The sequence below is a fragment of the Centropristis striata genome, chromosome 8 (genome assembly GCF_030273125.1).
Source record: "Centropristis striata isolate RG_2023a ecotype Rhode Island chromosome 8, C.striata_1.0, whole genome shotgun sequence".
Taxonomy (NCBI): domain Eukaryota; kingdom Metazoa; phylum Chordata; class Actinopteri; order Perciformes; family Serranidae; genus Centropristis; species Centropristis striata.
In genome coordinates, this window is record NC_081524.1 from 30,479,265 (window position 1) to 30,542,450 (window position 63,186).

General features: G+C 40.6%; 1 protein-coding gene across 1 annotated transcript; it reads right to left on the reverse strand.

Moving 5' to 3' along the window:
• Positions 1-31,256: 31,256 nt before the first annotated feature.
• emc2 (ER membrane protein complex subunit 2) lies at positions 31,257-60,127 on the reverse strand. Its single transcript, XM_059338838.1, has 11 exons — positions 60,086-60,127; positions 58,866-58,979; positions 56,198-56,262; positions 54,659-54,744; positions 52,847-52,904; positions 46,291-46,376; positions 45,944-46,003; positions 41,469-41,550; positions 41,101-41,211; positions 39,273-39,377; positions 31,257-31,902 (listed from the first exon to the last, which is right to left on the reverse strand). Exons 1-11 carry the CDS (start codon positions 60,123-60,125, stop codon positions 31,816-31,818), a joined length of 894 nt encoding a protein of 297 aa, XP_059194821.1. The 5' UTR covers positions 60,126-60,127; the 3' UTR covers positions 31,257-31,815.
• Positions 60,128-63,186: the final 3,059 nt, after the last annotated feature.

Sequence of the window (63,186 nt, forward strand, 5' to 3'; positions counted from 1 at the left end):
GTTTGTCAAGTGAAGTTATACTAACTTGCATACCTAAAAGGAAAAATAAATCATACTTCCGATTGTTTTAAGCAGGTTGTTGACTTCATGTCTATGGGAACTGGCTCCGCTCAGTCATCTTTCCTCAATTGTTTCTCATTGCATCTTGGACGTGTAGATCCCTTCCACATCTGTCAATGTCAATTACCCATGGCTTTCCCCTGCATCTACATAACCGCCACCACTCGTGGCTGCGACAAACACACACACCCACGCTTTTTATAATTGCTCTCGATTCCCCGCCGTTGTCCCAACGTGGCTCAAGCCCAGCCGAGAGCATCTGCCACACAAGTCGCAAAGTGGAAGTGCATCAAATTTGAGTCCGCTGGATCACACTGCCACTATTCGCCTCGCCTCTGTCTTATTACCCACACATTTCTGAAACAAATCTTCCCAAACTGTCTAGATTCTCGCAGCAATTAAAGCATTTCTCTCATTCCCCTCTTCCTTTCTTCTCTGTCCTTTTGGCAAGAGGCACGACCATGTTGGTCAGGTCGTCTCAGTGTTCCTGGGCCAAAGCTGACACAACCAATCGGAGGAGCCAACCATGATCCGACGAATAAAAGGAACAGAGGATTACAGTGAGGAGGACGTCTGGGGTTCGAGGAGCAGCGAGAATCACACAGGGTGTGCCATTGTTTCTCAACCACCGATCGTTTTTGGCAGCTGTCTGGTCTTTTCTTTCCTAAACCCAAAGAGCCGTCCTGCTCTGGCAAAACCCTCATAAAAGAGACATAGAGAGGCTGCAGCGAAAATAAGAAGCATTTGTGTGGCTTGAGGGCTGTTGGCGTATGGCACTGAACTGGAATATAAACCCTCTTCTGGGGTGAAAGGGTGATGGTGAGGGGAGGAGAGCTCTGACGTGTGCTGGGGATGCTCTCTGTGAAAATGATGAGTCACTCACGCTTACTGCAAATGTACTTGATAAAGAGAATGTGTAACAGTATATGAAGATGATAGGTTGGTCGGTTGAAGTTTTGGCCTGTTTTATTTCGAAAAGTGCAGCAATACTGGGATCTGTGGAAGTCCGGAGTAGCACTTGTTTCCATTGGCCCCGTGTTCAAAAAACTGGCCAGACAGGATTCAGAAAATGATACCAAATGACAGCACATTTTCCACTGCGTCTCTACTTTGTTTCTTTGTGTCTGTGTGTGTGTTGTGTTAAAGTGGTCGGTGGAACGGCGCTCCTTAATTTCACCTCGATTTCTGTTGCTTCTTGACTTCACCTCCCAGAGATAATCTGTCAGTAGCTCCTTTCAGACATCCTCCTTATGTAAATGTGATGGCAATTCAATATGTCGCTCTCATTCCTGAATAATTTACACTTTGACATAAAAGTCACGGTTGGAGATCCTAACTTTCCTTCCAATACACAAGTTTTAATTTACTCCTTCAATAAAATAAAAGGAATTCACTTGAAATTAATAGTTGGTTGCTTATTTGCTCAGAGAACATCTGTATCACTTAGATGTTTGTACAGTAAATATTAAGTGACAGCTTACAGAAAGCAGTTATGGGTTGGACTATTTCTTGGTCGAGCGCAGTCTGCGTTTGCTTGGGACAAGGAAGTTGCTGCTCTGGACCAAAAAAATTGCCTTAAAAAAAGTGTATTCTCTTCACTTTTTGTATGAGTTCAAATAACAAGATATACATCCATGTTTCCTAAAAATTATGTTGTTATGCAGGTTTGGTTTTGTGATATTGGCAAATATTGTCGTATAAAGACTTAATGTAATATTGTATTATGTAAAATCACACCCCTACTAAATAACTGGGACAACATGTGCATGCATATTTTTGATGACATCAAATATACAGGTTAAATAACTGAACCACTCCTTTGTCACAGTGGCAAAACAGACTTTTTTTTTTTTTTTTTAAATGAAAGTGTTGCATATTATGTGTGGCCTCTCGCACTGATTGAGACAAATGATGGAACATGTATGAGATTGTTCTCTGACCTCTCTGCATTGACGGCAGTGGTGTAATGGCGAAACAAGCCACTTTATCATTGAAACTGAGGGACAGGGCGGACGGAGACAGAGGTATAGGGTAATGGAGACAGCCAATGTTGGACTCCTTTTAATATCATTAACTGCATGTCCATTTTCATTTGTTCCCAGGCCGGGACAGCACAATGTGCGTGTGTGTGCATGTACTATGTGAAAGAGGAAAGAGGGAGAGAAAGGAGACAGAGGACAAACACACATTTATCTGAAAGAGCTGGACAATGTCAGATCTAACCACGTGAGAGTGCGTACTTTGGACAGGATCTACTCATTATTTATTACTTTCATGACCATTCCGTGCTTCCAAACATCATTAAAGCCAGCACAAATCCTGTCTTATTTACACAGCCAGGTGCACAGAGGGCACAGCAGGACGATTATATAAAATATCCTGGCAATCAGGGGCTTTTTGACCACGTCCAGGTCGGAAAGTCCTAAATATTCCCACCTCCGGTTCAGGTCAATAAAGTTAATCATAAAAAGCTATTTATTTCAGGGTTTCAGTGTTTGGTTTCCATTTCTATTTCTCGTGGGAAACATTCGTGTTCAAAAAATGAAACACATGCTGCTTTTGCTTGATCCTCAAATGTAAATTGTCTAAATGATGTTGTTGAATGGGGCTTTTTAACAGACCTTTAGAGGATAGTGAAACACACCAATATTAGCTCTGAGAAGTGTACAGAGTGGCTGATGGCTCTTGCGGCAGTGCTGGTCCTGAGAGGGACCTGTGTAAATCTACGCTGAGAGAGTGAGAGCTTATTGTTTGTAATTAGGGAGAGAAGAAATTGAATGCGATTTCTACAGCAGCACAGCATGCTGCGCTAATGTAACATAGCACTCATCAACTCCACGCCACAAAACCAATATGAAAAACATCTGGTTCAACATCTCCCACTTCCCATAGCAATGTGCTTGAGTGGATTGTGGCACTGTGACCTTGACGGTGTTCCGTTTTTACTCAACTTCAGTGGCTGCGTTCGTGCCAGTGCCCCTGTTGCCTGTGAGGCAGAATTATGACTGTGGAGGTTTGCTATTGTTCTGTTATTACTGCTTACCGTGACTCTTTTCACAGTCAGACAATGTGGTAATACTCATTATACTTAATTAACTGGGTGGGGGGTGAGGTCTATATGCTGTGTTGTGGCGCTTTGTCAAATAAGTGAAATTAGGACCATGTTTCAAGAATTTTATTACAATGAATAAGCAAGCACTAATTAAGCAGCATTATCAGAACATTGACTGAAAATATGTAAAATTATTCTGTAGCAATGGAAGCAACTGTTCCTGTGGTATTTAAAACAAAAGCTTATGGGAATTGGGATGACTTGAGTTGCTGCATTGCCTCCTTAAAAAGCAAAAATAGGTGGTGTTTCTGAAAAATACTGGAATTACAATGGAAGTGAAACAACAACATCTGATTCAGTCATGGTGACAAGTTTTTACAATCTACTAGTTGCAAATTGTGATCAGAGGCCCTTAGACATTTTGACTTGACATAATAGGAAAAGATTAGATGTTACCAAACTCATTACTACAGGTTCCATTCGCATTACCTTCTTGATTTTCATTAACCACACTTTTTAGACTCATGAAACAAGAATAAACATCATGGGAAGTTTAGAAATAGTTTGAGTAAGGGTGCAGGCAGTAGTGGGGTAGGAAGGAGGAAAGGTCTCTTTACACCCTTGTCCCAATTTGTTGTTGAAGCTGGTGTGATTCCATTGCAAGATGATCTTTATATTATGAATTTATTTTTATCCATGGATGTGTTACATTTAAAAATGTTTCCAAGAAGCCTGTAAATGTCATGTGTGTCACTCGCACGAGCCATCACCTTTTTTAAACCCATCTCCATCACTAAATCGTCATGCAATAAACATTGCAATAAACCTGTTAACCTTCATCCCAGAGTTCTGAGTTTACATGCCATTATCCTGACGTCCAATTGGTCCGACAGCCAAATAGTAACCCTAACCCTAAACCTGACTGTGTGATTGTGCCTAAACCTCACCATTCTTTAAACCACAGTGCTGTGGTTTTTACCAGTTTGTATTATGACCATTACTCAATTCTTGTTGAGTTTAATTTCTCGTACTTCTTTCTATATGTATTTCCTTTCTGTACTTTCTTTCTGTGTGTATTTTCTTTCACCGCTGCTGAAACGTTGGTAATCTACCATGCAAATGTTGTTGTATTTTTTTTTTGTTCTAATATAATAAAGCCTCTACAATAATACATTTAAGGGAAACACGTTGGTGTGATGTCAATGGAGTACAGAGTGCCATTTTGGACCATTGGGCTGTCAGACCTATATGTCTACACATTGGAACAATGAACAGTCAGCGTTCTGTAAGTTATCCAGTTGTACCACTACATTCATGGCCAGCATGCACAATACAAATACTCTAAAACCTAAGCAGCTAACTGGAAATAAGCCATCAATAATTCCATTATTTACAGCTGCGATTTTCCTATCGTGACATGTCAAAATATCTTCTGTGAAAAAGGCCGCCTGTTACAATACTGATAGGCCTAATGTTTTTTCCAGAACAAATATGGGCCGTGTACTGACGACCAACATCTGTAATTTGGAAAACACAATGCGGGTGTGATAATTAGCCTGAAGCCAACAGTCTAAAGCCATGTATTAATCTCCCAGCAGCTCTCAGCCAAACCATTTAAAAACTCTCCTTCTCTTCCTCAGTCTGAAGCCATTTTGAACCGGTGAAAAATATCCATTTTCTTGCTTGTAGCAGCTGCAGTTCTTGTTAGCCTCCCTGAGGACCATGTAAGGTGAGTTCAGACATAAGCAAAGTTTTTTCTTTTGCCTTGCATTATTCAAGTGAATTCGACCGCTGGAACGTCTGTGTTTATTTGGCCCAAACAGCCACTGACTGTACAGTCATTAGCTGTAAGCTAGCTAGCTATGTATGTATGTGGGCGTGTGGAGCAGCCTCTGACTGAACTCAACAGAAACTCCATTTTTTTCTGTTATAACCCTCCAGTGTCTCTCCTTTTTCCTCTCATCTCTATATTTTTTCTCATCTATTTATTTTGGAAGCGTGTACAATACTCATGGGTGAACATACAAACATAGCAGTACACTGAATATCCTCATGTTGCAAATCCTACATATGAAAGAGACAGAACAAAAACATTTGGGGAAGCAAAGCCAGTAACGACATTGTAAATATTTTAAACATAATTAATGTATGCAGTATCTATAAAGCCTCATGGCCAGAAATGTTCCATTATTGATCACCTCTGAAGAGGGGAACCAAAGGTCTTGAAAAATATGACGTCAACTATGTTTTTCAGGATTTAAAAGGTATAAAAGATATTTGGTCCAAAAACAACAAAATAGAAGTATGCATTTCTTAGCAAAATATGTTATAGTAATTAATATTCTGCATTTTTTTTTACAAGGGTTTAAATCAAATTCTAACAAATAGTTTGCATTGCCAAAACCGATGCAGAAATGCTCCATCTTTAATTTTACATCTGTGAATTATCTTTGGAAATGTAATGCATCTTTATAGGAGTGAGATAATAGATTCAAATGAGCTTGATTTTGTTACTTGTAAATGAGAAATTGTATTATTTCACAAATGTTTATCCGGGCATTTTCATCTGGATATTTTTTTCCCCCAAAATGTAGAAATAACAGCCTGTCTGAAATAAAGAACCAAAGTTCCCCAAAGGCAAATAATGTCCTGAACCACTGTTTGAGAATTTACTCTCTAGGTTGTGTTGCTCACTTTGACTGCACAGTTAGCAAATCTCTTATACATTAGGAACATTACTGCTGTAGCATCAACAACTTGACATTTCTTTCATGAAGATTCGTGCATCAGAATTGATAAATCTTGTCAGTTTTAGTGGCTCTCAGCAGCTGACGTGACTATAATTCAGTGAAGAGTGACTCTGGGGTGTGCTCTGTAGTTTCTTGGGAGTTGAAACGGTAGAGAAGCACATTCTCTTCAGACATGATGATGTCCTTTCTCAGCCCAGTCAGTGTTAAGGAGCTGTGAGACGTGAATGCCCAAAGCTGCCTGATCACATCTGTAACAGACTTATGGTAGTGCACCTCTTCCATTATTGCCTCTGTCTTAGAGGAATTCTCCTCATAGATCACCTTTAGTGCCTTGCTTACACTTTACTCTGCTCATAAACAATTCTTAAAGGACAAGAGCCTTGCAGAAAGTTTACACTATGGTAGCAGCAGTGCAGTCAGACATATATTACTCCCAAGTAACTTCTTGTTAAAGTCATTTATAATCACATATCATCCTGACATGGTTTATTTCACTTAGAAAAATCAATAAATTATTTTCTGACTGTCATTTCACAATAAATTACTTATAAATCAAACTCTGTCAGGCTGCAGAAGAAACTGACTGGATGAAATAAAGGGAAACACAAGTTTGGCCTCTGGGTATTGTTACACATTCTCGTTGGTTTTGCGGCGCTATCTTTGATATTTTCACATGCTTCTCCTGGGTTCTGGGGCCAAGCAGCCAGTCTGGACCAAACACTAGGCAGGAGGAGTCACCGGGAAACCCAAATATTATTTCACAGAAATCCAATATGTGGGTACAAGTATGACAGCAAATAAGTTGGCCCCTGTCCTCGCTCTGCACCACCCACAGAGCGACGCCCGCTGGCGTTGTAAAATCCTACCCTCTGTCTGAATGACCTCACAGCTCGGACCTCTGCTCAGGCCAGGGTCTCCAACCAGGGTCCAATAAGCCACCCCATAACTCGCTAACACTATTTTCATTTGTCTTCCATGCTCTTTTAGAGCACTAACACCACATAGTTGCAGGAATTCGGACCAGGGTCCCGAGCGTAAGTCGAACACTGCACTAGGTGTGTCCAGATTAGCGTGGGTTGCGGCCTGGCGCCTCCATTGTTCTTCGTTGTTATTTCAGAACCTAAAATTTAGGGAAAAAACACATGCAGGATGATTTTCACTGGCCGAGCCATCAGTGAGGGTCGTGTGAGCGATGGTGCAGAGGTCTTTCTTGCAGTCATGTGGCCCCAGACTTCCAGGATTTTTTTTACACAGGCTGCACGAAGATAGCCGCACCACTTTATGCTGCGTCATAGCCCTCTGCCAGGCATAATTACAATGTCAGTCTGTTTAAAAAGCAGTCTTACGGGAATGTGAGGGCCCCATTACTGCATCAAGACCATACGCTAGGGGCCGTGGGGCCATAAAACACTCATCTGTGACCAGCAGTAAAAGAAGCAGCAGAGCCAAAAAAATGGCACTCTGACAACATAGTATTTAGTGCAATAATAATCACACCCCCTTTTTGCTTTTATAGCATGTAAGCTTGATTGATTCATTGCCTTGAGGAGAGAACACATGGAAATGTACTTGTGACAGTGTGTGTGACCATGGCTGCACAGTTTCCAAGGACTAACCTCACTCATTCAGTGCCAAATGTGTGTTTTAAGTTGGGAAACATGTAAGGTACACATTGACTCTTTTATTATATTGTGATTCTGAATACTTTGTTTGAATGAAATGCAGCTTATATTAATGCCACTGGCTGAGCAAGTGGGTGATGATCAGTGTCTCTCAGGGGGACATCCTGATAGCAGACATGACTTTTGGACAGTTTATAGTCACAAATGGACACCTGTGTGAATAAATCTTGAAGCTGTCCATTTGCAGCCGGATCGGTTCGGACCAGGCACCGTGCCACTTGTCTTTCATCATGATTTGTCACCATTTCACCATGCTATTCTGTTTAATAACTAACATTATTAATAGAAGAAGCCCAGGGGTACAATGATACAGCTTTAATGTTCTTTTCCTCCTCTACAAGTTTTGCAAAGGCCAAAAAGACTAATGTGCAGTGTGGTCAAGCCAATGAAAAGAAAAGGGTATTTTACATTCATAATGACACAAGCCTAGATGAAGGAGCTACATCATTATCATCATCATAATCTTCACAGTTGTTATCATCATTATCCTGTCCTATCGCTCTTCAAAGATAGAACTAAAACTGAAGAAAACAAATTCATTAGGAAATGAATTGGGATTTACACACTGGCAGGAAGCTCACCACTTCACTGACCACTTTTTTTGGTCTTGTGTAATTATGCTGTATCATCGGTTCTTGCGTGCTACATATAAAGGAAATCCCAAATATGTTTGAAAACCAAACACCATCATGTCTGGGTTCATAATGCCATGCAGGCGCACACATCTTGGTGAATTTTTACGCCCTTTTCCAAGAACTGTGTTCGGATGACAGATGCTACGGGGCTCTACATCATGAATTAAATGGATTTTAATGTGATTTAATTGTAGTAAACTGATCAGAAGAATGCATAAATGAATAAATAATAATGATGCAGTTGTGTAAAAACTCTGAATTCATGCTTTATCTGCAATACGACAAGCAACCAACTTTTAAAATGCTTGTTTTCGGAATGGAGTTTGAATAGATCAGGGCAATGCTATGCAGGATAATTTAAACACTGATACCTTTTCTCGTCAAATCGTCACGCAAATTTCTCACTCAAAAGGAAAAGTTTTGCAAATATCCTTTCTGTCATCAGCCGTGTTGCCTGGAACAAATGCGTATCTATTCTCATTTTTGCATTTACTTTGTATGTTGATGTAAAGTTTGCTGTGTGTTCGGTGTGGATAGTGGATTTAGAAACTGACAGCATATCATTTTGCACTTAACTGGAAGGGTTCATTTACCCTCACTGGTGGTCTAAATAGATAATACGGTAATTGTTGGATATTAGCATTATTTGTGACACATCTGTCTGAAAGGTTTCAGGTTGCTCCACATGCTTTCTCTTCAAAGACAAACCATACCATTCTGATGGAAATGGACTAAGACTGACTTTTTGTCACTTGTTTTACAGTATCTGCTGTTCAACTAGTAACATTAACACTTGAATGACCCACACAAACAGGTCAATACTGCCAGGGTCTGTTTGAATAAAAGAACAGTTTTGGTCTCTATCAACTCCCCAGGAAGCTCTTTAGCTGCCAAAATGCTCCATGTGCTTATTAGATAGTTGCTAGCTGGCTTTTAGGTTCTTGGTAGGTTCTCTGTCACCACGTCAGACTCCTTCCACATTATATACTTTGTCGTTTGATTCATTGTTAATACAAACACATTGATTACAGCAGCTTTAAGGTCAGAATTACATCAGGCTGAGGCAAATAAAAATCACATTAAGGGAGATTTGGTAGGTTAACCAGCTAAAATTGGCTGAGGTTTTAATGTTAAATAATTAAAAACAGTTCATTACATTCACTCACAGTAGAGGTCCTCTTGTTGTGAGTTGAGAATTGAACCTGGGTCACTGCAGTTAAAGGCAAAAAGTACATTGCCCTCCACCACGCCAACCACAATGGCCTTACTTTCCACTGTGCTATTTCTATGTCAAACCACTGCCTGTTTCTAGTCATGTCTCCTTCATGTAATCCTTTTGTGGTGGGAAAATGTATTTCTCACTTGTACAGTTTTAAGATGTGCTTTTTTTTTGCCAAACTGCAGGACACCACACTCATAGGATTGTTGCAGGATTTATCGCTCATTGGAAATGATAACAGTGAATAATGCTGTTGATGCCATTTGAAATGGACGAAAATAGACTGGGATTTTCCCAAGATAAAAAGAAAAAAAAGAAAGCTGAATTTATTATGTAACATTTTTCCACATAGATGTAGGTATAACAACAGTCGTTCATGTCAATTATCTGACCAGGAACAATATTGCCAAGTTTGTCTTTGTTAATAACCACATGGAATTGTATGAATCTAAAATACAGGCTCTTCCTCATGATTGAAATTGATGTGAATGGAGACACAGTGCTTTTTTTTGCCTCCATTCATGTCATTTTCGATCATAAGGAAGAGCCAAAATTGCGCAAAGATATGATTCAGTGTGGTTTCAAAGTAAGTGCGGCAGTAAGACAATAATAATGGGCAAACGTAACGGTCAGTAACTATGAAACTCACGCAGGACTTCAAATTGACAAGTTAAATATATAATTTCTATTGTCCAATCTGATAGAGCATTGCATTTAAATTAAATAATGATAGCTAATGCAGAAGTTATTACTTATTGAAATATAATATTCTGAGAACTTTAAAGAGTTCAATCTTCTGTTCAATGTTAAAATCATAAAAGTCTGCAAGTGAGCCAAGACAGCCTGTCGAATCCATATTCACCTCAGTCAGAGTAAACATGTCTTCAACGCAGCGTATCGAACAAAGATTTTATCAAAGACAAACACACATGGCACAGACCACATGGAATGCTCTGAAATATTTGGCCTCGCGTGATCCTTTGTTCACACGAAGACATCCCAGAAACTTAAAGGTTTGATGCTGTGATCAAGGCAAAAGTCCAAAGGGCCTGAACCAATAAAAGATGGAAGATATCCAAAATTTCTGGACTATTGTAGAATAAGAAGTGCTTGGCTCAGTTAGCTCCCTCCATCCAAGCAAAGGTTTGGGCTGGAGGCCTGTCTTCAGTGTCTTGACTGGGTGCCATGGGAGCAGGCCGCAGCAGAAAAACAGGTCAATACTGACTGTTAATGCCACGATTGGATGGTTTGTGGTCTGACCATTTGGAAGACTGAACAAAATAACATTTTACTGGGGTTCATAAACCTCTTGTGGATGTTAGAACGCCTCTTCCATAAATCCCAAAGTGTTGAAGGCGGGACGTTAAAGTCGAAGCTGCAGGAATGACAAAATGTATAGAACTACAGGGGACTCTGCACATGGCGTAGAATTAAACTGGAGTACTTCTGGCATTTTACAGGCAATAAAAAAAACTGTAAAGATTGATGAGTGGCAAATGATAATCACTTGGTGAGCATAAAGTGTGCTACAGTGTTGGGTGGATACATGTGAGAAAAGTGTTTCTCTGTCAAAAAACTTCAGACAAAATCACAGTCTGGAATTCCCCTCCACTTGTACACAGTGATCTCAGTTGAACAGCGCTGCAACTAAATGTTATTTTCACTATCCTTTCATCTAATAATTATTTTCAGTATTGATCGAAATGGGTGTATGAAATGGTGAAAAATTCTTATTTGCATCCAATGGAGTGTCAATTGTCTTGTTTTGTTCCAACAACAGTTAAAAACCCAAAGACATTCCATTTAAATTGATATGAAACTGAGAAAATCCTCACGCTGGAGAAGTTGACACCATAGAGTGCATGACCTCTGGAGCTTTGTTTCGAATCAACAGCAAATATTCAAGATTTTGGCAATGACTCTGGAAGGTCTCAGGCAGACATACAGAACATAGGACATAGTACTCTAGAATAGTACTCTTATAGTACTCTTTGGTAAACACGAAAAATCGTTTTTAGTATTATTTCAGTTACAAGAGTTACAAAGGCCAGCTGGGAGCCAACATTATAAGCCATTGCTCAGTCTCATCTGTGACTTCTAATTTTAAATCGCCATAGGTAAACTACTGCTGTGTGCTTGTTGAAAAAAGGGAAAACATTGTATTAACGTTTGTATCTGTATCAGATGGTGCTACAGTCAGTATAGTGACAGAAGCTTCATTATGAATTCAACTGATTTTCTTGGTAAGACCAGCCCTTCAAAGCATTCAAGGGCTAGGCATCCATGATTTACAGCACACAGACTGGAAGAGGCTATGTTTATCAGTACGGTACCTAGTTAAAAGGAAGCAAGAGGATATTTTTCTATTGAAAATTTTCTTTGTGGTGTTACATTTTTTTAGCCAGGCTAACGCCAGAAAATATCACAAATGAGATACAGTCTGGAGACCACCTATAGAGGAGAGTGGTTTACAATCGTCCAGAGCCATTTATTGGGCGCTACAAATGTCTATTATAAGCGTCTGTACGTAGCTCTTAGCCAATTGTATCAATTATTAGACCACAACAACCGGGGTCTCGCTAAACCCCATTAGCTCAGCCACTAATGGGGCTAGTTGGTAGATTTGGCTTTTGCCAAATCCGGTTGGAAGCAAGGCTAAAACATCCTTTTTGGTGGTGATATAGGAGTGTAAAGCCAAACGTTGTTCTTTTAAAATAAACTTTCACTCTAAGCTATCTAGAACACTGTCTACAGCTAGATCGAAAGAGAGCTTCGCGTCTGCTGTAGCCATGTTGGATCCGTAAGCAAACTACAAGCATCCGTCTGTCGAAAAGTATGTGTCATCGTCCACGTTCTGTGATTGGATACCAAAAAGCAGGGCTAAGAATCGGCCATGGACACTATGCCGCCTTGCAGTTTAAAATGAAATTGAGCGCGCAAGGCAGCATGGGTATACCCAGGCTAACATTATTTTGGTTATGGCAGATAATTGGGCAAGACAAGAATTCAACGAAGAACAAAAAAAGGCTAAAAAAACACTGTATAAGTTTACATTTGGGGCTAAATCAAAGGTAACTTTGTTTCACCATCGTCAAATAACAGTTATTAATTCTACACGTCCACAAATAGGCCCATTACCTCAACGCTCTGCATACTGCAAACAACAGTGTATAAAATACAAAAATAAGTGCCTTTTTTCTTTTAATCACTTCCAAAACAAATGCACATGGTAATAGCCATATAAAAGATCTTTGCAATGTGAAGTGAAGGAAATGCTACCACTTTTGTCCACAGAGGCAGCAAAAATCAACAGAAAATGAAAATTCCTCACTGTGCTTTAAATGGACATAAATGTATGTGTGTGTGCGTGTGTGTGTGTGTGTGTGTGTGTGTGTGTTTGTGATGTGCTTCAATGTGCTATGTTAAGTCCTTAATGCTGTGGTCATGGGTTCTATTACAACAGCATGGACATTCAAAATATTTTATTTTGTGCATGGGGAAAGCAAATAGATTACAAGTCATACTGATGCCAGTATGAAAATGAAGATTTCATTGATGTTATTGAAGGGTGACTCATCCGGTGAGTTGCAGTCTCATCCGACAGGGAAGCCAGCAGACCGAAACACATCTGTGTATTGCATCCAGTAAGTGGTGCATCATCTGATTTGATGTGATTTAAGCAAGTGCCTCCTCTTGAGAAGACAGAAATTATACTAATGTCTTGTATACTAACAATGAACTAATGGTAGTTTTCAAGTTGATCAAAAGCCAGCTGAAAGTGGATGTTCTGAGGTCAGGTTGAAAATAAAGTTTACCCAAGAGGATGTTCTCCACTTATGGTTATCATTATGTGCACACAGAGGATTTGGCTTGATATATAAGCACCAAAGTACACATAATAACAACAAAAACATCCTTGGGGTTATTAAAGTTCATAGTTGCATCTGTATAAAATCATCTCCTCTATCTCTGCGAGCATATGTTCTAGCACAAACAAGTTTATTTTCTAAATTCTATCCTGGTCAGCTCATTTTTTTTTTTGCTTTAAACCATTTTTCTGTCTCATCTTGTGAGGAAAGGCATTTTCCTTTTCTTAAGTAGCAGATAACACCTGCTGCTGCTTTAGCAGAAAGTAGCACAAGTTAACACGCACATATGGAATTTAGCCCTATGGTTGTTGGAAAGATGATCCTCTGAGAAGAGTGGCAAACTCCAGAACGGAAGCCCTGCTGTGACCAATATATAACCCAGCATGAGTCATCCTGCCAAGACCTCACAGATATGATGACCCCTCTACATTGTACTTGCATCAGTCGGGCCCCTGCAAGACAAGGTTTGCATCTCCCGGCTCTGATCGTCTTCAGATGTTCCTCCTCTCCCTGAGGGACATCGAAAGAGCAGAGCAAGGGTGGAGAAAGGGAAAGGGAAAAAAGAAACCAGGAGAATCAGTCATCTCCTGAGGCCCAGGGTGTTTCATTTTATACACTGCTTCCTGAACTAATGCCACTGATTTGATTTGTCTAAGGTAGAAATACACTTCAGCGCTGCCTTATTCACTCAGCAACTTTAAATTATTATAAAAGGGTTTGTGTGTGTGTGTGTGTGTGTGTGTGTGTGTGCGGGAGTATGAGTGAATGGTAGGACTTTCATCATGAGATGACAAAGAACAGTCAAGAAGACTGATGTAATGATAAAATCAATCAGGATTTGATACATGGCACCATCTCGCTGCTCACCACAGCCGTTATTCCTAAGATATCACTATTTCAGTGCGCCAGAAATTATATAGAACCACAGCTCTCAAGTTCTTTTCCCCTCGTCCATTCTAGTGTGGCTGAAAGGAGCCACAGGGGTGATGAGGATAGTCTGGCTGACCCTTACCTCAAAGAAAACCCCCAAGCAGGTGCCAGAAGCTCCCCAAACACTGAGATCACACGAAGGGAACAGAGCTGTTGAAAGTAAACAAATTAGCAGTTGGCTTTTTATGTTGCCCTTAGGTTTGTGGGATTTCATTAGAGTTGGAAGTACATGCAACCACAGGTAAAAATCCTCCTGGATGCTAAAACATGTGGTATGTTTTTGAAGTGATAACCGCTGGGCCTCTCCAAAACAAGTACAGACTCTGTCCCAGACCCACAGCTTCTACATATAAAGAACACAAGAGGGAGAAGACTCCCTGGCATGAAGAGAAACTCACTATTTCAAAGGCTTCTCTCAACATATATGTGTTATTCAAACTTGGCTTATCATTGTTACCATGTTTCGACATCCCATTGGTCTGATGACCCGCTAGTCCAAAGAAATTATCTTTCTCTAACGCTAACCACAGCACTGTCACACCATAAAACATAATTCTTTTTTTAAGAAGTTCTATGTTCAGACTATTGGGTCGTAGGACCCATATCAAGGTATTATAACTACGGTTAGGAACAGGACCACGCTTCTCCCACCTACTAACTCACCTCAGCGTGTCTAACCCTCTGTCTACTGTTTGTCTCAGTTCTCAGGACCCTCCCCCCAACCCATATTCTTCTTCTCTTTGGCCTCACAAAAAGAAGGTCCTGGACTTGAAACCCATGGGGATGATGAAGCAGTATGCTCATCTAAGGCGTAACCCATCCTCAGTCTCAGGAACAACAAGGTTCTCAGGCGCTGCTCAAGATGCTTCCATATCTAACCTGTTTGGTTCAGATAAAACAGTTCAGACTTCAGAGTTCTATAAGTACGGCACATTTGGGCTGATTGGAAAGCTGCCAAAACAACTGAACCAAGCCCCCTTAAAAAGGTCAGCTTCCAAGTGGACCTCAACCACGGGATTTTCTTTTTCGCAGATATGTGATTTTCGCAACTATCAATAAATACATCTGCTCATTGTGAAATCTGCTCAGGGAGCGACCTTATCATTGATCTGTCTATGGCCTTATATGTATATGCAAATAATTTGGTAACCATGGAAACACATGCACATCAGCATGTGTTCTTTCCTTGATAAAACTGTCAAAAGTTGTTTAAACTGCTGTGATTGTATCAAACTCTATGTACTTTTTCTGTTTATTAAGCCAATTATAAAGTGATCCCACAGTGATCCTACAGAAATAAGCCCCTAAACATTACATCACAAAACACTTATTTTTTTGTGAGCTCTTTGTAAACCCAAACAACATTGATATCCTTTGTAAAATAAAATAAAAAGTTAGTGTTAACTGGAACTCAAACTATAATGCAACAATGTATCATTTTTACCTCTTAGTCCAGAACAAATTAACCAGGTGTGAAAGCACCCTGAGTTCACCTCCACCTGGGGGGTCGTTACTATGGTCACTATCTACTCTCTGTTTTGCTGAGCTTTGCCCTTCCTCATGAGTAGTGACAAGGTCAAAGCGTAGACTCTAAATATCAGTTTGCATATTATGCTCAGTCACTCAACATGAGTTAACTGAGCATTTTTATAGTAGTAAATACTAAAAGTATTTTAACAGTACTTTTCGCAGTTCTTCCAAAAAATCTGACTTTCATGCAGAAAAGTGGAAATTTAATGCTGAGATATTAACCGTCATAGTTTATGTGAAATTGTCACAATAACATAACATTTTATTACAGACCACTCAAGAGACAATTTTTATGATATGTTTTTAGATGCAACTCATTTCATCAGTCCAGATTGTCTTTTCATGGCCATAGCACTGGGATTTAACAAGTGGAAGTGGCTTGGATCTCACACTGAAAAATATGTCAAAAAATTAGTTTTGCCTCTTTTTTTTAATGCTGAGCCGAAGTCAATGATCATACGTTCACAAATTTTGACACTGCAAACAATGATGAAATACATTTTTCTACTGACATTAAATAGCAGCCAAGATATTTTCAGTATTCGCTTGAGCTTGCTTATTCTATTGCTGGCTTCTCCATAGAGAGTGTCAAAGTGTCCTCGAGCAAGACATTGAACCCATAACCGCTCCCGATGAGCAGGCTGTCACCGGCATCTGCAATGAGTGTATGATTGTGTGTGTGAATGGGTGATTGTTGGCATGTGTTCTTAAGTTAGAAACAACCAGACTAGAAAACCCTGATATAAATACAGTACATATAAGTTTCAAATGATGGTGCATTGACCTGTTGTACTCTGTGCCATACATGGATTAAACAGTTTATGAGTGATGACACAGTAATACATACATATCTTGTTGGATGATATACAATACATGCAGTGCTGTCACTGTAAATTCTCCATTCCCATTTCTCTCTTCCATAGAACAGTTTAGAGAAAAAGCACCAAGAGTGGATGAAATAACATTTGCATACTACACAAAAGCAATTCCCTGGTTGTGCTTTTCAAGAGACTGCTGGAGGAAGCTGGACATAGGATTCAGTGTCTTCTGTGGTCTGTAAATGTGATGAATCCAAAATATCTACATATTTTCCCAGACACTCTATCTCTTTTCGTACTCTGGTCCGGCCAGCAGGCCATGTGTATTGGGCTTCACGCTTCCCAAGCTCCTTGCCTGCCTTCTACAGACCACGACTTCCTACCACAGGACCCCTGCCGCTCAGCGAGGCCCTGAGGCCAGACCACTCGTCTACCCAACACTAATGGCTCTGTTTAGTAACTCAGAGCCACTAGCAGTTGAGCCAAGCGCTCTCCAGGAGTCAAATTTGACATGGAGACCATAGAGTACATTCACACAGATTCCACACAAGTGTAACAGGTCAAATTGCTCCAGCATCCCTCTCAACCACAGTCTATTTATTCACCAGCTACCTAATTGTTAGAGAGTGCTTTTTTGTTGCAAGAGGTCCTCAAAAAGACTCCAAAGGAATAGAGGAAAACAGTTGACTTATTCAAAGTTTCTGTTATTGGACCACCATATCTTGCAAATAGTTGGATGTTACTTTTTTAGAGACATTCACAGGATGAATCCTAATCACTATGGTAACCAAAATACTGAACCCTCTAGTGCCACCAGTAGGTCAAAGTTTTGACTTATCCAGTTAAATATCTCAACATCTACAAGATGTATTTGCACAAAATGTTGCTCAGACATGCATGGTTTCCAGACAATGTATCTCAATGTGTCCCTACACCAGCAGGCGTTAGCAATTAGCTCAAAGCTGTTCACCCTCACAGACGGTGCTGTAGATGCTTACAGGCAAGGTCTCAAAGAGTGGATTGCGGCCGCTGATTGCACCATGAATTGCACATCACTTGAAAATACTATCTGCCCGGTCTCAGGGTTCAACACACAAAAGATATTGCACTAATGATATTATACTGCAAACACATCCATAAAGTTTTTCAGTTGAGTGCAATTGGCCCTTTTTTGCATCTGATTGCAATTATCCATATGGCAGAGTATGAATGTTGCCTTTCCTCCAAGAACTCAATAGGCAGAACAAAGGCAGAGAGAAAAAGAAAAATTACATTTTCTGTCTGGAGCTACAGGTCCACAGCTTGGCATTGCCAGACTAATTTGCAAATGCATATTAGTCTGGAACCTCTGTTATTTTTGATTTTCAAGGGGCGTTATCCAATGAGGGTGGACGAATAGACCTACAAACAATAACAGCACCGAAACATGACCCCCCCAGCCAATCAGAGTCTTATAACCCGCCTTAAATTACATAAAACATTCTGTTTAGCACAACAGAGGCCAGCCCAGGTGGAAATCTATCTGATTGAGTGACTAGACACATCTGCCAGAGCAAATAAAACATGAGAGCAGGAGATGCGGCTGATAACAGGTCCTGATCGATGAGGTGCAGGGGCATTCCTCAAAATCTTTGAAGAGTGTGGCTACTAGTAGGCCTGTCACGGTAATTACTTTATCTACTTATCGTTATTTTTATATATCGTATCGACACTCAGCCTGCTCTCTGTGGGAGGCTCGGCTCACACACACACACACACACACAGTGCGGACGCTAGCCAGCTGAAGCATAGTGAGTGTGTTACTCGAAGATAAGTTTCCCGACGGCTGCACAACTCCAGAAAGTTAGTGGTATAAATGGAATTGGTGCCAAAGCGTGTTGTGTCGTGTAGGAACTTTTTGGATTTCACTGTTCAGCTCAGCAGCTGCACAACAACTGCACACTCGGAAGGCTGTTCCATTTGTGCGTTTCACCAGCGAAAGGAAGGATTCTGGCCTCGTCTCTGGAGGACCCGACTCTGAAGGAAGGAGCCTACCAAGGAAGGATCCTTGACATTGGGATACAGCCACTGTAATGCCACAGAGCTAACCGTGCAGCTTATTAGCACTGTGCTACTGCGCAGCACTGACTGCCCTGCCTCTTTAAGGAGTCATGCCACTCTTATTAATGCAGACTTTTTGTGCTTTTTTAGTAATTCTGCACGTGTTTGAAAGGCAGTAGGAATTGACAAAAAATGATCTGAAACAGCTGTTTATATATTATTTATAATAAATAATAATATAATATTTATCGCAGTACAATTTCTGTTAACAGAGCCTGAGAGTCTATTTTATTTGTTTTGATTGATTTATGTTTTATTTATCTAGGATGTTTTAATATTTATTTTCCACTTTTCAATTCCAATGTTTAATATTCTTGAGATTTAGAAATTCATTGCTGTGGAATAGAATGTACTCAACGATACAATCGTTTATCGTGATAGTTTCTGGGAAAATTTGTTATCATGACAGGCCTAGCTACTAGTGCTGATTTTTGTGAATTAGGCTCAATGTATGCATATTAATTAATTTAAATATGTAACACAGGAACTCAGAGATGATATTTGCTTTGTAGTGCAATTTGGGGTGCATTTCACCCTTTGAGAATATTATTTTTGTCTTATTTGTGGAGTATTTTGTAAATTTGCCTGTTAGTCATATAATAGTCATATATGACATGACTTAAACATCATGTCTATTTTTTTGTAGTCTATATGCACCTGTTAAATAGTAAAGCATTGTATGGTCAGCCGAACTACCCATCTGCTATTGGCTTGTCTTTGGTGCCGATTGGCAAGTGCCAGCCAAAAGCCCACAGCTTTAGGTTGGGTTTCGGCTATTCTTAAAATTGTATCTATACTCTCAACAAAACTGTCTCCATGCTTAACCAGATCATGTGTTTTTACAGTTTGCAATTAATGTAAGGACAATCTCCCTGTAGGACAATCATGATCACACTGGGCCTTATTGAAGAAAGAAAGCTAAATTAAAGTTTCTGGCTTGGTCTTGCATTGAAAAGAAGAAAAAAAAATACAGAAAGAACACTGTGTTCAAATGGTCAAAAATCGTGACTGTGCGTCGATTCTCAGAAATATCAATTGCTTTTCTGAGAATGTCTGAATATAATATCCTCAGGTTGGACTGGTGCTGACTCAAAGTGTTAGTAGAGAACATGTCAACGGAGCAGCAGTTAAATCATGTTGGATCCTCAGACAGCACTTCGACACTTCCTGTATTGAGCCTTGAGATTTATTGAAGGGCCATGACAGCCGTTGAATTGATTTCTCTGTGTGGTCAGGAAGTGAATCTTAGACCTTCTCATGCAGACCAAACATGCCGACACTGCCACATGATAGTTTCAAACATACACCATTCCAGAAAACATAAATCCCCGATAGTATATAATCTCTGCAAGATCAAATAAATATTGGAACTTAACACATGGGATGAACTAAGGCGTAGATCTCAAGAGTCTGGGCTCAGCACATTAAAACATTCTTTTGAATGTCTCTTCTATTTTTTATTAATTCTTTCTCGATGCACCAAATGTTCTTAACCTTCCAAATCTGCTCATACCCAGCTGTGCTGAATGATTGATCATACTTGATCATAATTGTGTATTACCATAGGTAATGTCTCCTAAATACTATGTATCCATCAAATTTTAAAGAATGAGCCTATAAATACAGTTCACATAACACGTTTTTGCATTCTGTCAGTCAGTATTGTCCGTTTCCCCAGAATGAATGATGGAATATTTTGTGAGGAAATGTGCTGTTTCTTTGAATCACCAACTGCTAAATTTGGAAAATGTGCCAGCAACCCATACTGCTGAGCTTATGTTCGATTTCAATGTGTGAAAATACAAATATGGTGTGAAATGTTTCACTTTCAGCACACTGGTTCAATTTCAAACAGATTTGTTTGTATTATAACCCAGAGAATGACCTATTTAACAGAATAGTAGAATATGAACCACAGCCAGGTTCAGCAGGCTCTACGGACATCATGGCAGAGGTGAAAAGACCAAAAAGGATGTTGACGGAGGTACTAAGAAGAGAGAAAGAGACGCTGAGTGATCAACAAGAGGCCGCCAGACAAATGTAAAATCAAGTGACTTTTATAGAGTTTTGTCAAATAAAAGGCTGCAAGATAGACAGTAAGCTGGTCCTCTTGCTGTTGGACTAGTGAGTAATATTAGCTGATCCTGGCTTTCTTGTAGCTCCTGGTTCATATGTTTTTTAGCTTTAGCAACATGGCTATAACTACCAGCCTGGCTACTGTCAAAAGCAAAAAAAAAACCATCCCCAGAACCAAGATCTCTGTGCTATGATGCTGTCAGTAATAGCTACCCTGTTACACGGGGACAGCTACTGTAAGCTATTTAATTGAGTTGTTAGCTATTTTGCTGAGTTGCCTCTTGGCGAAATGCTGCTCTTTGATAAGCTTTTATTGTGAAGGAACAGTGACCCTGTTTCAGACAGAACTGCATAGTTAAAACAAGACTTATGGGGAGACAATCTTAACATTGGTAGTGCCATTATTTTATAGCCTTTACTTTGTGCCATCAACATTTACTTGATAATGATAAGTTAAAGAAAAAAACCTGTCTGTTGCCACTGTAAAAAATATATAGATACACGTAGTTAGGGAAGTTATTGCATTTAAATTGCAGTCATTCGCAAGAATTTAACAAAACGAATGACAGTTATAATACTTGTTATTGTCAGTAATAGTACATTATATTCAGGCAACACTGCCACTGCTACCACTTCTGTGCACTTTTTGCTACTAATAAAACTAACAGTGCCAGCAGCTGGGGATTCACAGCTTGTTGTCATTCTAACCCTCTCCACTTCAGCATCCATATAAAGCTTTGGCTTCCCACTTGACTGGCTGATAATGACTGACAGCATCCCTGATTCCCAGAATCCAGAGCTAGCCAGCAAAAAAGAGAGGAGGGTGGGCTCAGATGCCAGGGAGCTGAATCAGGGCATGTGTTCTGGATGACTTGATCCAGGCTGGACTGGATGGTCATGCATAAATCACTGCTCCTCTGCAGCTTGATGATGGACAATTTGCTTTTTCCTTGTTTCACTGTTAACAGACAAGGAACGACCAATCCAAACCTGAAGGAAGACTTAGTCATATTTAACCCCTATAGCTTTTATTTTGGCTGCAGGGGTGGTTGTCACTGGCAATGACATCAGCAGTAGCAGTGAGGATAAGTAATGAGAGTGTGTATCACCAAGGAGAGTTATTTATTCAAATGAAATATACCTGAAGTGCCAACCCTTCCTTGATCTGTCAGTTTGAATAATGGTGGTGGTGTGTGTGTGTGTGTGTGTGTGTGTGTGTGTGTGTGTGTGTGTGTGTGTGTGTGTGTGTGTGTGTCTGTCTGTAGGATGTAGCCTGGCTCATTAATCTCCAGGGAGTAGTCCTAGCCCAGAGGGACCAGCGTGGGTCCCTTTGCCCCTTTAAATAAAGCTATGAGAAAGCTTAATTCAACCCTGATCTTACTTGGTCCCCCTGCATCAATTAAGCTCAACTTATTCCCCCCTCTCTCACAAATGCTCTGGCAACACAACAAGTCAAACTCAGCTTTTCAGATGTAGATATACCACAATCCAAGTCTAAGCTACCATCTGTTCTAATTGTAATTCCAAGGAGGAAAAGGCATTTTGCCTTTCGTGGTTCAAGTATGCCCACCAAGCATTCAGGTAGACTTGCAGACTCTATGCCTTTAAGGGCTTGATAATACTCCAAAAATGTATCAAAAGAAAATAAGAACCATAAGAGTGTTGACGCACGAGGGCAAAACAGTAATGCTCTCAGTCAAGGAACTTAATAGTTTTGGTTTTTTAATCCCACTCGCTGAGACCTCTCGGAGGAAAAATTGCCCAATTTGGGCTGCAAGGAAACCGGACCGGTCTCGATCTTGGACTGAATCATTGCCTCCACAACAAAACAAATTTGCATCAATGATTATTTTCCAAGGAGGGAGAAAAATCTTGCAGAAACTTTCCGAGGTATAAACAGCGCAATTATTGACAAACAGTCACCACAAAGGTAACCATACCCGTCTGACGAGTATGCACCGTTCAGCATGTGATATGCATTACTTATCCAGATCTTTAGAAGTGTTGCATTGCTGTATGATGCAGTGGCCTTAATGTGAGCAGGCAGTGGCAATTGAGATTATTGAGCTGGACTAAAGTGTCTCGTCGCCAAAGAGAAGGTAAACTTTATTGGACATTGCAGAATTTGATAGCTTAAAGAAGAACCTGATCTCCTCTTTCTGTTCGCTGTGGTGTTGTTGATGCTCCTTTGGATGTGCTGATACACAGCTAACATATCCAGACTGGTGTCATTTAGGTAATTCTACCTAATGCCTGTGTGATAACATTACTTGAAAAGGCGGCCTAGAATCTTTTTATTGTTATTCAGTGGTGGAAGAAGTTCTCAGATGCATTACTTAAAACAAAGAACCAGTAAAACAATGTAAAAATACTCTAAACTCTCTCTCTCTAAAAATATTATTATTATTGACTTTATTAGAGGTTATAATGCATTTGCTATTGTTGTAGCTGGCCAAGGTGGCGATTGTTTATCTACTATATGTACATTTAGGTTATTTAGATCACACAAAAGGGTCACAATATAAATCTGAGGGGGTTGTGTGATGATTAGTGATTATCATTGGTATATTCCCTACAGCCTCTAAAAGAAAGAAAACTGCTGAACTGAGAAATCTGATGTTCCGCTGGCAGGTCAGTTGAATGTTAACAGCTTCAACAACAAAAAATAATGTTCTATTACATAAAACTTGTATCAGTTTTTTTTTTCTTCTAATCATCGCTTTTTGTGAAATTTTATCATTTGGGGCCTCAAACAATTTCATTCAATTTCAAATCTTAAACTGCAATCTTGCTCATCAGGTGCCCAAACAGCTTCTGAAAACCCCCTCCCTCCACACCTTTCCCAAATTTGAATTGGGTTAAGGGATGCTTCTGGCAATTTCTTCTAAAACCTACAATCCAATAGTCATGCCTCCTCCACACAGCGATTGGTCAGGTGAGCAGAGGTAAGAAACTAAGCAGGCTTGAAACCTTTCTCTCAAGATCTCTTTTTTTTTTGTTACTCAACTATTTCTTTCCCTGATAATGGCTGACTTCTTCAGCCAAAAAAAATAGGTTATAAGAACAGTGAGAGAGAATCAAAACAGTAAAGTTGGGGGCAAGTCAGCTAAACAACAGAACTGTGGACTCAGTTAGTTAGATAGTTTTATAATGGTCCTACTATAGTAGTCCTTTAAATGGCCAATTGACCAGTGGAAGCATTCTTGATCATGAACAACCATGTGAAGTTTGTTGTTTGCCTCCATGGCGTCTATAATTATTCCCTCTCTGTGCTGCTTCTGATGCATAACTGATGAATAATTAAGAATGGACAAAGTGGATCACTGCCAATATTGATTGCAATGCATTATGCTTTTTGCAATACAATCTGCAATGTTGAATGTGTTACAACAAAACTGACTGTGTAGATCCTCCATGCAGCACCGACATAATGTGTTTTTATGTGAAAGATCCCACTCTGACCTAAGAAGAATATGTGGTGAAATTAGACTCTATGATTTGGCTCCCTGGGAGACCGAAGAAAAACCTGCAAACTTTAGCCAACACTAAGGCTGGGGGAAGGTCAAGGGGGTAACCGCAATTTAGCTGATCAACTGTGTCATTTAATATAGGAAATCAAATGATTTATATGTGAGAATTTACACCTACTGTAAGACTGACGAAACACTATGTTGGATGAACGCCTGTAACTTTAATGTGATCACTCATAACCAGACTTAACAAGTATCATTAGTGGCTCTATGAATATCTGAATGTTTTAGTGTTCCTGAAATAGAGAAATGCATAATTAAGAGTTTTTGCTGTCCACAGTCCAGACGAACAAAATGTCCATTAAAATGCTGCCATAGGTAATGGATTTGTAGCCTATGCTTTTTATACCCTGGCATGGACTTTAACTATTCATTTGGTTGAGGACCCAACTCGTAAACTGAGTTCTTTTATTTTGTTTTTCTGTTTTTCTATTAGTCTATTGGCTACACCTCACAGTTCAAGCTTTTCTCCCTGCATGTTTCTGTTGCTGACTTTATGTGTCTCCATGAGCAAAGAATCCTCCACAAGCAGAACTCTCCCCCAATTAGCATTTATTAAAAAATCCCTACCTGGAAGTATTCGCGGAAACTGGATCCAAGATTTACATGGGTAAGAACTGTATGAATAAGAGATTCTGTTTGGTTTACACAAAACTACGTAAATGTCTGAGAAATGTTACAGTAGCTGCCAGCGAACTGGAGAAGCACTTTGTCGTTGTGCCGTGGCCCATGTTGTATTAAGTCCAAACGCTGTGGAATGAGGAGTCTACTGCTGTCTGGGAGATAGAGACTGAGTGGAACCCATCACTATTACCTTGGCTGTTTGTGGTCGTCCGCCTGCCATATCCCTCTCCCCACAAGCAGATGGTAGCATCGCTAGCCTGCCAAGTTTACACTGACGAGAATGTGTGTGTGACACGAGTATCCATTGGTGTATATGTGTGTACGTGACCGCATATGAAATCGTACGTGGCAATAACACGGTAGAGTTCATTCCCATCCATGGCGAAAGGCTACTTACAAATTCCCCCTTATCTTCCACAACGCAGGGTGTACTGTATGTTTTCGCGTCTATTACAGATCACGTCAAGGGGAAAGAGAATGATGGGTCTTGACTGGATATATGTGAGAAAGGATGTAATACGGAAACCTTGCTATGCTGCAAAATGAGACAGCAAGAGAACAGTGGGGAAACGAGTACAGTCAATGCGAGTCAGCAGACCACATTGCATGTCAGTATGTCCTGCAGATGTAGGCTTGAATCTCTCACTGATGCCATAATTTACACATATCAAACAACACAAGGCTGAGTCAGGCTTTTCACTGGGGATCCTTGTGTTTTTAAAACCAATCCATGTTTGCCAGTTATCATAGTTGGGGAAATTAACGATGACCAACCACCCCAGAGACAGTAGAGGAGACAAATGGCTACCATGAGGATAAAGGAACCAGCCAACTGATAAATTAAATCATGCATGGCTGCAGCTCTTATGAGCACATATGGATATAATTAATAACTATTGCTAGAGATTACTAAAATGGAAAACATGCTGTTGGAGTTAAAAGGAAAATACTTTGGATTTAAGCTGAGAACCTCGGCCTTGTGCCTCATAGTGTAACAGGTAGCCTATAGTGATGCTGAGTCAGGAGCTAAAGGCATGGTAGAAGTATTCAGATTGTTTCAATGAAATAAAGGAAGCAGTAGCCACAATTAAAGTACTATTACAAGTAAAAGCCTTGCATTTAATTTGTAACATAAGTAAAAGAATACAGATATCCTCAGTCTCATACACACAGTATAAAACGTTTTAAAAGTTGCTAGTTTCTAGGATGTAGGTTGGCATGCTAGAAAGCATGCCAACCTACATCCTGTCTTCCCTGCATAACTCACGGGGAAAGCAAAATGTTGCCACACCGGTGACTTCCATGAAAAGGAATGACTTTCCAGTTCTATTGATTTTTTTCCATCAACTCTCACTCCAGGTGGGGCGATGGTGTCTGGAAAAGTGAAGCTGCAGGCTAATGGTAAGCTACGCTGTGTAGTCTGCTAAGTGTTGTTTTCATTCAAACCACTCCCACAAGTCCCCCAAGGTTAATTTTGAAAACAGCTCGCCTGGTTCTGCCCAAGTCTCAAGTCACTCTAAATCTCACTAAATAATACATTCAATTAGTCCAAAACCCAGGCTAGCTGTATTGTTTTCACTCTTTGTGCTAAGCTAAGCTAACCAGCTGTTGGCTATAAGTTTATAATTATCTAAAAAGTAATTACTACAGCTGTCACATAAATCTAGCTAAGTAAAAAATACAACATTTGCTTCTGAAATGTAGTAAAGTAGATGAATAGCTAAATTAGTATAAAATGAAAATGCTGAAGTACAGTAAAAGCACCTTAAAACCATATTGAAGTACAGTGCTTAAGTGAATGTACTGAGCTATAAAATATGGTATGTAGGTAATAAAAATTGAGAGAAGGAAGTGTTCACATAGCATCAAAGCTTCAATGTGGAGGAATATGTGTCCCATTGTTCCCAGTGTGAATGAGGTTTGGCACCATGCCTTGGAACTCCTTTGACTCCAGCACTGTAGTAAAATAGTGTTTACCATTCCTGGATGGTGTCATGTCAGTGTTCACAGATGAGACGTCTCACAATGCCTATGGTATATAAGAACACGTTACAGCTTGTATGCATTCATAAATCCATGTAAACCTTTGTCTGTACAACCCCAAACCTCCCCTACTTCCACATACTCCCAGGCTCTGTTGCATCCCTCTCAGGGTATAAAATATCTCTCTGTGGTTGCCATTAACATTCACCCAGGAAGCTCAATCAGTAGCCAATTCTGGTTTTCCCTCCTATTTGTAATTAGGCCCTAGGCCTTGTGTGGGGTAAGCCTTTGCATTCTGGCTGAGAAGACGCCCTGAGAGGGGATTTGCGGTTTGGGAAGCCTGGGCTGGAAAGAACAACTGTCTATTGGAGCCAGCAACTTGCCCCTCTCTGATTTGACACATGCCCTACGCTATGACAAAGTTTGCAGACAGGATGCAGCCTCGACATGTGCACGGCCGAGGCTACTGCCAGAGAGCCTGGAGCTGAGAAGCCAGCGCAACAACCAGAACGGCCTGTGGTGCACAGAATATCCCCTGGAAAAAGATCGCAGCAGTCTGGAGCCTCCTGGACAAGAGGTTTAGGAGTACAAGCATCGCCTGAAGCGAATAGTTTTAATTCCACGGGAAAAAGCCCTTCATATTGTTGAAATTACCACATAGTCTCACACACACTCTCACTCACATGCACACACAAACTCAAGCTGACACAAGGGCATGCCTGCACATTGTCTGCAAAGTCATAATCACACTTTCATAACCACACATTCTCTCCCACGAACACACACACTTTTCTCAGTGATGTTCTCTTGCTTTGAGAGGAAATTATTTCCCAGCATCGATGCCCTTGGAGAAAAAATTAAGTTACTTAATTTAGTTAGTTATTCATGCTGGTGCAGTTGTGTAGGGGGAAAATAATACAGAATCAACAAGGAGATATTGTGCAATCACCAGAAAAAATATCTCTGCCAAATGACCTTTCAACTTCATATGCAATGATTGCATTTTATTAGGCAATACATATCTCCCCCTTTCTACATCAACATCCCACCTCCTATCAGCATGTAATGAAGCAGTGTAATGCTCTTTCTGTGCTGTGGAGGATGGATGAATGAGATGTGGTCAACCCTCAGCACTGTAACCAAGGATTAAAAAAAAATACTTTGATGAATGCATGCTTGTCAAACATTTTCCACAGAATATATTTCATCATGAAAGCAGAGTTAATTTGATATGATAAGACAAGCAAATCAATGCAAATACACCCAAATTAATAAATGTGCATTTATTATTATGTATGTGTGTTAACAGTCAAAGCTAATTGAAATGGATCAAACGCTTGGAAGCACTTCAAGAGCTGCAGATTATTGTGAAATCTGTTAAGTGAGCTTTGGATGGCCAGCTGCACAGAGTAGTTATCTCCTCACATCTCTCCACTACATGTCAGGTGTTATTTGACAGATCCATCCTCACTGGTCCAACCCTGCATCTCCATTCCCAGAAAAAAGGGAGTGGGTCAGTCCGTCCCTGCTTGTAGCCAAAACACTATTTCATCACCAGGCCTGGTTGTGTTACTGGACAGGGCAGGATTTAGCGCTGCATGCCTCATCCATCTTTAGCACTCCCAGCCTCTCCCCCTAAAACAGACAGAGATGGATGAGCTTGCTGGAGCCCTTCTCTCTCCCTTTCCAATCACTCCCTCACCTTGGGAAACTTCCCCTGCTCTGCTCCTGAGCATCGCAAAGTAGTTTGCCCCCTCCAACTGCTCCCACAGTTTTTTTCCCCTTGCCGAATCAGGTGAGGGTGATCACTCCCTTGTTGCTACCATGTCTGAAAAAAAAAATGCTACAAAAGTGCCCTTCAGTAGAGAAAAGAATGATATAGTGCCCTCTATAATGTCCTTAAATGGAGAAAACATGATCAAGTGTCTTCCAGGGTGCCATTCTAGTAGAGAAAATGTGATGAAATGCCCTCAAGGGTGGGGAAAAGATGATGAAATGCCCTCTAACATGTCCTTAGAGTGGAGAAAACATGATGAAGTGTCTTTTAGTGTGCCCTTAAATGGAGAAAACATGATTAAGTGCCTTCCAGGGTGCCATTCTAGTAGGGAAAACATGATCAAGTGCCCTCTAGGGTGTCCTTAAATGGGGAAAACTTGATAAAGTGTTCTCAATGGTGCCCTTCCAGTGGGGGAAACCCAATGAAGCACTACGTAGTGTGCCCTTAAAAGGAAAAAAGCATGATGAGGTGCCCTATGGTGTCCTTCCAGTGGAGACAACTGTTGAGTTCCCTTAAATGGAGTGAGCATGTTGAAGTGCCCTCTAGGGTGGCTATAAATTAGGAAGATGCAATAGAGTGCCATAAAGGCTGAAACATGCTGGGAAATTTTCTGCACACTTGTGCCCACTGCATGCAACTGGTGCCCTATGTTTCTGCCCCTGCCCCTCAGGCAGCCTAAGTCCGCCATTGATTTCTCTGACCCTCACTGAAATCGTGTTTCCTTCCCACTTAGATCTCCCACAAAATTCCTCTGGCCTCTTCCTGCAGCTAGCACCCTCCTCTGCGTTAAATAAGACTGCAGCCACGCTTGTGCCTCTGCGAAGCTGTACTTTAATGTCTCTTAGTGCAAGCCTTGGACAGCTGTAAATCACCGCCTTCACTCCTTGCTTTTGATGAATAGGCTGATCAGGCACGGCTCTATCCCGGTGTAAGCTTATCATCCAAGGGCTCATCCTGTTCAGCTAACCTGGCCACTGTAGAGCAGCCGAGGACAAGCAAACCCTCTCCAGGGGCTAATCTCCCAGGGAATCCAGGATTATGGGCAGCACTAATAGTGAATCCCTTACACATACTAAGCTGAGCCAGCAGCTTAGCGGGGTTAGAGGGTTCTCTCCTCGCCTTCCTCTGTCTTTTGGTCTGGCTCTGTTGTCCAGGTATGAACTGACAAGATGTTCATAAGCTGTGAACTGCTGGGACAAAAGTTGAAAAGGATTCAGAAGCTGACTGTGTTGTAAACAGTGAGGTGAGAAGTGATGCTTGGGTTTATTCAGAGTCTACAATACTCGGCAGGGCCAACTTGCTATTTTTCTTGACTCTACAAGGATATGTTTGGATTGCACAGCTGAGCGCAAGTAAGAGATTTATCAGAATTCATGACTGATAAATGATGCAGAACACTTTTTTCTTGCTCAGCAAATCAGACTTGCAGACAGGCTAGAAATAACATAACATTCAGGTTAAGTTTACATGATGTTTAATGCATAACAGTAATAGTGGACTTCCAGGTGCGTACTGTCACTCATTGCAGCATGCAGTCAAGGGTTTTACCCAAAGTCGTGAGTTCTTCATCCAGACTACAGATGGCACTATTGCCTTAGTATAGTTGGCACTGGCTACCAATATCATAATGATGACCCATCAAACGGATGGACAACCCTTTTCCCCCTTTTACGAGCTCATAAATGACCTTTGCAAGTTAAGCAATATTTACATGGGAGCTACAACAAAAATGAATCACTCTGCTTCAAATCAAACAGCTTTCACACTGTAACTCTTCAAAAAGAGCTTCATTTAGCCTCAGCCCTTTCCTGTAAAAATAACTCAAGTCGGTTTATGCTCAAACGTCCCCTGGCTTTCATTGGTTCCGCCAGATTGGTGAAGCAAATCAAATGCAGACACATTCATCCACTGACCAAGGCCAGAGAGTATTAAAAACTTGAGAAAACGGCTTTGTGCACTCTGGGCTTTGAGCTGGTGACCTCTCTCAATTTAAAAGCCGTCCAAAAAAGACCATAAACTCATCGCTCAAGTTTTCCATCAGCAGAAGATTGAAATTATGAGACAATTGCCATGACTTAATAAACTAAAGAAATGGAAGTGACAGCTGACCCTGCATGGGTGAGTGACATCTTTAGATGATCATTTGGATCAATTCAGATTCAACAATTACACCACATGAACTGGGTGCACTGCAGAGAGGAAACCTCTGACTGCCTCTCTTCCCCGCCTGTCATGAAAGTTCCCAGATTCATGAATACATTTTTTTTCTTTCCAACTTGTGGCGTGTTAATTACTGGCAGCGTTCTCTAAGGGGCTCTAAACTGAAATGACAGAGGTGTTCTTCAGTGTGCTGAAGCTGGTTCAGCTGCCGTCCAAGGTAATTGAAAGGCTGGATTTTGCAGCTGGAATCACTGGAAAAGAAGAGGCCCTTTTTTAATGCATCTGTTGTTACCACTTCTGCCTTCATAATGACAACTGTCTCTCATCCCTCTCCAGGATAATTAGAGCAGGTTTACATGTTAATAAGTGCCACTGCTGGGTACAACATGCCTATTCAGATACACGGAAACCCAGAAACAACCAAATAACTGTTGTAACAAACACCCATTAAGAAAATGTACCACAATTACTTCTACTTTTATTAAGACATTTTAATAGATTAGACAAAAGAAAAAACAAGTTTTATTAGATAAAGATGTTTCATTTCTAGTCCTCAGTGCAGACAGGTGGGATCTCCACATTGTCTTTATAAATAGCTTTTACTGTACAGCTTGTTTCTTTCCTGGTTACAGCCTTGATGTGGATGTGTTAAATTATATCAGTTACAGGGGAACCTAAAAGACAGCATGGGATGGGGATGGATAAAATAATCCAGTCTTGGGGAAATCACAGCTGGGTTAATACTAAGTAGAACTTGTTTAAATAAATTGGAGTACTTGGAATTTGCTGTTGTGGGTTCCAGATGGGTGGGAAAATCTCTGCACTTGAGGGAAACAAATGTCTTCCATTGTCCATGTCAAGTTCAATCAATTACAGATCCAAACTTAAAGGGATAGAGGAAAAACATGTTAAAAGATCCGGTTCTGGTCACGTTTCAAGGCTATTTGAGCTGCCATGTCGCTCCAAGTGGCTGTGTGTGAACAGGAAGGGAAGAAGGAGGAAGGCGCAGACGAAGGGCATCTAGGACATGGTGATCTGCATGGACTCCAGCATCTCCTCCACCGCCTTCACGGAGCATTTGTTCTCCTTGTTTCCACGACCAGCCAACTGCGTGTCAGAGACAGGTGGAAGGTGGAAGGCAGAGAAACAAGTGGGGAGGAGAGAGAAAGAGATGAGGGGAGGAGAAAAGAGAACATTAGCTCATTAGGGTCTCTCCACAACTAAAGCAATTGAGAGCCAAACACAGTTGAACACAGCATCACTGAGGCTGGAGTTTGCAAAGCTAGAAGCAGGAATAATCGGTGAGAGGCAACAGTGGCACTGGATAGCATTTGTGAAAAGGTCAACTAAAGTAACACAATACCTCTAATCTGCAGATTTTTCCTCAACTGTTGCATAAGTGCCATTTTACTTCTGCATGTGTGTGAGCTCAGAAACAGGATGCCCACATGATTAGTGCACTTCCATGGCCTCTAGTGCAGGAGTACATAACACTTCGCTCTAATTTCTGCACTGTGTCCACAGGGTCTCACAGGAAGTGCCGCAAAATATAATCCACAAGCACATCCAGGATTACTCAAGCGTGCACATACTGGCACACACTTTTTCTACCCAATTAAACTTTGCAGCAGACAAGGCATCCCCTCAAAAAATACCAAAGAGAAAGACAACTTCCTTAACCTTGGGCAGGGGACCAGAGATATAATAAAAGGGTGAGTCTAATTAACCTCGCTTCACCCACATTTATAGGACATAAATCTTTATAAGATCTTTCTAAAACTGATCACACTGATGCCAGTTAAAAAAATATGACCTGCAGTTCAGTCAGACGCAGGGTTTAACTCACTTTCTCACCTTCCATCGTAGTAACTATTACTATTAAACACACTTCTAGAGCAACAATGACATAAAACAAAGCTACACCATTATATATTGTTTATTTAAATGAATCATTTCTACTGCATGGTACAGCAGAACCGTCACAATAATGGACATCCTGTGCAAAACGGATAACAGATAGCTAGGCTTGACAATAGCAACTGCATTTTTTTTTATTCACTCAACCCAGAACCATGCAGACATCAATTGATAAAGTGCAGACGCTTTGGATTTGTTGTCACAGCAGTTTAATGGGAAATGAACGCAGCTGGTTCCCAAAATCACTTGAGTTGAGCCGAACTCGGCAGTGGACATGAGGTATTAGAGTCTACAGTGACGCTAGCAGCTCTGTGAGGCTGTACTTAGGAGCAGTGGTGCTTTGAGCTACATGCTAACATTAGCATGCTAACAAGCTCATGTTCAGTAAGAACTACTGGTGCGATCATAAATCGATCTTACACTCTACACTTCAATTAAAGCACTGTTGTGCGAAGAAATTAGCATTCTATTTCTATTTGAATTATACAAATGTAAAACATTTGCTGTACTTGAAAACCAAAGGACCAATGAAAAGGTTAACCTGTTGATGGCGCCAGATGAAAAGTCTGGGGATCACCTGACAATTAATTCTGAAGGGGACGTAAATGCCAATTTTCAAAAAAATAAACCAAAAATTGAGATTTAGGAAAAAAACAAATATCTCATATTGTGATAAAAATCTATCAGTGTTCAAAATGTTCAAATTAAAGCTACACTGTACACCATCTCAGACAGACAGACAGTCTGTCAGTAATCCCACAGGATAATTTACAGCATATCAATCACATAAAAATCCAGAGACACAATTTAGATGAATAGATCTGCTGATGTATAGAAGCATTACAAATTTTTCAGCAACAACTAAAACCCAGCTGAACAGTAAAGGACAAGCCGCAAGGCAGCAGCATTGCAGGGTCCTTTGAATTAAATCATTATGAAAACAGGATTACCGAGTCAAACACAGGCTGGGGATACTGTTTCAATGCTGCCTCTGGACAAGAGAGAACATCCTGTGTGTCCTTCAAGGTGAGAGATGAACCCCTTGAGAGCTATGCACACTCGGTCAAACAGAAGCACAAGCCCACACATTGTAAACATAATCATTTCAATACTTGAGACATACCGGCTGAAGAAATTAAAGCCTTGTGCCCTCACCAAGACCATCTTGGCTTCCATTCAAAACCACACACACTGCCTCCTCTACTTTCTCTTTTGGTGGAATAACAGCCAAACAGACGACAGTCAAACCCATGTTCAGCTTTGAGCAATGCTGAGAGGCATTTATTCATTCAAGCTTTGCTCAGGCTTCTACAAACAGGAACTAAGTGTAGCCTAAACCTAGCCTATACTGTGTTTCCATGGCTAAAGTTTTTTCCTTCCTCTTTTGCCAAACTCCATCTTAGACAGGGCGGTTGGCTAAGGTGTGCAATTGGCTACGTAATTTCCAAGTGTGACTCATTCTTCTAGATTTAGTGTATGTGTGTGTGTGTGTGTGTGTGTGGTGGGGTAGCTATAATGATCAGTGCATTTCATTGCCTTGCTGCCTAATGCGCCATTACCCCGGGCCCGGTAGTCAATTATCTCCTCGGCCTGAGGTGAGACCACCACATTAACTCCTGCCCTGTTCTACAACAGAAGGAGCAGACCAGACAGCTCCACATCTATTTAGAGCATCTGTTAATAGAGTCATGACGCAGTGGGAGCCTGTGGTCCGTGACAGAGGAACTAATCAGAGAATCTGTTTAGAGAGTTTGGGCAGGAGGGCAGGAGATGTAGTGCTGCTTTGAAGCCCCCCTGCACCTACGACCCACACATCTCCTGGTCTTTTACTTGTCAAGAGACCCCACCGAAGTAATTACATTTCTTTTGTAAAAAATGGGCCCCAGTCAGTAGTGACCCCTCGCTGACGTCTGCTCCCACTTGCACTCACCTGCCCACCTTTTTCTCACACTGAGGTATGACAATCACCAGGTACCGGGTCCTAATAAAAGTGGACGACTGACACGAGCAACGCTTTAAAGGGGCCATCAATCAGTAAGCACAAGCCCACATCGGCCTGCAGCTGTCTGACGGAGGCCCGCATTGCCGCTCCCTTTTAAAGATCTCAGAAGTCATTTAACTGGAGGTGGGGAGGCAACCTTACACCTTGTCATTTAACTTGTCTCACACAGTAACAAATAAAAACATCTACAAGCACATATGTGCATGGTGCCAGGCTTGCAGGCGCACTCACAGCTTAGTTGAAATCCCAGTAAAACCTCACTATAACCAGGCAACTTAAATAAATACAAGAGGTTGTGGAGCGAGCAGAAGCAGCAGAGAAGCGTGATGAAGCTCACATCATGTTCCCATGAGGACAAAGGTGTGATTGACTGAGGTGTCTCATTATTGTCACCAGGGGGTCAAAAGCGCATATATTCAAAACTTATTAACACTTCAGCTACACTTAGAGGCCATTGGACAAAGCTTGAGTATTTCAGTCTGTCATCATAACAACTCAACTGAAACCATTTTCCTCTGGGCCATTACAGCATGGCCTACGTTTCATTTACCTCGCACGGCAGCTGAATTCTCTCAATATCCCCAGAGAATTGCAAGATCACGTGATCACATGGCAATCCATCTTTAAGGCTTCAAGTACCGGTAATACTCTTTTGGTTCGGACCAATCAGCATCCCCTGAGGAGCTTCTGGTAGCTAAGGTGTGTGTGATGATATGGAGAGGCGTTTAAAACAACAGTGACTGCTCCTAAAGGCGTGAGCGTAGTGTTTTATCAGAGCTGGAGAGTTTTTCTTCAGGGAAAGAAAAGCAAAGAACAACAGTGATTATTCACGATAGAATACCCACTGGCTCCGCTGTTAGTGTACCTACCTGCCTAACAGTTTCTAAAGATGAGCTTCTATGATGGTCCGGTGTAACAAACCTTGTAGCGCTTCAAGTAAATGTATGTATAGTGATGCTCATATCAGCTTCCTGATTAAAATATACCTTCAGTCTGGTTAATCCATTTAAGATAAATATGTTCCACAACACTGAAGTGGTGGATAGCTAGATAAATTCCCCAATCAGGTTTTTTACAATCATTTTTAGAAAAAAGTTGCCTGTCCAACTACTACTAAAAGTATACACTGAACACTGAAGGCTTATTTACAGACAGTATCAGGATTTCTGGCTGTCCTGTCAAATGATGCCCGATGCCTCAGACCCTTCTTATGTTACACTTCTGAGATTTGGACGCTGCAGAATTCCCTCTAAATATAATATATATATGTTTTTCAGACTTTGTCCCTCTGCCTCTTTTGAGTCTCTGATTTATGATAACGTTAGAAAAGTTAAAAGTTTTAGATATTCATCTTGTCACCTGCTGGGATCAAAGACTTTCTAAGACAGCAAGGTGAGGTCAGCAGCAATAATGATCAAAGTGACGAGCAGTGTGGACTTGACATCAATCGAGACAATTGACAAAAAAACACCTTTACATTTTTCCATTTATCAAGGAGATCTATGTCTGCGTAATATGAAGTGTTCACCTAAACAAAACAAGCTGCACCTCTTCAGTGACCACATTCCAGTTAAACTCAGAGCTGACAGACCTAAAGGCAAAGCTTAGAACTCTCCCATGAAACTTCTACAGGAGCTCCTAGAGAGCGATCATCACCGTGACGTTCCTCACATGCACACTTTTTCCAATAAAGATCTCATCCTTGTGAGTGCTCAACATGTGAAACGTGTCTATGAAGCGAGCAGAGTGTGGTGAGACGAGGTCTTTAGAGGCTCAGCAGGGAGCCTCTCCCTCTCTCTCTCTCAACAGGACCCACACATGCTGAGCAAGGAACCGCTTATTACATGTTTAACTGTCGATGCCCAAATAAGCAACACATATGGCCCACATGGCAAATAAGATTTTTTTTAAATATGCTTTTATATTTGGGTTGCTATGACAACGACATAAACCATTTTAGTGATACCATCTGAGCAGCTCTTCACTTTTTCCCCTCCTCACTTTGCATGTATGTGCTAATACTCACTAATATGCAAGCACGCATACATTTCATCTCTCGTGTCCTTTTTCTTACTCTCTGTGTAGTAATAGGTCAGACAGAATTTTGTGAGACTTTGGTAGATAGAACTTGGGGGCATGTAAATGTTCCAACAATCTGACATAATTATTTTTTAATTTGCTTTTGAGAGTGGCTGTACATTCAGAGCGTATTGATTGACCGCACACGACTCTCCACATCATAGTGAATGAGCCACCTAGCATCTTCACATGCTTAGCGCTAAATCAGCAACAGTGGAGACAGAGCTAACAGTGTAACCCATGAAACCAGCGGGTCGGTGTTGCTGCGGTGTTGGGAAGGTGCTATCAGCGATAACTGCCATATGAGAGCAGTGCAGCAGTGCAGAGTGGTGTGGCCATACCGGCTACCACAAAACTTTGCTGTTGTTTGTTGTCAACAAAGAACAGATACCACTTTTCAATCAACGCAGTTACAGGGCAGGTGCGGAGCTAGTGCATAAACCTGAACCAGTTCCTCGCTTTTTGGCTGCCAAAGAACCGGCTCTCAGCCAGGAAAACTGGTTCCAGAGCGGCACAAACTCTTTGCTGGTCTAGACCCACAAACCACTTACAACAGGGGCTGTGGGTGGGATTATGGTGACCAGCAAGGCCAACTAAAACGTGTATCATTCATTTGATTTGTTTAACTGTAATATGATATAGGCTAGCATTAGCAGGCTAGCATTAGCAGGCTAGCGCTAGCTTACATTAAAAGTCTAAGTCTAACATTAACATCTTACGTGTTTGGATGCTAATGTAGGCTCGCAAAGCCATGAGCAACATTTATAAAGAGACGATGCAGTCTGCCGTTGTTATTATATTTGCGGAGAGTGGAGATGTTTCCAAGCATAAACAGTGACATAATGACATGGCTCTCAAGCCTGTGGAAAAGCAGGTTCTGAGACGGTTTCAAAAGTTGAACCAATTGCGAACCAGCACCAGCACAGCAAAAGAGGTTTGCATTGTTCAAGTAGGGGTAAGAGATTAAAACACACACAAAAGGGAGTGGAATTTCATTCTCTGGTCAGGACACTTTTACTCCACTTTACATGGTAAAGAGTTATTTTATGCTATATTAATGCTCTGAATTTTATGTACAGCCCCTTTAATTCAGTTCAAAGGCACTTGGGGGTCACTGAAACTCACTTTGAGAACCACTGAACTAGACAACCCTCTGCTACAGTTTAGTGTGATTATGGTCCTAGGAGAATCAGTCTGCGGCTCTGCGAGAAGCTCATCTGTGAAGCCAGGGTGTGGAATAAAGTCTTAGCAGACGTTGTGGCCTTAAATCAACACATTAGCAGTAAATGTACCCAGACACACTGAAAGACACTAGGGTTGTTATTACAACACGGCAAGTCGAAGGCATCCTCCAGGACGGCTGTGCCTTAAGGGGTCATTTGGTGGTGGTGAATACTTTCTCACATACTATGCAAATGAGGGGGAATTCTGGATGTCTGGATATTGTGTGCAAATACCATAAAAAGCTAAAAAACAACAGAAGAGTCATAAGAAGTATTATTGGTGGTTTTTAGTGTCTGGTGGAATAAAGGGGGATGTGGGAAAAGTAAAAGATGTTTTTTTTCAGTAGGAGAGAGACCAAAGATATGGAGGCTAGCGAAGAGTTATGAAGATAGTGCCAAGAATAGTGCTGCATGGAATAAGATACCCGAACGGTATTGCAATACCTTTGTGTTAAAGTACTGGTACTAATAAAATATGGTATTGTACCATTTTTTAAGATAAGAGCCAGCTATTTCCTATGAGTTGCGTTAATGTGCGACAGCAAAGCAGTATGTGTGTAGTGATTTGCCTCAGAGGACTGCACTGCGACATGTGCGAAAGACTGGTTTTAACTTTGCTGCGGTCCAAAAAATGAACTGCGTCCCAGGAATTAGCTAGCGCTAACCAGAAGTGTAGAGTGAACAAATAAAGTTGAAAAGAAGACCAAAGCAGGTCAGCCGCTCTTGCACAGTAAGACTTTCAGCTGGCCTGTATTAGCTCCACTGACAAAAGCTATGAAAATATCACAGCTCAATTACTGACCAAATGAACAGATAAAACAAGACTTGTCATATTTTCCTAATCTGTCCAAGAATCTCCTGGCATTCCATGTAATTCACCAAAGTGTTAAAGATTTTTTTGTTTGTGTTTTTCAATTTAGCTACTTTTCCCTCATAAAAATAGTTTAGAAATTATTACACAGTTCACTAAATGATTTCTGGTTGCATCAAAGAAATCACAAACTCAAGTATAGGGGGACAATGGATTACTGCATACCATGATTTTATTTGAAATACATTTGAAATGTTTTAATTAATAATAAGGTAATTTATTATTCCATTACTTTTCCTGATATTTGAGGTTTTTTACGTGGTATCGTGTCAGTATCAAATTAAGATGTTTAGGGAAGGGAACTGTACTGAAGTCATAATTTTGGTATTGTGACAACAAGAGGCAAGACTAGCAGAGATAGATTATCAATGTTTACAAGACTCACCTTATAGGCTCTATTTATTTGAGCTCCAGCCCAGGCAGCGTACTTCATATTGTCCTTCTTCACCTTGGCACTGACTTTTGGACTGGCAGCAATGTGACTTGCAGACTAGAGGAAAAACAGAAAAGGGGGAAGAAGAAGCAAAAAAGGAGAGAACAGGGGGAAGGGGTGTTCTTATATCAAAACTTGGTGAAACAGCAATAAAAGCGTAATTGAGATGAATGTGCAACCACTCTTACCATCTACCACTCCACTAGTCATTGTGGCAGAATGAAGAGAAAAAACAGACCTTGGCCTGATGACACAGGAGAAATCATTTTTGGGGAGGAAAAAGTGAGTGTTTTAATGCCTCATACGTAAATTGTCACTTAACGGGGGCCTAATTTCTCCAACACCATCGATTCACTGCGATGAAAGACCTTGTATGTCTTTAAAAAAAGACGGCGCTCAGTGAGAGGAGCGCTGTGTGAATCACAGTCTCTGCCTGCCCCGACAGCTCCCCTCTGAACCACAAATCCCATGTCTTTCCCATGTTCCTGCCATCATCTCCACACAGCAAACCCCAGAGGGCTTACCCTGCATGCACTTCAAAGCCCTCCCTACCAGTGTGCTGAAGCTTTAACTACACACCAATCAACCTGGCCCAATTTTTTCTACAAAATGGTTTGGCTTCTGTATTTTTAAGTAAGCATTTTCTTTTTACTTCTTTTTTACTCAAGAGCAACCTTATTTTAGATTATGTCAACCCAGACAGGCTATCCCCGAATAACAGTGTGCAGCGTTATGGAGGGGAATCCCAGCGTAAGTGTTGTGAGTAACTAACCCACAACCCAACTGTGGTCAGTGCTACCAGGTCTCCTGTCGAACTGACTCAGATGGTGTGAGATGGCGAAAGTTTCCTGTCCTTTCACTGAACTTTTTGCACCTGTCAAGACGTGGACCACCGAGACTTGCTGACAATGTGCAAAACACTCTCTCTGAGACAGATCTGTGACTGATAAAGAATAAACTCCCACCTGAAGTCTCCATTAAAGACCCCAGTGTCAGTGGATGACTTGTCAGGGAACCGTACAGGGCCTGCTCTGTCTCCAGACCAACGTGACAGCTAACAGAAGCGAATGTCTTGGTGTTGACCCTGCCCTGCGCCTCCTGTACTCTGCCTACACCTTTCAGAGGGTATGTGCTGCTGTGAGGTGTTTGGACTACCTGAAGAATCCCAGTGCAGCACAGAGGAAAACACTGGGGCTCTCTGTGCTGGACCTGCTTCCCGTCTCCACCTTTTATTCCCTGCACTGCTTCGTTTGTGTTTTTATGTCAAGTCTCACTTACATATGATGCATTGGCTCTAGCAGACAACATCCTGTTTAAACAAATATGTAGATGAAAGGCCACAACTAAAATCAAACTGGCACCTGGTTGGATAATTTGCCAGTGACAAAATGCTTGCAGCAGTTGTACTGCGCTCTCTCTCTCTCCTGTGCTTTTTTTCTTTTTTACTCCGGGACTACTTTATTTATTTAAGTCATAAACATAAAAAAAAACGTCTCACCAAAGGGGTATTATTACAAAAATAAAGAGCTCCAGAGGGGCAGACTTTTCCGATGCTGGAGTTCACTGTCTGAGTCAGCAGTGAGCTGACCTTTCTGAGAGCCCCTTCTTCGCTCCCCCCCCAAAATACTCACACACACACACACATACACAGTACAGTCGTGCTTGACACACTCAGTGGCCAGCCTCAACCTTGACAAACCACAGGGTTACAAAAAAAGGCTCTGCTGGTTTTGTTTTTTCTTTCTCTCCCACTTTCTGTCCATGCAGAAGCAGTACTCACCATGTACAGACCAAACAATGCCCTCATGTTTCGGTTGTTCAGCCTCAGCGCCTGGGCAAAATACTTTCTGGACAGCTCCAAGTTTTCCAGCCCCCCCTGGGTGTACTTCACCTGTGTGAGGATGCATTAAACACGGCCAATAAGCTGTGCTAAAGGGCAACTCGAGCAATGACAGCATGACATCTGAATAAGCAATACATGACAACCCTGTGTAAACACATCTCCTTTCATGAGCCTATATTCCCAGTGACGTTAAGTATGTGTCGGTGTCTTTCGCTTTTACAGAGAGGCACCATTCACAGAGAGCTAACATTTGTTCCACAGCTTGGCCCCCATGCTTGATGACGGACATCCAGGCGGGTACCTACCTCAGCGTACTGCTCACAGTACAAGTGATTGTGAGGATTGGTCATCATCAGCTCCTCCAGACAAAACGCAGCTTTTCCATAGCTGTGAAAATGCAAAGGAAAACAGTTAGCCGATTGATACAGCTGTGAATGTGTCATCCTTTAGCTTGCTCAACTGTGAAGCACAACATCTATGCCCAATAAATTTACAGGTATAAATTTGAAGTGAAAAACTACATCGGGTACAGGTCAGCAATGGACTTACATGCAATGGACTTAAAGCTTACGTTGTAGAGATCTGTAAAGATCCAACACATGACATGATGTTTATTTACGGACTTACAGGAAAGGTTACTCAGTCCAGACAGCTGGAAAAGGTAAAAGCCTATCTAGTGTGGCGATTCTCCCTCCTTTAGGGACACTGAGGATCAATCTTGTCCGTCTGTGTGTTTTTTCAGCCTTTAATGTGTAGTTAACTACCTTCCTGAGGTCAGCACTACAGTAAGAGCTGGCACACTGTGCCTATACTCAGATGAGATCACTTCTCAGCAGCAGACTGCTGAGCTGTTGACCTCACACTAATCTGCTGCCACTCCACTTCTAATACACAGTTTCCCCTTCACAGGCACAGGCCAAGACTAGAGAAGATATAGTATATCATTGAACACAAAGCAATAAAACGTCTGTACACCTAACAAAACAGAAGCAAGCACACACAGAGCAAGGCAGAAGCAGAAAGTCAGGCTGACCATCAACACATACAACACAACATTAATGTCACTTTTCTTTGGTCAAGCTTTTACTTTTGAAAGTAATAACCTTGATGATTTTCATTGAATAATGTCTGTTACATCATTATCTATCTCCGAAGAAAGTAACACTTGGATTGAGTCTGTGGCCCACTTGCTTTGCATTGGTAGTCGGGTTGGGTGACAGGACTATAAGCCAGTAGAAATGTGTCCACCACCCTACCACCCCGTGATCTTGTGAATTCAACTGCCTGCTAGTAACTTGATTTGGATGGAGCGAAGTTGTAAATACAGAGTGGGAGGAGGCATCCTGTTGACCTCAAAACCTGTGCCATTTTAAATGACTATTTTTAGGAATGTTTTGGAAGAATCTTAGTTATATTGTTTTTGAGTCAGTTTTTAACTTAAGTGTTGTGTCGTGTGAGGTAGCGTTTTTTGTTTGTAGCCTTGTTTGTAGCCAAATAATAAAATAATCAAATGTTACAGTATGGTTATTTTAAGTCATTTCCTAATTGAACTTTTAGAATGATTACTCTACCATGATATAAAATATATACCATGATAGAAGATTTTGGCCATATTGCCCATCCACGATATTAAAGGCCGAGTTCTCTCTCCACTTCAGTTGTGAGATCTTGGAGATTGTAACTTTATGCGATGCATTTTTCCCCATAATGCTTTGCAGTATTTTACATGCTTTTAAACCATCCTTATCAGTGAAAAACAACACCAAAAGACCACTGCTTTCATGAACAGACCTTTACAGTGGGATGAATGAGGAGATTTTTCAATATTCTGCTTGTGAGAAACAAGGGAAATGATACAATGCAAAGTTCTTGCAGGAACCAAAGCATCCAAACATTGCCTGCCACAACATGAAGAACCTATCAGTCTATTTTAAGTCTGCTATGGTAACGAGCTGAAAGATTAACAGCATAGGGGCGAAACGAAGGTGGGGACAGAGAGAAAGAAATAAACAGGGGGAAGGGGTTCAGTAGAGGGGGGAGATCAGAGGGCTTGGAAGGTTGGGGGCTGCTTACAATTACCACTTCCTCTCCATAAAGACTTTCAGATGTGCTCACGCAGTGGCCGTGGCCTGCAACAGAGCCCGCTCCATCAGCCATCAAACCAGAATCTTGTACCAGAGCCAGACCCTTACCTCTTCTACTCTTCCTCTACGCCATCCAACCCCACCATCATGGAGCTACTCTCTACGGCAGTTCCTAAGCTCGCTCTTTACCACAGTGCTCGAGTAAGGTTGTAGCCACCATCTATGCAAGACTGTAAGAATCGTATTTGTTTCTTTTGGAGGTTAGTAAAACCATCAGCAGTGGCTTTCCCCCATTTAAATACCACATTCTGACTGCATTTAAGACAAAAATGGATTCAGACTGTTCAAAGTATGTTTGAAAAAATTATTACCATTTATCCAGTAATTCTGGATGACCGGTCCAATTTTGTCAGTCTCGGAGGCTGGTTTGGAATGAGAGCCAACAGCAAATTCCGACAGTGGCTCTGTGCACTACTCGCAAACAGACAAAATAATCTGCTGTCTAAACACTGCTGGAATAAGGATTGTTTTAACAGTGTCAATTCAGAGGCTATTAATTACCTTTTTAATGTGTTAACAGTGGTGCCTGCTGTAACCCTAACAATGGCAGTGCAGAGACACACTGCTTTGTTTATTTTTAGCTCCCAGGGTGTTGCACAGTGAGGGGAGGAGAGTTTATTTCTCTTCCTCACTTCTCCATCACCCTCTGTTTTCTCTGGCTGGGGGGGGGGGAGAAAAGTGCCACCACCTTCTCCTGGGAATTTCACAGCAAGTGTTCTCTCTCGCTCTCTCTCCCTCTGGAAAAGAGTAGCGATAATGCCGGGCTATCCGGAAGAGGAGGAGGAGGGGAAACAGGGAGTTTGTAACCCAAAATAAAGAAAACAAAGAAAAGAAATTGACACGCCTGTAGATAAGGGGCTGTGGGAGTGAATGGTGCGATATTAGAAGTGTTGGGATAAGCTGGGAGATAATCCGCTCACCCCTGGATTTCCTCTGGCTACTACAGCAATAAAGCCTCTCAGACAAAAGCACAAAATATCCAATAAGTAGCCTTCTCACCGTGCTACACATTCCTGATGCCCTTGCACTCGTACCAGAGCAACCGAACAGCCAGAGAGTCAGCGTGCCCACACACACACACACACACATATATAACTATAGTTCAGCAACAGACACTGCTTCAGTAACTTCTGAGCCCCAGACAATTAAGGAGGGATAAAAGGTGACACAAACAAAATCATTTTTTCTTACAATGCTCTTGTCTGTCTGGCTATTCTCCTTGGCAACTGAGATATCAGTGGGAGGCCGGGGAGTCTTTTTGCTCTCATATGTAGGAGATGGGGCTTAAGACTGAAATCCTATTAAACTACTCTTATGTGACAAACATGGACAGGGCTCCATTCAGACCCCTGGCTGAGTTTGGCATCTCACCGCCTTCTATTGTGGCCATCCAACGGCCCTCTAGAGATCAAGCCATCAGTCTGATGTGAAGCCATGTTAAACTGACAGATACATCTCCAACATATGGAGGCCTTACTGGAAACAGATAACTGCTTTCTAAGGCACTTCTAATATGATAAACACATGTTATTAAAAGGAAGATTTCACGCTAAAATAAAACATAAGGATATATTAGGAGATATTTGTTTATTTATCGTTTTGTCACTATGCTGAAAAAATTCATATGCATATCAGTTGTTTTGGTGAAGTCAAATATGGTGATGCCAACTTGTTTTAACTGACATGAGGAAAAAGTACTTACGTTTCTTATTTTGTCTTCGATGAAAGTGTGTGAGTAAACACCTGGCTGAATATATTGCTCTTTTTTTATTGCATATTTTACCCCAATTGAGATATTTACAATTACTCCATTGTCATGGTTTTTTTTTGTTTTGTTTTTTAATCAGAGTTGCTGTTTTGAAAGATAATCACTTGAATGAGGGAGCTTACTTTAAATTCTAACTTTATAAAATCAAGCTTTAGTTTACTCCTCCTCTCAAAGCTGTATACTGAAAAAGCAGGCCGGAATGGAGGATATTGTGCCCTCCTGTCAAATCTAAGAGTACTCAATTAGCTGCATTATTTGTAAACAATATATACTTTACTACTAAATCGTAATGTTGGAAGGAAAGATCATTTTTGCCTTATTATTGTGATTTTCACTGATGATCATCAAATCCTTATAAAATGATCATGATGTGACTTTTCACAAGGATCTCTACCAGACAATGATATTTTATTTTTAAGTTTGTAGAACATTATTTTTAGGCCGGGACAACTCTGCAGTGTCACAGTACTTAATTCAGAATGGTATTTTGAGAAATATTTTGCCTAAACAAATATTGCCCCAACCTGTCATTTGGTTGTAGCAGTAGTCCAACTTGAAATTTTGATACAAAATTTTGATAAATTGTGCAGCCCTATCCTTAATGGATACATTAATTTAAAAAAGGTGGTTTAAACGTCTTCAAAATGGAAGTTTTAAAGCTTGATGATATTTGAATGCAACTTTGAAAATCACGCTTGGCAACCTTTGTTTATGTATAACTTTTCGGGCTAATATAAAATTTGTGCCTATTGTGTTCTATGCCATTAAGAAGTAAATCATCCTCAGGGGTTAAGTCCAACTGATTTTTAAATATGTTACAGTCAAATGCTTAAATCATACTGTCACTTAATGATAAAAATGTATTTACTCGTGTTCATTGATGTAGAGCTCTGACAACTCATGCCACGCCTCCTGGTCTCCAACAAACCTGTAAAAAACAAAACAAAATGACAATTAATTCTCTTCCTCATCAACTCTGAACAGTTATTTTAAAACAGGTTATGCATATGTAATATAGTAAAGTAAAGCTGTAAGTATAATATTACCTATTACAAAAATGTCAGTTATCTGTCAAAGTGGGAGAAAGACTTTGCTGGCATTTCATGCACAAGTTGTGCCAGCTCAATTGAAAGTAAACTCAGTTTTTAATTAAAATAAAAGCCAGGGGAGGATGGAGGAGTCTGGCCCTCTCCCCCCTCTTGGAGAAACACTCACTGCTCCAGATACTCATTGAGCTCCCGGATGGCTTCAGCGCTCTTCCCCTGGGCCTTCAGTATGGAGATCTTGCGTTTCCTTGCAGCCTGTGGAGAAAAGGAGTAAACAGGATTAGGAGCTTAGCTCCTCAAGTGTTTGTCTGAAGGGGCGTGAGAGGATGAGTGAGTGTAAGACTTGTAAGTTTAAGTGTGTACATTAGCATGATTTCAGTGTCCCACAATTCCGGTTCAAAGTTTCGCTGTGAGACTGAATCATTTCAATAAGATAAATCAGCACTTTGGTCCACTAGCCAAGAAAATAAAAAGGTTAAATGAAGTAAAAGGACACTTAACACAAAAAAAAAGTTTCATGTTCATTGAACGGGCCCTCTAGGCGACAATGGGCGTTGTCTATATCACGAGATTCAGCACAACTTGTGATGGTACTGACTAAGTTTGAAGTCCATTGGGTTAAATCTGTAGGAGGAGTTTGTTAAAGTATACAGCGTGGAAATGGCGAAAATTCCATATTCGATCCATGATGGCCGACTTCCTGTACGTTTTTGGGTTTGGCTTCTTGAGACTTTTTTGTGCGTCTTCCCATGATAAACATATGTACCAAATTTCGTGTATGGGCGACAAACCTGTGTGAGATAATGAAGTTTAGGGGGCGCGAGTGAGTAATTTTGCCACGCCCATTCCCGCGAATACTAGAATACGTAAATTTCACGGGAGATTGACTTATATTCCAAGAATGGTGGGTTTTGGAATATGATAAAGCCCCCAAAAAGGCGATTAATTCGGGAGAATAATAATAATAGACGGACCAATTACAATAGGGTCCTCGCACTTTCAGTGCTCGGTCGCTAATAAATAATAATTCGAAATATAATAGGGACCTCGCAGGTCGTTGCCTGCTCGGGCCCTAATAAGCTTATGGAGACATGATTGGAGATAGTTAGTGGTCATGTCCAACAGGACATACACATTATGAGTCAATGTTTGGGAGTAGGAATGAGCTCAGTAGCTGAGATAAAGTGGTGAGTCATCCCCTAACTAAGTGGGGAAAATGGCACACTCCCCCAAACCCCAACGCCTGTCTTCCTGCCGGCAAGGCACGCATCTAGCACTGCACCAGCCCGACTGACATCAGCTGAAAATTGCTTTCCGCTTCGTTTTGATGTTGAAGTGACCTTAAGGTGGATTAGATTCTCATCAATCTGAATTAGAAAGTATTACTCCTGCTGCTGCGACTTTTCCAAATGTTTTACTCCCAACCCCAGCCCCCTCTCCTCCTCCTTTTGGTAGTAAGTGAAAACCTTAACAGGAGGCTGCCGCTCCATTAGAAGCGCACTGCCCCTGCCACAGCCTATTTAATTTATGGACTGGCACTTGATTGAGTAGGGCTTCCTCTCCTGCACTCTTAACCAAAGCCATTGAGGACTGTGTATGAGTCATGTCTAGGGGGCTGTAAATTTGGGCCTCTTCTGACACTGCCATCATGAGAAATCCACTTATCCATCAAGCTGGGACAGGGACCTGCGGAGACACTGCTGCCTCCACTGACGAGTAAAATTTCAGCCTCTCAGATGAAAAAGAGCGCACAACCAACAGGACGACATCTTGATAAAAGCAAAGAAAGATTCAAACATCAATGCCATCCTATATCTTGTTCCCAAACACACTCTTCACATCTGTAGAAGTGTATTTTTAATATATGGGTGGTCAAAAGGCATATTGAAGGGAAATTATTAAAATATGTTATGAAGTTATCAAGCAACAAGAAACAGTTAAAGGTCAACCCATTACTTCTTCTTTCATGTCCTCAGACTATAATACAATGATCACACCATTTTACATCCAGTGCATCACCAGAACTTGATGCTATGTGAGATTCAGGAATTTATACTCACTTCAGACTAAATTACAAGCATGTGGGATCTTTCCTCAACCAATACCAAAAAAGGGAAGCCGAAAAAAAAGCAATACAGCGATGTTGAATGTGGATTTTTGCACTTGTGCACTCCCGCCATCACCACACCCACCTCTCTTTTTTTTCTCTCTCCCAGATAAAGAACCTCTCGGGGCTCAAAGGAACATATGGAAGTTGGTAGCCGAGAGAGTCACACAGCACTTTATTAAACGAGAAGCAATTCCAAACCACTCCTCTCTCTCCTCCTTTCTCTAACTAATGATCCAGAAAAACCTGGCAGCAGGTCTGATCCCTCTGTTGTCGTGATTCTTTTTTAATTAGCGCTCTGAGGAGAACTAAGGAGTGAGGACTGGATTATTTACATCACCCCTGGCTCTTTGGTACGACCTACCGCAACCTTCCTTTATAATAAGAAACATCACAGCAAGGGTGGCACACCTAGCACTGTACTGTACATACTTGGAATTGGATGGAGTAGAAAAAAAAGCTGAGAAGGGAAAAAGAGTGAAAGACAAGTCCATGAATGGTCTTTGGCGTTGCTAAAGGTTTGTTTACATCTGTTCTTAGCAGCAACAGAGGTGTCCATTTTCAGATATGATCAGTTACAATATATATTGGTAAGTCAAACAATTCTATTATCTTTGTCAATATACTTCACATTCATGTGGTCAAAAAAGTATGAATGGGGGCTTTAAATTTCAGATGATTTGACCCAAACAAATATAATCTTGTTTTACAAAGAATCTGTAATTGCATATGATTGTGGGTCAACCTCAGGAGTCGTTTATGTGACCTCAGTGGCTTGTTTAAGAAATACTAGCTTTTATATTGAACAATTAGGGTAAAATGAGAGCGTTGGAATTCTCTATTAATGCAATCACTGAGTCAACTCAGAAAAGACAAAAAAAGAAATTGGTGGATCCTTGTATGCAAATGTTGTGGGATCTACATAATCTAAAATACTCACTAGAAGAAATAAAAAGGTGGAAAATATGCATTTACGCACGCAGACAAGAATTTTGCCAGATCATTGCTGTAGGTATTGGAACACAGCAAGCAATGGAAGGGCTAAGAGTTTGAAACATTTTTTGGACGCCGCCATGGCAAAAAAACCTTGAGCAATTTTTGTTGATTCAACAATTTTGGTTAATGGGTACCACATCTATTCCACAGCCTGTAATTACAACAGCTCAGTTTCCAATCTCTGCTTCGCATGCTGGGATGTCTCGCAAGTCTTCCTTGTGGTCGCCAATTTTCCGCCATTTCTCAGGCCCATCCCCTGCCCAATTCTTAAGAGCATGTTGGAGAACATGTAAGGAGGAGATAGCCCTCACTCTAAGACAGGTGACCTAAACGATGCCATCACTTCATTGCTCCACCCTCCCACTACACCCAAGTCATTTAGGACAAGGATTGTGGGAAAAAGGTTTAAGGTTAACATCCCAGGGACAGAAGACCTATTTGTCTGTTTTGTTCCATTCCCGGCCCCGGGTTTGACTGACAGCCTACGCTCGCTAGGGTGGCAGTATCCAGCATGCAGAGACCAGGAAACCGACCATTCCCTTTCCGAGGATGTCCGTGGAATCCCCAGAGGATCTGTGCCATGTTGGGGAGGTGCCCTGGGATTCACTGAAATTACAACTCCCATTGTCAAAACAGTGGTTTAATGAAAAGCAATGTGTTGCATATGTTACTTACTTAAACATAAACTTGCTGTAGCAACACCCCTGCTGTATATGAAAATGACAGAACAATTACGTGATTTGTGGCTTTTACTTCAATTTTGTGTTGGACAGCATGATTGGCAAAAAATCGTTTCAAAGTATTCACTGCAACCATCCCAGTATTATTTCCTTGTCAGACATGGCACGCATCAACACTTTGGCATACATTTGAAAAGTAGACTATTGTTTGTGTCGCCACAGATGCATAAGCCATAAGACTAAAATGATAATTAAATTGTTGTGGCATCTGTTGAAGGCATCATCTTTTTAAGAAATTATTTTCTAGGACCTTTTAGGGACATTCTACAGGAGTTTTTCTTAACAGAGGACAGCATTTGCTCACAAATAGTACATAATTTACCCGCAGGTTAAGCACCAACATATTTAACCCCAGTTTTATTCCTCCTTTTTTAATGATGCGGTTCATTTCAGGTGACGGCTCGGCTACACCCACCACTGCCAACTGTACAATAAGTTCGCCAGGCCTCCTCTTTTAAAAGCCTACATCTGTCAAAGTTACCACATGCCCTGTCTGTCTTTGTCAAGTGACAGAACATAGCAATATATTGAAAAACAAATTATATATTACATCCAAGTGTCATACCTTTCTATCATCTTTCAGTTGGTTAGAAAGTGTCTCGATGCAGCAATCTTACATGGCATGCAGGACTCCAATAAGACTTTGACTCTGGGAGCCAACTGGAGTTGAGACGGCTGAATTTAAATTTGGGCTGCCAGCTAGCTGACATTACAATATATCCTCACGTCATTTAACCCATTTAAGCCGGGAAAGCATTACCTCATTTCTACCATTAAAACCGGGGACGCTGTCGCGTTACTCTAATATTAAAGCCGGGAAATCGGATACCTCATTTTGTACTATTTGTAGTTTTTTTCCACCTATTTTCGGTCTCTTGGCCAATGAATTTCATCAGAATACCTGTGGAATGTCGCAATGCAACATGGGACTTTTCCAGAACTTTGAAATCATGGCGGAAGACGACTATAGCGGAGGGAGCTCAGATATAACAGGTATAAGCTCTCAAATACTTTTTTGAATTTCATTTCTATCTGCTACAGAGGCTGAAAAATCTATTATTTAGTAGGCGTTGACACTTCTGTTGAATTTCAAGAAAAACTTCAGGTTTTAGGGGTCATTTTAAAATCGCCCATAGGTTTTACAGGCATTTTTTTCCAGGCGTTTAGGCCTAAATGGGTTAAGTCAGAAGGTTTGGTGTTTTTATCCAAAACATTAGCAAAACTCCAGTTTATTATTATTATTCCTTTAAAGACTTGCAGGATAGTATTTGTTACTTTGTGTTGATGACCACTATTCTCTCTGACCACTGTCTCAGTGTCAGGCAATCACATAGGCCCCTGAGCCCAATTTCAGTAAGCTTTTGCCACAACAAAACCAAATGAAAACCCATCAGCATACGTTAGTCAGCTAACTAGCTAGGGAATCTCACTCTTAAGTATCATACTGCACAGATAACCAACAGCCAATAAAATGTACCTAGGTTTACATAGGCAAGTGTGGGGCTCAAAAACAACTACATTTTTCAGTGCCACACAGCTCATTTCTAATTTATCTGATCTTTTTAATCAATATCCAGATCTCTCCATGGCTGGAAATATAGTCTCTAAATTTCAAGGTTTTCCAGAAGGCATGTGAACTAGTTCCAATTGTACTTTATTCTTTCCAGATAAAATATATTTTGGACACAAATGCTCTTTCACAGGTCCTGCACTCTTTTGTTGTGACATTCTGCCTATCCCATGCCTAAAAAAGCATAATAATAAAAAAGTACAGTGTGACCCTGCGACACTTGGAACAGAGAAGCAGCCATTGAAGCCAGTCATGTCCCCTGTTTAAAGCCTGAATTGCCAATATCACTTGTAACAAAAACAGAAAATAAACAGATGGTCTTGATGAAGTAAAGTTGGGTGTGAAACATGGTGAGAGGTAGCATCTGTGGCTACAAAAGATGAGGTGCCTCCATACCACAGTGAGTGAAAGCAGGATGGTGTGCATCAAAGCAAGGTATGGATTATTAGTTTTTTTCAGCTAGCCTTCCATCTGTTTAAAGCACCAACAATGTGATGAATCTTCGCATGGTATCCAACGCACAAATGTCTATGCTGTGTCTGCAGTGCACTGCCTGCTGAGAGAAGATGTTTAATGCATCTAAAGTGATCCATATGTCAGCATGGCACAGGAAACTTGTCGAACGTCTTTGGGGTGAAGGGTTTAGCCAAAATAAATAAGCTCATGGTTCCTTTTGAAAACCCTTTAAAAAGATGTATTTTCTTGAATGGCCACATGTCCTTATGGAAACAATTAACAGCAGGTACATTATGTTTTGGATTGGTGGTGTCAAATTGGCAGGACACTGGCTAGACATCCTTCTGCAAGTCATTTCACAGAGATGAAGAGTAAGAAGAGAAGATAGCAAGGAGAGAGCTTCAGGGAAGTGCTTGCTGTTTTTACAGCATAGGAGTCATCAGACTTTGCACCTGAAGCCAGTAGACGGCAATGGGGAAGGTGGGATGGGAGCACTGCTCTGTTCAGGGTGGGGGTCTGAAAGGACCAGTAAATCACAATCTTCAAAGGCCAGACCTTTATTTACGTTTTACTTCCACCAAACATGTCTGCCACTGACTAAGACCATGAATCACCCCCACCCGCCCAGCCCCCACCCTTAAACACTTTACTGTTGTGTGGGTGAAAGGCTGATGAGAACTGTGGTTGAGGTCAGAGGGGCCAAGAGGAGTTTAACTTAGCAAACTGACACTGCTAACACCAAAGGACCTCGGCAGATTTAAAGCCCTAAAAAAAGCTGAGACCACAAAGTGAGGCAAAGTAGAAGGCTAAGCTTAGGGATTTTTCCCTGTTCTCTTTCCCGACTTCTCAGTCTTACTGTATTGGTGGGGTCGTCTTGGAGAATGGCATCATAGTGCTTGTTGGCCTCGTCGTATCTTCAGAGGGAGAGGGAGATCGAGAGAAAGAGAAAGAGAGAGAGAAGAATACAATTTAGTTTTTTAACCAATCCCAGTCCCCAGTCGGGTAAAATTAGGTGGTGGGGACATCAAACACAGTTCAAGGTAATCAAGTTTCTGTATACAGCATGGCAGGTTCCTGTGATTACAGTGAGGCTGTGCAGAAATCAGTGGTGATCTAAAGAGGGAGAAATAAACACTCATTTAAGTTTAGGTTGCTGGTCACACAGCCAACATTGTGGAAGGCTTATATCACTTCACCTTGAGTCATGAAATCAATACAAACAAAGCACTGTTTTGAAGATTGTATTTTCATTTGATTGTATCCAGTTTGATTCACCTTTAAACAAAGTTAAATGGCTGCTTTTACATCTGTCCAGATCTGCAGCTAAGTTGTTGGTTCAGTTGTCCATCTCTTGGCTAACACATAATACCACAATACACACACATGAACCTGACAAGCAACAATATCCAACACAGTGTGCCTCAAACTGTTGGACTGAGCCCACATGATTCTGTTTAAAGGGGAAATTTATGAGCTGTAAATATCAAATCATACGGTAAAGAAATCTGGGAAAAGGAGGTATGTGCACTTCACTTGTCATATCAAATCAGGCGCTGAGGGATGATTTTAAACTTTTTTTTCTATTTGGGGCAATCTGAAACACTGACGTTTTAGCAGCCAAAGGCAGGGTTCAGTGATCAGAAAATGTCCCGCCCACAGCCTGCAACAGACAGAAGCAACTCTGGTTCTCATTAGCACTGAGAAGCCCCACTTCCAGCACTGCTGCTTCCCTCACATTCACTTTATTACTCAGCCACACTTTGGGAGATTTCAGATGGCACCAGGCGACCACTCACAAGCCACTTTGATTTGCTTTATTTATTTAGGAACAGTGTGTGTGCATGTGTGGAGGGGAAGGGCCATGCTGTTTGAAGCTGTGTCATTCATGTGTAGCTCTGTCTGCTGCCAATTAGATCCTAGTGTGCCGTTTATTTAATCTGACAGTGCCGAAGCAATCACTCTCAATTATCACATAAACTCTGACATAACCGATAAACCAGCAATGGTGATCCGGGTGGGGAATGTGAGCGTGGTAGTAAACAGATTGAATTACTCTTACTTTATAACAGGCTAAACTACCCTTTGTTTATCTTTCTTGCTCATGCTTTGTAATCTGCTTATGGTTTTTTTTAGAAACTGCAAATTCACAAATAAAACATAGCATTGGAGGGCAGGGGCAAACAAAGTTGAGATTGTGGTGACATGTCAATATTTGCAGGGCAAGGGATCAAAATAGGACGGGAAAGAAAGCATGAAAATGGTGAGGGCAAAGTGAGAGAAAAATACAGAGAGGGATGAGGAGAAACAAAATAAGTGCACAATGGCGGAATAGAAACCAGAGGATTGAGGGACCCCCACAATAACACTAGGATCCGACCACTTCCTTCCCGGGAATCCCTAACTCAAGCTAAAAGGGCCACAGGACTACCCAGTGCTGAACCTTTCCTCTCTACGCTCCACTCTTTTTTAAAAGAATCAGGGTGATCCAACAAAAACACAACCTACCCCACACACAAACTGTACTTACACACACCCAGCCCATTGTACCATTTAGGATCTGCTAACAGTTTCTCACCCCTCAAAGCCTCCCAAAGTACCATACATAACAGTGAGGCTGCGCTTTTTTTCGCCTCCTCTGTCTCAGGAGCTTTTGGTGCCCAAAGCTTACCTTTCCAAAGCTTCCAGCCTCATGCCCGATAATCGCTTCACTCTGTGGCTATCTGGAAACTGCTTCCTCAGTTCCTGTAGACAGGTCTGCAAGGATGTGGGTAGAGGAGAGAGACCAATTATAGTTGGCTGTAACTAAAGTTTATGTTATACTCTTGCTCTCACACACATACCTCTACAGATACAAACCACCTTCCTTGAAAATGACAGATGTTTCAGCTAAATAAACTTAATACACTGACTTTAAAACAGACTGCCAAAAGGCCAATTTTACACATTTTACATGTTAGATGTGAGAATCTGTAACTACTACTCTATGTTAAACATTTAGGCAACCACGCATGCTCCTATAAAAAGGAGAGTGAGGATGCTCCCCAACACTCCCTCCTCTATACAGAGCTTGGACTTTTTTGATCACACAGTGGAGAAGTAAAAAGAATAGTGGACATAGTTTGGTGTATGAAAAATGGACACAGCTCACAGTGACCTCAACCATTGGTTTGCGGACTCTGGTTTTGAAGCCTTAAGTTCGGCATTTTGGCCTTCCCCATATTTTTTTTGCAGCCAGTGCACGCGCAGAGTGGACCACGTGCCAGTAGGATTTTATGGGAATGCACTGTTAAGCCCATAAGCATACCCTAACATATCTTTGTGACCATCATGCTGTATTAAAGAAGGATTAAAACTAGACTGAGATAATAAACATTTTAGGAAAATGTTTATTTAGGTAATATACCCATTGAGAAGTAGGGTAATTTAACTATTGACAAACATACAATCTGACTTTGTTTTGCAACCAGTGGAGTCTCCTCCTGCTGGTCATTAGAAAGAAAGCAGATTTAAACACTCCCACAATGGCTTCACATTTGAGACCTGGAGGTTGCCACTTGCAAGGAGCTAACGAATGGTTATAAAAACATTCTGCATTACGCTTAATGAGATGAAAAAGTCTGCAATGTGATCTGAATCGTTTACGCTATCCATCAGCTGGAGGCTTGTCCTTGTCCTTTTTTTTGTTAAGTCTGGCAGCAGGTCTGAAAGGATAGCCAGACAACCAATTCCAATGACTGATTCTGCCTTTTCTGTGCTCAATGAGTCATTCTTCTGGCTAAGGGAGTTTTTACATCGTCCATACTGATTGTAGATTAACCATTTGAATAATCATAATCTCTTGTCTTTTTATCTGATGCACATTTGAACATTTTCAGAGCTATGAATATATCAAAGTCAGAAACATCACATTAAGCTTTAAAATGGCAAATAAATCCTGAAGGGAAAAAACCAGCAGAACTCCACAAATGATGGCCAAGTTCAGCTAACACTTGAAGCATGCTTCTCCACTCATTTGCTACACCCTCTAATTCCAACTCTCAGCAAATTGTTTTTCCAAAGTACAGACAGAGTAATACCATTTGGCCAAATAAAAATCAGATTTTCACATTTGGCAGAGGGGGGTGTAGCAAAGTAGGAATGGCTGTGAGAGACTGAACGATGGCTTTTGAAGCTCCAGGGCGTGTGAGGAAGAGCGGTAAAAACTTACCAGAGCCAAGTCATCCCGACTGCAGTCCAGCGCTGCAATCATCACCTGCTCATAAATAATCCATACTGGGCAGAAGAGACACAGACAAAGAAGACTGTGTTAACGCCCTTTCCATTCCACTGTCTGGTGTAACATGAAAAAATGATATATTGAACTGTACACTTGACGTCCCAACTTACGAGTCTGTCCCCAACAGCTGCACATGTTTTTTACTCACAAATAAGCTTCCATGATGTGAATCAGAAGCTTAAGAGTTCATTCAAAAAAACTTTCCCATTTCATTTAATATGCAATGCTACATTTACTTTGTTATATATGGAATACATTAAAGATTATGCTCAAAAACCATACATTAATTTAAAACTTGGATAGAACTACAATCATAAAGGCAGAACCATTTAAAGTAAACGCCCTTGTGTAAGGCTTTACAGTCATGTTATTCATTTCCCCGGAGTGAGCTGGTAATAAATTACTAATGACATTTTTTGTAATAAACATTACATTTAAGAAAATAAAAAGTAACACTATCAAGAAAAGTAAGTAAAGTATATTTGTTAAAATCACCTCTCTACTTTAGACATTTTCAGAAGTTAAACTATCTCAAAATTAGCCTAAAAAGAACACACTATGCTGAAAAACATAGTTAAAAATTATTTACTTGTAAAGAACTTGTAGAAAACAAAATGTGCTTCTATTTGCAAATATGAAATAAGATTATACCCATTTTAAATAGTAAAAAATAGAAAAGAGAAATATATGGTGATCTAGTTGATATTATGGCAACCAACACAAATAAACCAATAAATGTAACTAGCTTGATGAACATTCGAGTTTTACTCATTCTATTTCCCACTTTTCACTGCAGTTTACATATGATGCTGCTGAACTAATTCAGGAAGACTGATTGACAAGCTATGTGCATTGTTTTTAGAAATATGCCTCAGTCTCTAGTGTAATAATTCGCAAAACGTATTGAATGGTCCGAGCCCTAGCTAGCCGTTAGTGGTATGTAAGAATGTACCATGTCCTCAGATTCATTGTGCTCCCCAAGAATTTGATTTTGGCATGGTACATTTTGGCATGGCTCTTCTTTTTTGTGAAAGACAAAATGAGCCCTAACTTAGGCTCTATATGGAGAGGGAGCTGGTCTAAAGACCTTCTAGTTTAATATTGTCATAATAATACGACATGTTTTTTTAGATACATAAAACCAATCTCAAGCAGGTCTAAAAATGTCAGCAAGGTTATATTTATTATACTTGTAGAGCATGGCATGTTGAGCACCATCATTAACAGTCACAGCCGTTCTTTTGACATGTTTCACTTGGTGGTTAGCAATAAAAAAAATTAAATGTTTATTGAAATGTTTTTTTCATTCAGTCAACTATAACATTATAACATTCTGACGAACAGCCTGGCTACAGAAGCCAATTAATAGAATTAATACAACATGTGAGACAGACAGCATTGACAAGCAAACTGGACATGTTCAACACCCCCCCGTCAATTGAAAATAATAATAAAGTCAAACTCCACCCAAAAACTGGAGCGTTATGCCAAAACAAACAAATGCCTCTAGTTTTTCTTGACTTTAATGACTCCAACTCTTGTTTTGATAATTGCCATCTCATTTCACAGCCAATTTAAGGGCTGGTTTCAATAAAACCATGGCATGTTAAGTGTTTATCCGCTTCTTCTGAGGACTGTATGAATCATAATGACTGGGGAAAAAGGGAGTTTTTATGGGGAAATGTAGCAGGACAGCACTGTTTGTAAGGGAGACCATGACCTTTGATATGTTTATGGTAAGTAAAACTCACTACTGCGTCAAAAAAAAAAAAATCACGAAATTAACAGCATACTGTACTCATTGCCTTACAAGGCAAAGGACTGCTTACCATTTTGCCTTTCGCACCATTACAATCACTGTCTTTTTAACTGTTTACAGTACTCCCAGAAAACATTTTTTTCTGCTTTTACTGATAACCTACGTTTTCATGTTAGGTTAAGTTACCCACTCATCATCGAAGTCACCAATCAAGTTCAAGAAAATGTAAAGCTCTTTCCATTCATGCTTTTCAAAGTTAAGTATTTTACCTTTCCCCCTACAATCTCCTAAATATCTGCTAAATGGAAATTATCTTGTATTTCTGGACTTGGCTTTTTCAGCCATGACTACGTTTTTATTTTTTTTTCCACATCACAGGAAACCTAAGATCCTGTTTAGAAATGAATCCAAAAGAAATGTATATACCACAAAAGAGAGGAGAGAAAAGGCAGAAACTCGCCCACTTAGATCAATCATATCTCTCAAAGTTGTACAGATGAACCCACAGTCAATACACTTAGCCTGACTGTTTTTACAGAAGGACATTCAGTGGTTTTCATCACCGCAAAGCAGAAGATCCTCATTCAAAAAGGGTTTTAAACTCCAAACAGACCTGCAGGCTGTACTCATCTCTTACTTCCATCATATGATGCGAGTGCTGCCATAAGCAAATGATAACAAGCTGTCTGTACCAAAACAGTAGTGTATTCCCCCTGTTCCCCCAAGTTACCTGTTTAATGATTCAGTGTATAATCAAGTCATCAGTGTGTATGTTTGCTTAAAAAATGTCTAGAATTATGTTAACTTATGCACGTATTTATTGAGTATTGACACACTTACTGTCATCTCCCAGTTTTGATGAATGTTCACTGATCAGCTCTTCACCAACATCCACAATTTGTTCACTATTTCTGCAGTTATCTTCTCTCCATTTACGCAGTTTGTCTCTCATCTCTGTGGACAAAAATTGTTAAACCAGTTGGAATCTGTAACAAGGTTCATACACTTTTTCAGTGGTCAAATTCAAGCACTTTCCAAGGACTTTCAAGGTCCATTTTCAAGCTTTTCCAGGACCTTACAACGGTTGTAAGCATGCTAAAAGGGGTAATTTAACTCAACCATACCAACAGCAATGGTATTACGCTTAACAACCAAAAGTACAGTTTGCTAATCACAATACTCAATTAAGTATTTTTTTCATTGAACATGTGATTATCTATAGTCAGATTTCACGAGAAATACAGTAAGAATTTCAAGCACTTTATCCAAAATCCAAGCACTTTTCAAACCTTGAAAATACAACATTAAAATTTAAGCATTTTCAAGGATTTCACGCATCCGTATGAACCCTATTTCCTCACTGTAATGTGCAGTGACTTTATTCATTAAATAGTCGTCATAAACTGATGTGGATGATAGGAATAAAGCTACTGGGAAGAGTCAGGCACCATGAAAGGTAGTAGTCAATACATTTAGTTCATATTATCGGATTATCAGATTGATAAAGACAACGTTTAACCACTAATGTTACCGCTACGTTTGTACATCTAGTGCACTGGCAAGAGGACAAGATTGCACCAACATTACAATTGCATTATTATTATATCGCTATATTTTTCTCCAGAACCAGAAATATATTGCAACATAACGTTACGTTAGCTATTGCTGACTATGACTGGCTAGCATGCTACAAACGATAATGTTAAGTGGTTAACTTAAAAAAAGACATCGCTTAACGTTACTGCTTTACATTGGACGCTACTTTCACGCCGCCGACAATAACGTTACAAATGACGGCGACTGGGCTTAGACGGAAGAACTCTTTGGGTCTAATATTACTGTATGGATAAACCATAGGGATATGTTAGCCAGCCATGCTAACTAGCATTAGCTAACTCCTTACACGCCGACTTGTTAGGTCGTATTTTCAGTCTGGGACGCTGACAACTCTCCCCCATGCTTATGCACAAGACGGACTCTAAGAAAACAAACAGTTCCTTCAAATATAAAAACATGTCCCAATGACACATAAGCAGAATCTATTTTATCTTTTGTCTTACCTTCCCAGCCCACATCGTACATTTCTGATACCGACGCCATCTTTTTCTCTTTTGACAACATACGTCGTGCCTACGTCATGGGCTTGCCAGCTGTGGGCGTGCCTGACGTTGATAAAATAAAAATACCAGTTTATTTAATTTAATGTAGTGGTTTTACTTTGCATTACAAAGATGTCATATTTTGCTGTTTTTAACACAAAACGAAGGATGATGATGCATACTTTCTTATAAATGTAATTTTTCTTTTTGCCAAATTCCACATACACAAATGTAAGTTTTCAAGTAAAAAAACAAATGTATTTTTGTTGAAGTCGGAGTTTGAACAGTATATCTAAACTCTCTCCTGTCTTGTTAAAAGCTGTGAAGACTGCCAACATATGCACTGCGTTTAATGTCTTTAACATGTAATCTTGCGTCTGTTTATTTTATTATTTATTATTTATTTGATTTTGTTTCATTCTTTTCCATTTAATTATTCTTCTATTTTATTTTTCAAATATTATTTACTTATTTTTTGCATTGCTTTCTGTAACTTATTTCTTCTTCTTTGTAACTGTGCATTGTATTGCTGTTATATATATATATATATATAAATTTAAAAAAAATGGAATAATAGAATAGATGAAGAAGAAGAAGAAGAAGAAGAAGAAGAAGAGTAATAATAATTATGATTTTTCAAAATAATGTCCATAACTTGCATTTAGGTATTAAGACCAAAAATGTATTTCAAGCCTGCATTGCACATGTTCTGGCTTAGGCACAGGGTAAATTGATTCTAATATAAACCTACACTTGTATCATCATTTCATTGTTCAGCAGTCAGCAACATACAGCATAATGGTTAGCAGGCAACAGCAGGCATTTAAAAATCCAGATGATGTCGTTCTCATGCTCCATGTGCCATTTTTATATAATCCCCCTACAAAGTATTAGATAGGACAGTCAGCTGAGCCTCAAATCTATCAGTTTCATCAGAAAATATGGAATGTGCGTTCCAAGCACATTTACCATTTTATCTTGATTTCCCTCAGGAGCCTCGGTGAATCTCATCCTCTCACTGTGTATGCCTGCTTACACACTTCTCTCTTACCACATTACACACTTGTTGATGTGGACTCAGCACAAATTTGCTTACAGAGACATTTCAGAGATCTGATGTCATATCCAGTGTTGCTCACTGCACATAGCCTACTGTTATGCATACTTTGTTGATGTTCTATTGTGAAAGGGCAACAAGGAGAGCTTTTTTTCTCTCAAGGACATTGATATTGTAAAATAGCTTAGCATCATCAGGAATGGGCAAGTGCACAATGGAACGATGAAATGTCATCATCTCTGTCAGGGATACAAATAATAACACTGTGTACAGTTTAAGTTACACTCAGCTTTGGCGATCTGTGCACTTGTAATTTTCAAGTCTGCACATGGCAGTCAGTTGATATGTGGTTGGGTTTTTGCTGGAACACAAAATACCAAAGAAACCACATTAAAACAATCATACAGTGTCCTTTGGGGTAGAGGGCTTTCCCCTGTCTGCCAAGGTGCCATTGAAGGCCAGGGCCCTAACAGTGACCTGCAATAAACACCATGCAGCAGGCGTGACTCTTGGGATTTCAGGACATGATGGTAAAAGCGTTCTGTGAACAAGCTGTCTATAACTTTGAGATGCAGCTGGATGTGGTGGAGGTGAAAAAAGCCTCTTGACATAAGGCGCCTGTTTAACTTGGAGCAGCTCTCTTGTACAGAAATGTCACAATATGTAAGATCAATTGCAGCCATCTGAAAACCCAAATTGTACGACTTGACTGGTGCTTACGTAGGTTTCCATGCTCTGGAAGCCCCCACATATGGCACACGGGACAAGCATATATATATTTTCCTTTTCAGTCTCCATGTATGAAAAAAAGAGAGAAATATTCCAGTAGAAACACTTCACAGGCATTATATTTTGATTTCTGACAGAAGCAATCAGAGTTGGCAATCTCTAAAATGAACAGTTATGGACTAAAAATTGAGGTAAGTTTGAGGTGCTTTCTGTGGTTTTGAAATAGTTCTTGTTCCATCTAGATTTCTTTTTCGTTGGTGTTGTACAGTGATTTGCGGAAAATGAAGACAGATGCAATTAGCAACAATGTTTGGACTCAGCCTTCTGGAGCCGGCGGCACCGTGTTTACTTTGAAATCTGATTAGGTCCCCTGTCTGACCAAGTTGCTTTCACCTCACCGCGAATAACTCTGTACAGATGACTTCAGCACGCTTTGCCTCTGATGGACTCCCTCTATTGCACCTTTGACCTCACCCATATCCTGAGTGAGAGGCCCTGAGCGGGAAATTATGGCACATCACAATTAGGCTTCCGCACTCTCCTGCTCTTCTCTCTCTTGGCTTTGGTGCCAAGAACAATATTCAGCCCCATGTCAGAGCAGCACCACGCTGGTAATTGACGTTACTCACACAGTACGAAGCTTTGGATGTATTGCTCCCCTGACACCTTGTGTAGTAGCACGATTGCTTATTTGGGATGGGAGTATTACCACATGTACTATATTATGTGTTACTAGATTGGTTTTAATGGCCAATCTTCCTTTCTCATTACAACAAGGATTTAACATCAACATGCATGAGATTACCTCCAAAAGACTTCACTGCCTGCTGTAGGTGATGACCACATTCATCATGAGAAGTGATGATCATATAGAACTACAACCCCCCAAAAAAGTTGGGCGCTGTCTAAAACATAAATAAAACTTAGTGTGATTTTTTGCTAATCCTTTTTGACATATATTCAATTACAGTCTGTACAAAGACAGTATAATAAATGTTCAAATTGACTTTAGTGTTAAATAAAAATACAGTCATGGAAAACTGATTAGACCACCCTTGTTTTCTCCTGGCTTTCTTGTTCATTTAATGCCTGGTACAACTAAAGCAATATTTATTTGGACAAATATAAGGAACAACAAAAATAGCTCATAAGAGTTTTATTTAAGAGCTGATATCTTGCCATTTCCCATGGTTTACTTGATAATGATTTTGGTTATTATCAAGAAAGCCATGGAAAATGGCGAAGAAAACAATGGTCTTATAATTTTTTCCGATGA

Coding starts and splice junctions, on each gene's coding strand:
- emc2 (XM_059338838.1), bottom strand. CDS start 60,125: ATGGCGTCGGTATCAGAAATGTACGATGTGGGCTGGGAAG. Junction 41,212..41,468: donor ACTGTGAGCAGTACGCTGAG/GTAGGTACCCGC, acceptor ATCCTCACACAG/GTGAAGTACACCCAGGGGGG. Junction 39,378..41,100: donor CATTGTTTGGTCTGTACATG/GTGAGTACTGCT, acceptor TTTTTCCTCTAG/TCTGCAAGTCACATTGCTGC.